General features: G+C 48.0%; 3 protein-coding genes across 3 annotated transcripts; 2 read left to right on the top strand and 1 right to left on the bottom strand.

Annotated features, from left to right (window-relative positions):
* Positions 1-2,665: 2,665 nt before the first annotated feature.
* On the top strand, positions 2,666-10,370 carry CABP5 (calcium binding protein 5). Its single transcript, XM_054588519.1, has 6 exons — positions 2,666-2,728; positions 4,369-4,399; positions 4,918-5,061; positions 6,006-6,115; positions 8,268-8,415; positions 10,345-10,370. Exons 1-6 carry the CDS (start codon positions 2,666-2,668, stop codon positions 10,368-10,370), a joined length of 522 nt encoding a protein of 173 aa, XP_054444494.1.
* Positions 10,371-15,254: 4,884 nt separating this feature from the next.
* Positions 15,255-29,449, bottom strand: ELSPBP1 (epididymal sperm binding protein 1). The gene is made up of 5 exons (XM_054588516.1): positions 29,380-29,449; positions 23,352-23,489; positions 20,891-21,037; positions 17,812-17,967; positions 15,255-15,412 (listed from the first exon to the last, which is right to left on the bottom strand). Exons 1-5 carry the CDS (start codon positions 29,447-29,449, stop codon positions 15,255-15,257), a joined length of 669 nt encoding a protein of 222 aa, XP_054444491.1.
* Positions 29,450-41,561: 12,112 nt separating this feature from the next.
* BSPH1 (binder of sperm protein homolog 1) lies at positions 41,562-47,256 on the top strand. The gene is made up of 3 exons (XM_054588400.1): positions 41,562-41,634; positions 46,380-46,511; positions 47,102-47,256. Exons 1-3 carry the CDS (start codon positions 41,562-41,564, stop codon positions 47,245-47,247), a joined length of 351 nt encoding a protein of 116 aa, XP_054444375.1. The 3' UTR covers positions 47,248-47,256.
* The last annotated feature ends 16,049 nt before the right edge of the window (positions 47,257-63,305 follow it).

The raw sequence follows: 63,305 nt of genomic DNA, 5'->3' as shown, positions 1-63,305 counted from the left end.
CTTCTATAAATAAATAAACTTTAAAAAATGGTTCTTAGAAAGGTCTTAAGCAAAAGGGCTCTACCATAAAGGACTGACAGATTAACATGCATCCATACTTACCAAGTTCCAATAAAACATTTAAGGCAAAAGAATATTTGATCAGGTGTGAAGCATGGCACGTTGGGGCATCCGGTGCCCGCCTTGCCCTGTGCAGAGCCCGTGAGGGCGGGCGGGGTTTTCGGGGGGAGCGCTGGGCCGGGACGCCCCCTCGCCGCACCCCCGCGCACCCCTCCCCCAGCAACCGCGGCTTCCGTCCAGGGCCGGGCAGGGCAGGGGCAGCCTCACTCGCCAAAGGCCCTCAACAGCCCCACTGCGTAGGTACTTCGATGACCCTGTTTCACAGACGGGGACGCTGAGGCACAGAAAGGTAAATCGCGCTCCCTGGGTCTGTTGCCTAGGAAACGGAGGGTCAGGATCTGGTCCAGGCCGCTGCCTGTCACTACAGTGTCCCTGAGGAGAGCCCCGTGTGCCCCTGCGAGGACGTGGCACCTCCTCCCCAGGCACGGAAGGGACAATTCTGGGAGGGAACACGAGATGCCAGTGGCGGGGGGTAGGGACACGGAAGAGGAGAGCCAGGCGTTGCAGGGAGCTCAGAGCCCATCGCCACCCCCCACCCGGGGCAAAATCGGTTCCTTATAGAAATTGTCAAAACCGGTCAGGGGGAGGGGACGCTTGGAGCGGGGCTCAGGGGTAGCTACGCAGGAGGGAGGTTTGCAGGGGCAGTAGTTCATGACTGCATGTAAGTTAAAGCGTCATCTCCGTATGACACATGACTGATGATGTCCCTGTTAATCGTGTGATTGAAGTAGTGGCCACCTGGCTTCCCCACTCTACAGTGACTCCTTTGAAACTACTATTTTGTCAGGAAGTATTTGAGCTACGTAAATATCATCCAAATTGCCATTGATTTTTTTAAAAAATCTGTGGAATCCTGGTTTCCTACGTTATCTGATATAATTTATTATTTACTTTGAATTTCAAATTGCCCCTGACTTGCCCAATGGCACTTCCTCGAGCCGACCTCTGTCCCCGTAATGGAGCATTCTTGCTCTATGGCACAATGGGATGTTTAGGCTCATCTTACACCTCTTGCTCCAGACGCGGAATCGGCCATTTCTCCTAGGAGTCTGGGTTCCTTTCCTCGGAGAGCGGTATCTAGGAGTCAAGATCTGGGTGCAAGAGGTGCTCATTAACATCGGGTGCGGCTGCTTCTGTGTCCTCGGAGAGCCAGGGATGATATGCTCAAGCTCCCCGCACACCCGGCGACGCCGGAAGTCCCTGACGACACACCAGCGCCTCCGACTTCAGTCCAACACCACAGGGCTCCTGCTCTCCCCGTTTCCGTTACTGGCTTCCTTCTCCCACTGAGAAAACGGATCCCATTATCCTTAACACAATCCACGTGTGCGACCGACGTCCCCTCTCCGTGGCCACCCCTCTTTGGCGGGGACACCTTTCTCACCCTGAGCTGGCTTCAACACCCTACATTGCACCACCCCCATGAGGGGACGTCCTTGTACAAACCCCCTTGCGAGGCGAAGGTGCCTGAGCGAGACCCTCTTCACTCAGCTCATGCTCCCGTGTGCACCCAGGCTGCTCGCTCTTGGTCCCTCCTCACCTTCCCAGGGCCCAGCTAGGGGCCCAGCTGCCCCTCTGTGGGGACTCCTCCCTCACTCCAAACCCTGTTTGAACTCTGGCTCCCCACAATGTGCTCCCCGCCCCGTCCTCTCCCCCGCCCCCCATTGCGTCCTTGGGCTCTGGCACCACTGTGACCCCTCACTGTGACCCCTGAGTCAGCACAGATGCCTTGCTCCCCAACCCCCACCCCACACCCATTATTCAGGAAGAAAGGAAGAGACAAGATGAGCCAAGGAGGTGCATATACCAACCTCTTAAACCGCTACCCACGCCTCCTTGCTGGGGTCAGATCGCCCCCTAATTCTTGCATCCTGCTCCTTGGCGCACATTCCTGACTTCCTCCAAAGCTCCTTGAGACCTAACAAAAGATGCCCGTTCGAACCAAACAGACCTGGCCCACCCGCTGCGTAATTGCATACGCTTACAGCAGGCGAATTCATGACCCAGAGCCTCAGTCTCCACTTCTGTAAAATGGAAATGAGAGTGAGTAGTTCTGAGGATTAAATGACATCAGGAACGCAGAGCCCTTTGTACAGGGCTGGATGCGGAGCAAGCGATGTGAAGTCACTGCTGTGTGACGTCCTCACGGTCCCGTGTGCCCAGAGGCCACCAGAGGCTGGGCTTCCAGCCAGCGCTCAACGCACTTGTTGGAGCACCTAATGAACGGACGCCCTCTGCTCTGATCCCCACTCTTTAAACTCTTTTCAGTTCCATTCTGGGGATGATAAAAGGTCAGAGCCTGGGACCGGCCGCCCCTCCCGCCTCTCTCAAGCCAGATGGGGAGGCAGGGACCGCTGCGATCCCTCCCCGCCCAGAGTAGAGATTCCCCACCGGGCTGTCACAGCTCGACGACACCGGGACTGAGGGCAGAAAGAGTGGGCAGGGAAGCAACAGAGAAGCGAAGGAGGCTGAGCCACCGAGGAGGCCGGGAAGGAGGGGAACCGTCCTGAGACCGGCGCGCGGTGCGCTCCGCCCTGCCCGCTCCATGCAGTTCCCCACGGGCCCCGCCTGCATCTTTCTGAGGAAAGGCATCGCGGAGAAGCAGCGGGTGAGGCGGCGGGGAGGCCGGGGGAGGGGAAGCGCAGGCTGGGCGCCGGGAACGGCGAGCGGAACCGGAGGGGAGAGCGTGAGGGAAGGAGGCAGGAGAATCCGGGGAGCGCGGTGGGGACCTGAGGCGCCGCCAAACGGGCGAGGGTGGAATTGGGAGGGCGGCGCCAAAGGAGGGAGATGAAGGGGGCGAAAAAAGGAAAGAGGAGCTGGGGTGATGTCAGTAGGGGCGACCGTCGTCGTTTTTCTCTACGGACACCCAGAGTGGTGGCGGCGGTGATGACGATGATAATGTGATGACGGGGATAGCCGCCACTTGTGAAGCCATTGCTATTGCCCAGCCCGGTGCAAAGGCTCTGCGTTCCCGATGTCATTTAATCCTCAGAACTGCTCTCGAGGTCGGGAATACTTTCGTTCCCATTGTACAGATGAGGAAACTGAGGCTGAGCCATGAAGTCGCTTGTGTTAAGTTTCTGTTTGGTTCTGATGGGCATCTTTATCAGGCTTTAAATCAAATAACGATAATTAGCCCTGGCTGGTGTGGCTCAGTGGATTCAGTGCCGGCCTGCGAACCAAAGGGACGCTGGTTCAATCCCCAGTCAGGGCACAGGCCTGCGTTGTGGGCCAGGTCCCCAGTAGGGGGCGCACGAGAAGCAACCACACATTGATGTTTTCTCTTTCTCCCTTCCCCTCTCTAAAAATAAATAAATAAAACCTTCTAAATAATAATAATAATAATTATAGCAATAGAGGGAGGAGATGGGGGAAGGAGAAAATAAGAGGTCGGAAGGGCGGGGGCTCCAAGAGTAAAGGGAAATGGGGTGAAAGAGCCAGAGGCTGGTGGAATTTCCCGGGTGGCGGGCCTCGTAGCCAGGCCTGACCCTTCAGGTGTGTCCCTGAGTGGGTGGCAGCAAAAATGAAGGGAACTTCTTAAAGCTTTTAGGAATTGGTCACCTCAGCCCCGATCATCCCTCTGGATGCCAGTGATACTGGTCCCACCCAAAGGGGATGCCAGGTCTCGGGAGAAAGACTCAAGGGCTGGGGGAAGAGTTCTGAGCTAGGAGTTAGGAGCCCTGAAGTCAAATCGCAGCGCTCACGGCAGCTGACTTGCTGAACCATGCGCTGTGTGACGTTGGCAGGTTCCGTAACCTTCCTGTCCCTTGGCTTCCTCTTAACTAAGACAGGAATGGTATTTGGTTCAACCTCACAGAGCAGTTCGGAGGTTTACATGGAAGGACCGTGGAAGCTGCCCCGCACACTCAGCGCTCTGGATGTGTTGGCTGTGATTGCAAGGCTCACTTTCTTCCTCGGGGAGCAGAGGGTGTTGGATTCGATGGCCTCCGGGACCCCTTTCGGCACAAGGGATGGGTGTCTCTTTGGAAAAGGCAGAGGAGAGAGATGAAGATTCAAGGATGGGAGACAGGAAATGAGAGGGGTGAGGAAGAGGGTGAGAAGCAAATAGCTGTGGAACGGGAGTCCGGAGACAGGAGAAGGAAGATGAGAGGGGTACGGGGGAGCAAGGACTGGAGGAGAAACAGGAAAGGGTGAAGAGCATGGGAGAACGTGGCGCATGTTTGGAGAACTGCATGGTCGATCCCTGACCCTCTCTCCAAATTCCATCTCCCCTGCACCCCCCTTCAGGAAAGACCACTGGGACAAGATGAGATCGAAGGTAATGCTCTCTCCCCCAAACGCCCCCACATCACCTCCCACCCGCTTGCCTGTCTCTGTCCCTTTGTGTATTTCAGTGGAAGTCCCATCACATAAAAACTTCACATTCCTCTCTTTCCGCTCAACTGTGGTTTTGTGGAACTCTTTTTCATGGCAGCGTAGGTACCTCCCAAAGTATTTAGAAGGGATGACCACCCCCAAGCATCTCAGAGACCCAGGAGTGACACATGAGTTTTAGAACAAATAAAAAATGTTTGGTTTTTCTTTTGATGGCTTTGAAGTTCCCCATAACTTCACCCAAGAGTTTGAAGGACTTCAGGGCTATTGTTTGGTGGCCTCAGGAATCCCTTGTCTTGTTAACACACTTCATAACCACTCCTTTTTGATATTTTGGTTTTTAAAAATGCACTCTCCTTTGAGGAATCTTTAGTCTGTGCCTCATTGATGGTTTCAAGGGATGCCACGTTTCCCCACTGACTGTTTCGAGGTCCTCCATGGTTGTCCCCTCTTAACTTTCAGAGCTCCGGGAGGCATTCCTGGAGTTCGACAAGGACCGAGACGGGTTCATCTCTCGTAAGGACCTGGGAAATCTCATGAGGACAATGGGTTACATGCCCACAGAGATGGAATTGACTGAATTGGGCCAGCAGATCCGCATGAACTGTGAGGCCGGGGAGTGGGAGGAATTACTGTGTCAGGGGAGGGCGGAGGGCGGAACTGGTGAGGGTAGAGAGGTTGAGAGCAGAGTTAGAGACAGGGAGGAAGGAAAGAGGGACTAGAGGTCTGGAAGGAAACAGATCCGAGTGTAGCAGGGAGGCAGCATTTGAAGTGGTCAAAATGATGACGCTTAGAGATAGATTGTGTTCAAGTCCCAGTTCTATCGTTTACTAAATGTGGTCATTTTGTAAAAGTGGAGTTAACCTCCACTCTGGAGTCTCAGTTTCCCCATCTGTTGCATGACGATGATATCACTCCTTACTTTATGGGATTGTGGGAAGGAAGGGATAAAGGCGTCAATGCAGGTCAAGGCTTAGCCTCCAGTAAATGTTTGTTATATGTTGGTTGTGACCCCTCAGATTCTTCAGGAGCACAAGACCGGAACTGCTGTTGATGTAGGAAACAAACTTGGACTTGGAGCTAACGTTGACGAATAGCGTTGCAAAAAGGATAGGCTTTCTTAGATGGGAACCAGAGCCAATTTGGAGATGAAATTTGTGATAAAATTGCTATTGGGTTTGCTTCTGGATATGTTACTGAGCGAACAAGGTTGAATTCAAGGATGTGATAGTATTTGTACCTGGAAGAGACTTTGGTGCTCATTTAATCCATACCCAACCTTCTACAGAGCTACAGACGAGGGAATGTAGTGTGAACCAGTGATGAGATTTATTCCAGGTTACATGGACAGCTAGTTACTGCCACCCTGCCAGTCTGTCCACCTGTTCAGATTAGAGGGACAAGGGGGCTTGCGTTGGCTGAGAGACAAAGCGCTCAGGAGGCAGAGAGATTGGAGAAGATCTATGTCTTGAACACACTTGAAGGGGAAACTGAGGGAATGGAGGGTTGGGACATACAGAATCTCACTAGACCTGCTTCCCCTTCCTCAGTGGGGGGCCGTGTGGACTTTGAGGACTTTGTGGAGCTGAAGGCCCCCAAACTGCTTGCGGAAACAGCTGGGATGATCGGTGTCCAGGAGATGCGAGATGCCTTCAAGGAAGTGAGTGGAGAGTTTCACAATGTTGGCGGTGGCTGCAGGGGACCCACAGGTCAATGATTAGTCATTGGTCATGGACAGAACCCCCCGCCCCCGCCCCAGACCGATTTTTTTTCCTAGCCCTGGTGGGATTTATAGGAAAGGAAAATAGCACATTCCGGGCTCTTCCAGTGGATGGGGTCCTCTACCTATTTTATCAAATGTAACCCTTACAAAAAGAATAGGAGTTAGTATTCATTGACTGAAATCTTATATAAGAGGAAACTGAGGCTCGTGGGGATTAGAAATCTTCTCCAAGATTCTGCAGCCTCCAAAGCACGGTAGGATCTCTCATCTAGCCTGTCATAAGAAGGGGGAATGCAAAAATGTAAGATCCCAGGTGGGAACTCAAAGATCATGTGGTTTAACACACCTGTTGAGGAGAGGCTTTAAAAACGAGATCCTGGGAGTGTGGGGAGGGAAAAGAACTGACCCAGTAATTCCTCCCACTGAATCGCTGAAGTTCACTTCTATCCCCTGATAAAATGCTTTCCTCACTCAGAGAGCTTGCAACTATTTGAGGCAAAAACAAAGAATAGGATAGAGTTTGGAAGGAAAGGCTTTGGAGCCAGGCACACATGGGTCTGAAACCCAAGACATTACCTGCTGCTGGCTGTGGGATCAGCTCTCCCAGCTTCGCAGAAAGACCTACAGCTGCAGCGTCCGACAGAACTTCCTGCGGTCGTAGCAACACTCTGTCCTAGCTGCTAGCCGCTGGCCCCCAAGCCTTTGAAATATGGCCAGTGTGACCGAGGAACTGAACTTCTAATTTTATCTAATTTTGATCAATTTCACTTACGTTATTTATTTAATTCCCATGTAGATTCAGTTGACTATAAATTCAGTTCGTTTCGATTTTAAAAGAATCCTTGATTTCATTACTGGCAAACATTCAGCTGATTTGAACAGCTTGGGTATGGGAATATTATTTGGGTATATATTTTGTGAAATCTAAATATAGATCAGGTATTTCTGATAACTTTTAGTGTCTGAATTGGGAACTGCTGTAAGCGCCCGGCACGCCCTGGGTGCAGCTTAGGCCCGTGAGCTGGGGTGACCCCGTGTGCCAAGGCGGGTGACTGAGCGTGCTGAGTGCTGCCTGCGTAAGCACTGAGTGGGCCAGCATGCTAAGTCTTAGGAAGTCCAGGCTGTGTGTAGGGGACTCATTCATCATTTTAACATTGATTGCATGCTGAAATGGTAATATTTTTGAAATATTGGGTTAAATAAAATCAGTGATTAAAAACTAATTTCACTTGGTTCTTGTAATGCTTTTAAAAATACTGTTTAAAACCCTCCCCCAGGGAACATAATAAACATATTATTGATCTGAGAGAGAAAAGGGAAGGAGAGAGAAAAACATCGATCGGTTGCCTCCCATCTGTGCCCCAACTGGGGATGGAACCCACCGCATTTGGTGTATGGGACGATGCTCCAACTGACTGAGCCACCAGGCCAGGGCATATTATTATTATTATTTTTATTTTTAAAGATGTTATTTATTTATTTTTAGAGAGAGGGGAAGGGAGGGAGAAAGAGTGGGAGAGAAACATCAATGTTTAGTTGCCTCTCATGAGCCCCCGAATGGGGACCTGGCCTGCAATCCAAGCATGTGCTCTGATTGGGAATCGAACTGGCAACCCTTTGGTTAGCAGGCCAGCACTCAATCCACTGAGCCACACCAGCCAGGTCTATTATTATTATTATTAGTCATCATTGTCATTGCTAATACAGTTGACCCATGAACAACATGAGTTTGATCTGTGCAGGTCCACTTACACGTGACTTTTCCTCAATAAATATATTTGGAAATTTTTTTGGAGATTTGCGACAACTTGAAAAAACTCACAGGTGAACCTTATGATTTTCTGTATACCATTTTCTTCCACTTTGGTATAAATACCATTTATACCACTTTGGTGTAAGAATACAGTGTATAACACATACAACATAGAAAATATGTTTAGGGACTGGTGTATGCTATCAGTAGGCTATTTTAGTTGAGTTTGGGGGAGTCAAAAGTTATAGGCGGATTTTTGACTGTGCAGGGGGTTGGCGCCCCTCACCTCCAAGTCGCTCAAGGGTCAACTGCGCTGTCCCCTCTGGCCCTATTCAGTTTGACGCCAACGGCGACGGGGAGATCACCCTGGGAGAGCTACAGCAGGCGATGCAAAGGCTTCTGGGGGAGCAGCTCACCGCCCGGGAGATCTCCGAGGTTGTCCAGGAAGCCGATGTGAATGGGGATGGCACCGTCAACTTCGAAGGTGACGCCTCCCACTCCAGCACCCCGTGGGATTTCCCAAGTCAGCTGTTCCTTCTTCCTCTTCCCCCAGTTCTAGGTTGGGTGGGGGGCGGGGGACAGCTGGGTTGGGAAGGGTTTTTATTGCAGCCCTTTCTGCCCACGTCAGGTCAAACACCTCGGAGTCTCTCCCCACCTTGTTCCTGCCCCCGGCTGCTCCTGGGAGCGCCGTGTCCAGGAGCCCATTCCTATGCGTGCTCGGGCCGAACTCACATCCACCTCCCCCAGCCCGTCCTGGTTCACTGGGCACCTTTGTCATCGGAACAAAGTGTCCCATCAGAAGGAGAGCGGACTGGTTGGCAGCTGAGACCCAGCGGTCAGATTCATGGGGTTCAAATTCAGTTTCTTACTAATTCCGTGGCCTTCACCTAGTCGCTTATTCACTGTAAGTGTCGGTTTTCACATCTGCAAAATGGCGTAATGATGATACCTTCCTCCCAAAGTTTTGGAGGAGACTGAAAGGAATCGCACACCAAGCGCCCCTCCCTGTCCTCGTTCCTGTCACCGCTCTGTCCGGAGCACCCTTGTCTCCCCCTGCAGCCTAACTCTTAGTTGTGCTCCTGGAAGGTGTCCCCACTTTGCTGGCTGGGCTTGGGGGCCCCATAACGCCCATGCACACCTCAGCCGTAATCCGGGCCCACGGCGTCACGAGCGCTTACGTTAGTTCACAGCTGCTTCCTTCTGGGCCACCGACTCCATCTTTCATCGCCAGGTCTCCAGTCCCCAGCACAGGGCTCAGCACGTGTAGACTGAGTAACTGAATAAACGAAAAAGATTGGGAGTCCCGGGAGGTTGGGAGCAGAGATCATTTTTGTGGGAGACAAAGAGGGCGCGTCAAGCTCTCCTTCGGACATTCTCTGATTCAAAAACCTCGGCCTCTGGCAGCTGCCTGAAGACCCAAGGCCAGGATTCTTAGTCTGCTGTTCAAGTGCCTCTGAGACCCGCCCCCTCCCTTCGCCACACATTTTGCGACCAGCCTCTGAGCTTTCACGCTCTGGGGCACGCTGGGCACCGGCTCCGCTCTCCCCGGGGTTCCTTCCACACTCCACGCTTCCCGGGCCCTCAGCACCTTTCCAGCTCTTCTCTGTCCCTCGCGGACCCAGGCCGGCGCGCCCCTTCGCCCTTAGCCCGTGCGGAAGCCCCAGCTCGAGCGCTGCGGGTCTTTGTCTTCCTCCCCCAAGGGCGCCGTCGCTGCAGGCCTGGATGTGTCCCCCTGGGCTGTGAAATGCTGGGGGCGGGCCGTGCGGGGTCCTCCCTGAACCCTCTGCTGGGTAACTCCCAATGCTTTGTCAGCACTTCGTGCACAGCGGCGACGCGCCAGCGTTGCTGGCTGCTGCCGGGTCTGGCCAGGCCCAGGGGAGCGGCCGGCATCAGGGAAGCGCCGGATGAAGCAAGACATGGGTCTTAGAGGAGACAGAGCCTCAGGTCCACCACAGGCAACGGAAGGACAGACTGACCTCAAGACCTGGGTGGGACCAGTAACTTCATCTGACGCTGGGTCACGGCAAAGGCAGGACGACCTGCGTTTGTTCCAGGGCTCACCTTTCATCGCCCACAGGACCTCAGGCACGTGGGCCAACCTCATTGGCCTTGGTTTGCTCATCTGTAAAGTGGCACTTACCTCTCTAGGATGGGTTGAAAAGATGAAATAAGACACTCATATTCACTATTTATTTAGCACTTCCTGTGACTTACAGGCTTTATATTGTTCAGCCATCTTAAAAACCACATAAAGTAACTCCTCTTCTCGTTTTATTGATGAAGAAATCAAGGGCTGGAGAGGCCAAGAAATTTACCAGAGGTCACCTGTGGTTCCCAACACATAGGAAGGGCTCAAAAAGGTAATGTCGCTGCTCTTACGAATAGACACCTCACCAGGGACTTTTCTTTGCAGAGTTTGTGAAGATGATGTCTCGCTGAGGGGGCTCTGGAGACCCCAGCCATCCCCCGCCTGGTGGACAGATTGTTTGTGGAGGACCGAAGCCCCTTAAAACAGGGGCGGGCGGGGACTGGAGTGAGGTTAGACTGAAGGTGAGAGCTTTGCCTGGACTGGGGCGGGGGGTGGGGGTTACACCTCTAGAACTGGATTAAGGAGGAAGAATCTACATAGGGGAATGCGAATGGGACTAGGGCCCAGATGCCACTCCAAAAATTCCGAAGATTAAAGACTTCTTTTGACTCCATATCATCCTAAATTCCTACGGCTGGCCCATCTCTTCCCCAGCTTCCTCTTGTGTTAAAATAGCCTGTTCCATTAGATTCAAGAAGTTCATCACAGCTCCGGCCCGGTGGCTTGGTTGTATGGAGCATCGTCTCCTGTACACTGAAGGGTTGCAGGTTCGATATCAGTCAGGGCACATATCTAGGTTGTGGGTTCCATCCCCGGTCGGGGTGCACACGAGGAGGCAACCCACACTGGTGTTTCTCTCTCTCTCTCTCTCTCTCTCTCCCCCTTCCTCTCTATCTAAAATCAATACACACATCCTTGGGTAGGATTTAAAAAAAAAGTTGAGCCCTAGTTGGTGTGGCTCGGTAGACTGAGCGCTGGACTGCAAAGCAAAGAGTCGCCGGTTCGATTCCCAGTCAGGGCACATGCCTGGGTTTGGGGCCAGGTCCCCAGTAGGGGCTGCACAAGAGGCAACCACACATTGATGTTTCTCTCCCTCTCTCCCTTCCTTCCCCTCTCTCTAAAAATAAATAAATAAATAAATCTTAAAAAAAGTTGAATGCGTAGCTCTACCTCCCACCTTCCTACTCCAACCACTTTAAAGCTCTCCCTCCAGTTCTTTCTCTGGGCAAGAGGGAGGCGTTCCAATCTGAGGGGGTGGGGGTGAGCCACAGGGTACTCAGTAAAACTGGGCTTGGAAACGGTTCATTGAACAGGCATCTGAGCGAGCTTACCCCCCGCCCCCTGCCCCTTGATTTCCTGGAGGTTCAGTCTGCTTTTCCCCTCTGGCTTTCTACCTCCTTCTCCTTGTGTAAGTACTCAGGCCACTGAATTAAATCACAGATCTGGATTATCAAGGTTTAGGACAGGTTGATCCCCAGGGAATTAATCCCCTGCAAAATGTCATCCTGCAAAGAGAGAGAGGGGACGGGAGCCTCCAAATCCTCAGCTCAGCCAGGTGCCCCAAAGCCCTTGGCAGAAGCCACTGTCCCTGCGCTGTTGGCCTGCGTCATGGTGGTGGTTGGGGAGAGAGATTCGCTGGGAGTCGACTCCATCCCCGACGTCTGACACAGGTCCACGCTGCGCAACTGGAAGGCATCTTCCTCCTCCCCTCTGCCTGGGAGCAGGCCGCCTCAATAACGCCAAGGTCCTCAAAATAAAGTGTTCGGTTCATGCCTTCCTCTGAGGATTTCTCACTCTTAAAATCCGGGAGATAGATGTCTAGAATGGCTCATTGGGGTCACTGGCCTCATTTTGCAGAATTAAAGCTTCAATTTATAAAAGGTGAAGTCAGCCGTGGCTGGTGTGGCTCAGTGCATTGAGTGCTGACCTGTGAACCAAAGCATCGCCGGTTGGATTCCCAGTCAGGGCACAGGCCTGGTTTGTGGGCCAGGTCCCCAGTTGGGGGCACACGAGGAAAAGCAACCACACATCATTGTTTCCCTCCTTCTCTTTCTCCCTCCCTTCCCCCTCTCTAAAAATAAATCAATAAAAATCTTTAAAAAAATTAAATATGTGGACTCAGAACAGGGTCCTAACCCCTTACTGTGTCCTCTTCTTATTGGCATTATTCCGCATCTTGAGACCATTTCATTTTAAGCTTCCTGCCCTCCATTCCCTTTTCCTCCCCTCCCCCACTTCCTCCCTTCATTCACTCAACAGCAATGTAGGAAGTGCTTGCTCTGGGCAAGGCTCTCCCCAGCTATAATGGCGAATGAAAGAGACCCAAACCCGGGCCCCCTGGGCTTCCATTGTAATGGGAGGAGACAGCCAGCAAACAAAAGTGAATGAGTAAATAGAATCCCGTTTCGCACGTTAGAAGGTGGTCAGAAATGGTAGGGGGGGATGGAACAGAGAAGGGGCTTGAGGGGCTCTGGGCGTGCTGAGGAGTCGGTTCCACAGGGACACCAGGGGCGTGTCTGGGGAGCGGTTAGGACACCGTGCAGGGGGAGCGCAGGGGCCGGAGGCAGGGGTGCGCCCGGAGCGGCCAGGAGACCAGAGTGACTGGAGACGACTGTACGCCCGGCACTGTTCCCGGTGAGGGAAACAGAGTGACGATAACGTGCATGACCTTGAGGAGCCACACCAGTTAGGGCTCTTGGGCAATGAGGGAAATATCCTAGATCCCTGCCGTGCGCCCTGGCAGCCGCTGGCCACAGGTGGCTGGCTATTAAGCGTTAAGTGTGATGAGTGAGGCTGAGAAGCTGGATTTTATTTTCCTTTTATTATATCAAGATAATAACATTTCACTCATAAGTTATCAGTCTTGTGAGCTAGTTGAGGTAAATAGCCCTGTGTGGCTCATGGTTGTTGTGCGGGGCAGGGCATGTCTGTGCTGTAAGCCTGGGGCTCTTAGGACTGGAGACAGCCCAGCTTACAGTCCCGGCTGAGGGGGGAAGAGAAAAGTAATTACTCCAGAGAAGCCCAGCCCTGGGTGGTGTGGCTCAGTGGATTGAGTGCTGGCCTGCGAGCCAAAGGGTCGCTGGTTCGATTCTCAGTCAGGGCGCATGCTTGGGTTTCGGTCCAGGTCCCCAGTAGGGGGCACATGAGAGGCAACCACACATTGATGTTTCTCTCCCTCTCTTTCTCCCTCCCTTCCTCTGTTTAAACATAAATAAATAAAATAAAATTAAAAAAAGAGAGAGAGATAGAGAAGCCCAAATGAGGAAGATACTATGCAGAGGATAATATGGAGCGGTGAGATACCAAGAGATTTGGGGGAAGAGCCAAGGGTGGTTGAATCAGCTGGAGTGAAAGGAGGGGGGAGCAGGAGGAGCAGGGGGGAGGAAGAAAAAGAGGAGGGAGTGGAGGAAAAGGGAGAGAAGGGAGAAAGAAAAGGAGGAGGGGAGGGAGACAACATGAGGTCGCATCTGGGCTCACAGGGAAACAGATTCTGTGATCAATTATTCATGTCTGCCATGGGCACGGGGAAGAAATCACTGAGGCAGCCTTGCAGACAATTTTCTGCCCTTCGTGCCCTCAGTTATTCCTGGTTAATTCCATAAGTACCTACAAATGCTCCGCCCGAGTCTGCGGTTTTCCAGGACGAGAGAGCAGGCTGAGCTTCCTGCCCAGGGCCCCTGGGCGCCGATCCGGTCTCCCCACCGCGAGTCCCACCAGCGCGGTCACCAGCATTTCTGTCCCCACACACTCGGACCCCTCACCTTCTCTCTCATTCCAGAAATTGGGAAGGGCCGCCCGAGGTAATTTGTGGCTCCTTTATTGGTGGCTAGGTCACATGTTCCCTCTGTTTCACAAGTGACCAGTGGTTGAGAGAGATAGTAAACAGGGTCTTTCTAAAGGGGACCATCTAAGCTTGAAAGAGGCCGTTAAAAAGACAAAGCTGGTTCCAGGCTCCACGGGTCAGCCTTCCTCTGAAGGCCTTTCTCATCTCCCTGAAAATAAAATCAAAAACCAGCCATTAGGCAATAGGGATGCGTTGACTCTGAATGTAACATAAATCATATTGAGTTTTGAGGCTCCGTCAGAAGCAGCTGAGCCTCGGGGAGGATTGAGACCCCCTCACCAACCTGGCTCACGGGGGCAAGTCAATCAGTGGACAAGGAGCGCCTCCGCCTCACCTCGATTGTCAGAGGTTTGGCAGGAGAGGGACCCTCAAGAAGACAGTCCCGCTCTGACAAATGGAAGTTAGAGGATGGGTCACTAAAAATGCTCTTAGCCCTCGACACAGACTGGTGACCACTGGGGTGTTTTTGAATGTCCACCCTGTTCAGATGGTACCCGGAGTTCCAAACCCATATCTTTGCCTCTCCTCCATTCAGGGAAGGGAGTTTTCACAGCCAAGCCAAAACTGAGGAAGGGCCACTAATTGCGGCGCCATCCCTAAGTCACGTGCTTTTTGGAAGAAGGGGAGATATTGCCAGAGCTCTCCACCCTGCAAGGAAAGGCAGCGGAGTTTTGTGCACAATCTGATGAAAGGCCTCTCTTTCTGTTTAAATGCCAGAATTACAGAGCGATTAGGTCAGCCCATTGCCGCAGGAGGTCTGGAGAGAATATCTACTGGGCTTTAGAATGCGGAAGCCAGAAGGAAAGACGAGAAACTAGGAAGAAGGATAGAGCTGGTCCCGCAGAGGTAGCTAACTTCTGTGCTGAAGTGGGGTGGGCCCCCATGACGAGGAGGAGAGGGGAACCCCCTTTTCCTGGGTTAGCTCCTCAGGGGTGGGCGTCATGGGCCAACCTCACGATGCCATGGCCTCTGGGGACCAGAGAAGTCGCCATTCTCCCCCTTCATGGTTGTCTTTCCATCTCACTCTCTAAGCTCCCAGCTCCCAGACCTAAAACTCCGAAGGACACCCTTCTGGCTCTGAAAAGGTTTGCCCACCTCCTTCCCTGCTTTCCCAGTTTCTTCCAGCCTTCTAATTTCGGAAGTTGTCCCCACCTCGGTTCCCCAGCCCCACCCCCCAAGCACTCCACCTTATCTCTGGGAAGGGGAGCTCACCTTGCTGGGGACCTCAGCAAACCAGATACTGGGAGGAACAGATCCTGCCTTCACACCAACAACGCCTCCAGGCGAGCTCCCTGACCCCGCTTCACACCAGCCTCGCCCTTCCATTCAGCCCCTGCCCCCGCCTGGTGCGCCAGGAAGCACCCCGGCGGGCACCTGTCTTACCTCCGCATCAGCAATACACCCAGGTGTGGTCCTGGTCATAGTTGTAAGAGGTTGCGCACCACAGAAGGTTCCCCTTGGATCCTTTGCTAGTGCAGTTAAAATAATTCTTGTTTTTATAGTTGAATGGGAAGTGGCAGGGAGAGCCAGGAACCAAGGAGGAAACTCCTGCGAGGAAGCAGATGAGACGGCGGTTATCCCGGGCCTTTGCGCTGCAGCGAAGCTTTGGGAACAGGGCCGTGCCGACCGGGCACTGTCCCGGGGATCCTGTTGGAGGGGCGGAATGCTGACCTGAACCTACACGTCAGAGGCCTTTTCTTCTTTCCTAAGCAGTTTGGGTTTAGGACGGGAAGGGTACTGGGGACGAAGGGCAGGCTGAAAGCGCAAGGGGTCCTGGGAGTGGCAGGGGGCGAGGAGGGGAAGAACCAGGGAGCAGCCGAGTGGGGGCACGCAGAGGACGCATTGCGGTGGGTCCTCTTTATTCACAGATCCCCGATTGGCGCATTTGCCGACTCCCTACAATTTATTAGGGACCCCAAAATCGATCCTCACAGTAGGTCGTCTGTGGACACACAGAGCGGTGAGCCCCCTACGCCCGTGTTCCTGGCTGAAGCCCACAAGGCAGCCCTCGGCCCCCTTGTCTCGCTCTCATACTGTGAACAGGGTCCTGGTTGCACCCTCTGTGGTCCTTCCTTTTTTGCAGTTTTGTGGTTTTTGATGGTGATTTCACTGTTTGTTTTTTTTTAAGGGATTTAAAAAAAAAAGATTTTATTTATTTATTTTTAGAGAGAAGGGAAAGGAAGGAGAAAGAGAGGAAGAGAAACATCAATGAATGGTTGCCTCTCACGTGCCCCCTACTGGGGACCTGGCCCGCAACCCAGGCATGTGCCCTGACTGGGAATCAAACCAGCAACCATTTGGTTCGCAGGCCGGCACTCAGTCCGCTGAGGCACACCAGCCAGGGCCTATTTCACTGTTTTAAATGACCCCGCGCAGGGAGCTGGAGTGCTGGCTAGGGGTCCCAGGCACAAGGGGGCTGTGCTGTGCCTCCTTGAGAAAATACACATGTCAATGAATGAGCTTCCTTCAGGCAGGAATTATAGGAGGTTAACAATAATGTTCCCTGAAATAGGGCTGCCCTGGCCGGGTGGCGTAGGTGGGTGGAGCACCGTCTTGTACACCAGCTAGATTGTGGGTTTGATCCGCGTCAGGCACAAACAGGAAGCACCCGATCGATGTTTCTCTTTCTCTCCCTTCCTCTCTCTAAAATCAGTAAACATATCACATTTCCTGGGGTGAGGATTGTTTTAAAAAATTAAGAACTTGAAATAGGGCCGGAAGATTGCCACGCAACCTTTTAATGCCACCCTAGACCATTGTCTGTTGACGAGGTTAAGGACCTAAGGGTCGCCTGATACTCTAACTCGGTGTCAGCAAACTCTCTGTAAAGGGCCAGACGGTTGATACTTTCAGCTCTTTGCATAGTGCAGTGTCTGCCGCAATTTTTCACTCCACTATCAACCCGCCCTGAATAAACGGACGTGGCTGTGTTCTAATGAAATTATATAGGAACCTTGAACTCCGAATTTCATGTCATTCTCACTTGTCACAGAATATGGTTCCTTTTTTTCAACCATATAAAAAATGTAAAAACTATTGTTAGATTGCAGGCTATACAAAAACAAGCGTGGGTCCTGATTTGGCCCATAGGCGGGTAGAGTTTGCAGACGGCTGCTCTTAGGAAGTAGGACTTTGTCTGACTTCCTGTCTGCTATGGATTGCAGGCCCCAACTCTAACCTGTAGAAGATTAATATCCTGCGAATGATTTTTGTTCAGTACAGAGGCCGGTCATTTCTGTCTGGTAGAAAAGATAGCCCCAAAGCTTTGATAGCCCTTGAGATTTTAACAGAGTTTATATCTAATTTAGCAAACTTGCCCCTGCTCAGCATTCTTTTCTTCACTGGCTGGATGTATTTCTCCTAGCATCCTTTGAACTGGCTTTCCTACCCTTCTCGTTTTCTTATTAATAGACCTTTTTTTTTTTTTTTTAAAGAAACCTGCAAAGGACTCAAGGACATGGACAATGGTGTGGAGATTGCTGAGGGGAGGGGAGTGTAAGGGGACTAAATGGCAATGGAAAAAAATACAATAAAGAATAAATTTAAAAACAAAATAAAATAAAACCTTAAAAATAGCCCTGGCTGGTGTGGCTCAATGGATTGAGCGCCGGCCTGCAAAGCAAAGCGTCGCCGGTTCGATTCCCAGTCAGGGCACAGGCCTGGGTTGCGGGCCAGGTCCCCAGTAGGGGGCGTGCAAGAGGCCACCACACATTGATGTTTCCCTCTTTCTCCCTCCCTTCCCCTACCTCTAAAAATAAATTCTTTTTTTTTTAAAAAAAAGTATCGTTTATGTAACCGGTTCATCAAACCACTGAGGGCAGGACTCTGCCTTATCCGGCCCCAGAGCCAGGCACCGTGTCTGGCTCACAGCAGCCTGGAGTGGGCGTTGCTTGAGTGAACGCGTGAAGGGGTCCGCCCACAGCCGCCCAGTCCCTGCCCCCGATTACGGGTGTCGGCGCATAGACTCCACTTCCCGTCCTCGTCCATGTTCTCCGTGGTTGGGCACCAGAGCTTGTTGTCCTCCTCGACGCACTCCGAGATCAGATGATTTCTGTAGATGGAGGGGAAGATGCAGGGCTTGCTGAAGGAGTTTCCCCCGTACTCTGCAAACGACCGCGCAAAGGTTAGCGAGCAAGAACAGGCCGAGACAGCGGCTTCCCGTCATCGCCCGGTCTGTGCTTTGTCTCCTGAGAGGAAGGATAATACTGAACACTTGCGAACAACTTCTTGCGCTGTTATTACTTCCACTTTACAGATGAGCGAGAACCCCAACTATTGACATCCGCTCAGTTTACTGTCTATAGTAACAAGGCTTTACTGTCCCCCTGGGCTTCATCAACACCACTCTGTTATTCTAGGGAATTCTTGCCTGGAAAGATAAAAACTGCAAATAACTTTATTGTTCATCTCAGGAACTTCCTGAAAAAACCATTTAAACAAACATCAGACCTTTCAACTTTTCTATAAATTGTATCAAAAGACGATGTACTCTTCAAATGTAATTGAAAAATAAAATTTAAAAACTGTTTTAGCCCTGGCCGGGTGGCTCAGTTGGTTGGAGCATCATCCCTGCCCCAAAGGGCTGCAGGTTCGAATCCCAGTCAAGGCACATACGATATACCTAGGTTGCAAGTTTGATCCCTGGTCAGGGTGCATACGTGAGGCAACCAGCTGATGTTTCTCGTTCACCTTGATGTTTCTTTCTCTCTCTCTCCCTTCTCTCTCTAAAATTAATAAAAACATGTCCTCGGGTGAGGATAAAAAAAAATTTAAGACTATTTACTCTTCAAGACCCTTTGAATCCTTCTCAGAAACTTCACCTTGTCTTGACCACCAGCTCTAAACTGTTATGTTATTATCCACACCCAATCCTCATCATGGCCCCACATAGAAAGACCCCCAAACCTCATTCACATCCCAACTTTCTCCCCTCTCTCCCAGATGCTATTAACACATCGTAATTGTGGTTCTCTCCCTGACTTGGGTTGCCTAACTATAAGGCTGCTTTGGTGGGGCTCCAGGAGAAGCCAGCAGTAGACTAAGGGGCTGGGGTTTAGAAGCTGAACCGGCAAGTAATTAAGAGCAAGATTTCTGAACCTTAGACTCCCTGAGATCAAATCGCCGTTCTGCCACTTAACAACTGAATATCTTTGAGCCTCAGCTTCTGCATTTCTAAAATGGGGCCACTGATGAGATTTTTTTTTTTTTTAACAAAAAATCTCATAGGAGTTGTTGTAGCAGATAAATGAGTTATTGCATGTGAAGTGCTTAGAACAGTGCCTGGCACATAGGTAATGTTTACTAAAAGTTCACTCTACCATGACCGTGATAACATTTACCATCTAATGTGCCCAAGATCACACAGCTGGTAATGGCAACAGCAGGAGCCTCACTTAGGTTTAACTTGGAAGCCCACTTTTTGACTACTGGCTCAAATGATAGGCAAGGAGGAACACTCTGATTTCTTATTTCTTAGTCACGTGGTATGTCCGAAACACCACGAAAGGCCTTGTATGGAAGTGAACTCTGATATTTACAAAAACCTTTGAAGTGAGCCTTCGTGTCCTGATTTTGCAGGGAACAAACTAAGGGATGAAAGGACTTCCCCAATGTCATGGAAGAGGCCAGAGCTAAAATGTACCTTCCCTTCCAGGACCTGTTGTTGGGCATCTGCTTGGTGATTTAAGCAAATTCTAATTTCTCACCCCATCCAATTAGCATCTGTGGGGCTTGGGTCACATGAAGGATTAATGGAAGTTTGGATATTAAAATTAGAGTTAAGTTGCAGTGAGATTCGAGGTGGATTTAAAACTGTACACAGTTGTACAATATTATCATAAAATTGATATTTCAAGCCATTTATTTGGGTTAGGATTTCAAAATACCTAAAATGATGGATGGGTGGATAGAATTTAGAGTCAAGAGCAGAAATGGAGACAGAGTTGGACTTGGGTGAAAAATTAGGTGAAGCCCTGGCCGGCGTGGCTCAGTAGACTGAGCCTCCGCCTGAGAACCAAAGGTCACCGGTTTGATTCCTGGTCAGGGCACGTGCCTCGGTTGCAGTCCGGTTCCCCGCTGGGGGCGTGCAAGAGGCGACCCACTGATTTTTCTCTCACAAATTAATGTTTCTCTCCCTCTTTCTCCCTCTCTTCCCTCCTCTCTAAAAATAAATAAATAAAATCTTTTTTAAAAAAGAAAGAAAAATTAGGTTGAGAGATAGCACAGAGTTACGGTGGGATTTAAGGATAAAACTGGTTTAGCGTTAAGGACACAGGGTAGATGACTAGGGCTAGGATAAAGTTAGGTTTTATATAAGATTAGGACTTTTTGAGTGCTAAGGGGAGAGCAAAATTAGGATTTTATACAGGAATAACTGTGCTCAAGTATCTTACCTCGCATGCATTTTCATTTCTCCAGAGGGAACATAGTGAGAAAAATGTGGTCCTTGGATCCTTAAGGCCTTGAAGTCAAATTCTAACACTGACGTCACCTAGGAGTGTGACTTAATTTTACTGGGACCACGTACTGACTAGGGGCAAAGAGCATCTCATAGAGCATCCCCAGGAAGGCGCAATGGGACCGTGTGCGCAGAGCTGCTGGCCCGCAGTCTAACACAGAGCGGGCACTAGAAGGAATGGAGGTCATCATTAAGTTCAGAGGAGGGGTAGAATTAAGGTTAGATGTTCAACCGCATTGAAATGCAGGCAGGTTTGGGCACCAGGGGACCCTGGTTATTGTCCATCTAGAAATAGAACTACTGGAAAACCATGATCACGACTACTGCCCCTGAGTTTGGTTCGCAGGACAACTGGTTTTTCATGCTGGCATTGGGTACACAGGAGAATGTGGCCTCAAGGCATTCTTGTTCCCTGTGGCTGTCACCGTGTATGCTCTGAGAAGACCCTTGGTCCCTAGAAGTATTTCCCCTGAGGCTCTGCTCCCCACCTTGCCCCCACGCCCCCCTGAGGATCGCTGCTGGCCACCCACCTGCCCGCCACGCACCCCATCCTGGCTCCAAGACCTTACCGGTGACTTCACAGTATTTCCACTGCTGCTTCTCATCAAAGCTGGAGGTCACTGAGCACCACAGCCTTCCAAAGAAGCTGCCTTCCGTGATGCAGCTGTGATAGGACTTCCCTCGGTAGATGAAGGGGAAGACGCATCGTGGGTAATCTGTGTGGAGAGCAGCCCATGAGCTGTTTGACGCTCTGGTCACTCACAGGACAGTCAATCAATTACCAATGAATCCATCAATCAACACCCAAGCACAGGATAAACATCAGGTTTTATACATGCATTTGATACATTTGTTTCATCAAGCATTACGTAAAGAAAGCCTACTTCATGTGCTTTCAAACCTTCTTCAATAGGCCCTGGCTGGTGTGGCTCAGCTGGTTGGAGTGTTGTCCCAAAAATGAAGGGTTGAGGGTTCAACTCCCAGGCAGGGCAAGTACCTGAGTTGCGGGTTTGATCCTCATCCAGGTGAATGGGAGACAACCAGTTGATGTTTCTCTCTTGCATAGATGGATCTCTCTCTCTCTCTCTCTCTCTCTCTCTCTCTCTCTCTTTCTCCCTCTCTGGAGGTGGTGAAATGGTGTCCTTTGGTGAGGGGGGAAAAACCCAAAACCTCCAATAGAGATCCCAATCTCAACTCATGGCCCCCTCTACTTGTTGAACACATTTAGTGTCTTCAAAAACTAATCTGTTATAATCACCAAAAGATTTGTAGGAATAAAGTCAAGAGAAAGGCATTTTAATGGTTTATGACCAACAGATGAAGTCAAGATGTTAATATACAAAGACACATTGAGATTACAGAAAAATGTCAGGTGTCAGCGAAGTCAAATATAGGAAATATCATTTTATAGGAAATATCATTTTAGGTGCTGGCGCCTTACTGCAGCTTCCACAAAACCGGGTGAGTTTCTCACCACAGATACAGTCCAACGAATACAGTTGCTGACATTATGTTTATGGTGAGTGGATTTGCTCACACACAGTGAGGGAATCTGGGTCATTTGGGAGTCACGGAGGGGCTGTCATAGGGGAAAGGGCGACAGAAGGAGCAGGTGACATTTGAGAAGAGGGCCAGCCATGCAAAAACCTGGGGGAGAGACTTCCAGGCAGAGGGAATAAAAGTGCAAAGAGTTCAAAGATGACAAGGAGTTCAGAATATTCCAGAAGCATGTCAACCGCTGGAGCTGGAGCTCAGCAGGCAAGAACGGGAGCGGAAGAAGATGAGGACAGCGAAGGGCAAGGTCATGGAAAGCAAACCAGGGTGAGGGGTTTTCTTTCTGCCTTTTCCTCCCCTATTGAGCTGTCTGAGTTCTTGATATATTTTGGATACTAACCCCTTATCAGATGTATGATTTGAAAATATTTTTTCCCATTCCATACATTGTCATTTCATTTTGTTGGTGGTGTTCTTGGCTGCAGGGAAGCTTTTCAGTTTGATGTAACACCTCTTGCTGTTGTTGCCTTTGCTTTTGGAGTCCAATCGAAAACATCATTTCCAAGACCAATGTCTAGGAGCTTACCCTCTATATTTTCTTCTGGGAGTTTTATGACTTCAGGTCTTACATTCAAGTTTTTAATAACTTTGAATTGATTTTTGTGTATGGTGTGAGATGTGGGATCCAGTTTCTTATTTTTTTCTTTTTTCTTTTCTCCTTTTCTAATTTTTATTTTCACATGTGGCTGTCCAGCTCTCCCAACACCATTTATTGAGGAGCCTATTCTTTCCCCACTGTATCTTCTTGGCTCTTTTGCCATAAATTAGTTGACCATACCTGCATGGGTTTATTTCTGGGCTCCCTATTCTGTTCCATTGATTTGTATGTCTGTTTTTATGCCAGAACCATACTGTTTTGATTATTATAGCTTTGTAATATTGAAACTAGGAAGCGTGATGCCTCCAGCTTTGTTTTTCTTTCTCAAGACTGCGTTGGCTGTTGGGGGTAAGGGGATTCTCCTAAGTGTGAAGGTGAGGCATGAAGGGCGTGAGTAGGCAGGAGCACCAACTGCCTTCTAATTCCAAAAAGGTGACTTTGGCTGATGGGGACTAGATTGGAAGCGGGGCGAGGGATATTACGTGGGATCAGTTAGCAAAATTTTTAAAAGATTTTATTTATTTATTTAGAGAGAGGGAGGGAGGGAGAAAGAGGGAGAGAAACATTAATGTGTGGCTGCTTCTCCCGCGCCCGTTAATGGGGACCTGGCCCACAGCCGGCCTTTCGGTGTAGGAAACGACACTTCAAGCAACGGAGCCACACCGGCCAGGGCCAGAAAGCACTATTTACAACCCAATCATGTCATTAGCACCCATTGTTAACATTCGCTGTTTGGCTTTCCAGAGCATTTTTTTATGCACACATGCATTATGATAATTTCTCTGCAAAAATATGACCTTATGACACACATTCACACAGTCTCCTTTGTAACCCCTCAATTCCAGAAGCCTGTCGGTGGGACAGCGCGGTCCACTCACCTTCCACCGAGCACAGCTTCCACTGCCCGTCGTACACGGCTCTGGTTGCGCACCACGGCGAGAGGCTGCCGCTTCTGGTGCAAGAGAAGTAGACAGACCCTTTGTAGGTGAAGGGAAAGATGCACATAGCCTTGTCACCTGGAGAAGAGCGAAACAGGAGGGCGTTAGTCACGGCGCAGGAGCCAAGGATGAGTCTGTGCTCGGCCCTTGCAGTGGTCTGCGGGTGGCACTGTGCGGTCCTAGCATCCAGCTTCCTAAGGACCGACGCGTCATGTCCCGTTCATGTTGGCACCCAGAGTCTTAGGGAAGAGTTTCATAGACAGTGAAGGCAACCAAGCTATGTTGTTCCTCAGAGTGGCCCCCTCCAATGGCACACAGGATACATTTGATGGGTCACAAGGACACCTCAGGTTATGTAGGGACACACATTAAATCGTTTGAAACGCAGACTGAAAAGCAATTTCCTTTTCCAATCCTTCTGATTATACAAAAGAGAACTTCAGTGTAACGCTGGTCTTTCTCTATCCTGCCCCTGATGCTTAACAATCTCCCCTTTTAACAAAACAGAGGGCGGGGCTTGGGCTGAGGGCCTTATTCAGACAATAGTAACTAGTAGAATTTAATAACAGGATTTTGTTTTGGTAATGTTTTTATTTGCACTTCCTATTTATGGCAAGCAGTAGTGAGTTACAGAGCTGATGATAAATGTTCTTTTAAAATAAATGTATTAAAGTGAGGAAAAGCAAGCACATCTGCAGGGGCCGGTGCTAGAAGTATCGGGGGATCACTTTGCAAATTACATAAATGTCTAGTCACCATGCTAACCAATGAAACTACACCCGAAACTAACAAAAAAATATTGAATATCAACTGTACTCGGAAAAATAAAAAAAGTAAATTGAAAAATGACAGCAAGCACCTTTAAAGAAACATGTTGAATAAATAATAGTGCCGGTGGCACGCACGTGTGGCAAATACTTGGGGAGCACAACCCTTGACCTTCCTATGTTTCTGTAGGAAGACGGGGACGCTATCTTTTATATAATGTGTCCTCAGAACCTAAAACAGTCGCTTGCTCATAGTAGGTGCTTAAAAAATAACTGACAGAATAAAATAAGTTTGGGGAATTACCAGGTTTCCATCATGAAGGGCTCCGCGGAAGGGTCAATGTGCAAATGGCGACTGAGCTCGCAAGAGCGGCGCAGAGTATATTGGGTTCTCTTCTCTTTTTTTCTTTTCCTTTTCTTTCCTTTCCTTTCCTTTCCTTTTCTTTCCTTTTCTTTTCTTTTCTTTTCTTTTCTTTTCTTTTCTTTTCTTCCCTTCCTTCTCCCCTCCCTCCCTCTCTTCCTTCCTCTCTTTCTTTCTCTACCCAATAGCACCAAAGGCTAACGGTCCCCGAAACACACCTTAAGAAATTCAGGCCTAAAACTGGTCGCTGCCAGATGGGAGGGGGTAGGGTATCTGGGAGAAAAAGCAAAGAGAGGAAGAAGTACAAACTGGCATCTACAAAGCCGTCGCAGGGATGTAGAATGCAGCGTAGGCACACGGTCAGTGATACTATAATGGCTGTGGATGGGGTCAGGTGAGCCCTAGAATTATCAAGGGGATCCCTTCATAAATTCTGCAACTGTCTAACCACCATGCTGTACACCTGAAACTAATATAAAATGATACTGAAGGTCAGCTGTAATTAAAAAGTAAAAATTTTTTTAAGTGCTATTCTAGCCCAAATTCTTGATTTCCTGGAGAAGGAAATGGAGACCCACATGAGATAAGGAATCTTTTAAAGTTAATGAGTATTTTTTTTAAGATTTTATTTATTTATTTTTCAAGGAAGGGAAAGCTAGGGAGAAAGAGAGGGAGAGAAACGTCAACCGGTTGCCTCTCGCACCGGGGACCGAACCCACAACCCAAGCAGGTGTCCTGGCTGGAAACTGAACCCACGACCGGGACGATGCCCAACCAACTGAGCCACACCGGCCAGGACTGAGGCCTTTTTTTAAAAACCAGAACTCGGGTGAGAACTTGGACTTTTCCTCCACTGGTCCAGGATCACAGCTTCCCCCTGGCCTTCGTTCAGGCATCTCCTCCCTCCCCCGGCCCTCCCCATAAAACAATGGATTGCCATGAGTAAGATGCTCTGATAGGCTGTGTGTGCATATATGTGTGCACATGTGTCCACATGCCTGTGCGTGCGCATGTGTGCACGCATGTTTGCTCCCGTTACGAAGATGATGAGGCAAAGCTTCCGTGTGTTCTCCAAACCCAGCTTCCTTTCCTTGCTGGGCTCATAGCTAAGATCCATTCTTCAGCCTCTTTGTGGTTCCATGGGACCACGTGACTAAATTATGCCCCACAGAATAGGGGCAGAAATGGCAAAAAAATAACCGCCCCCATCCATCCTTCCTGCCCCCATCTTCCTCTGTCTGCCCGCCGGCTCCAGGGTAGCGGCGCTCGATGGCGCAGAAAGGACAATTGCGCTCCTCCCCAGGGGCCATTAGACAGTGGGGACACTTTGGGCTGTTACAACTGGGAGGGAGGATCGGTAGCTGTGGGGCTGGTATCTACCGGGCAGAGACCAGGGATGTCGCCGAACATCTTACCGGGCACACGCAGCAGCCCTCCAGAACACAGTCACCGGCCCCAAATGCCGAGGTTGAGAAATTCCAACGCAGAGGGCCCTGCAAGAACGCTGCGGCCCCAGCGGGTGGGGAAGCCGCAAAACAGAAGGATCCTATGTCTCCGAAGCTCAACAAGAGAATTTTCCCACCAGACGTCCACACTGAGTGTTAGAGGAGTCCAACCTGAACTCTATCTGGTCCGGCCACTGACACCCGGGGGCTGTTTGTTACAACAGCTGGTCTGTTACTCATATAGATGGGCAGGACACCGCCCCTGTCTTCAGCCTAGTAGTCGGCTCTTGCGCCGGGTCAGATTCTTTCCCTGACAATCTGGCAAAGACAATGACAGGGATAAGGGATGTTTTGGGAGGAAGCGGGAAAGGCAGACCTCCCTCTTCGAGCCTCACTGATACTATGAGGGTTCCTTAAGTAATACTGCATTTTTCCACCTCTGGGTCCCCTCTGGGTCTCGGATCTGTCTGGTCTTGGTGTTGCCACATTTAAACTAGTTACGATTTGGAAAGTGCTTCGCAGAGCAGCTGGGGCGTGGCTGCTCAACAAATGTCAGCTCTCACTGCCATTGCCATCGCCATCGATGATGTTCCTCAGTCGTGGGCATCACTAAGTCTGCGGGAAGCTGGTGGGGGTGGGGGCGGGCAGGCAGGGCCCATTGTGCACAGAATCAAGGTTGTCCTTGGGAGTTGTTAGTAAGAATCCACACACGATAGACCCTAGTAGCCGTCTGCAAAGTAATCCAGCAGATGGTCTAATCTTCTTAACTGGGTTAAAATGCTCTGCACTCGGGGCTCCGCTGACCTCTCTGTTCTCACTCCCTGATTAAAGTCCCCTGACCTTACTCCACGCTCTTTCCCGCCTTTGGGGTTTTGCTCATGCCCTTCGCCCTGCCTTGAGTGACTTTGCTCTCTTCCCAGCTTCACTCCCTGCTCCCCACCCCCCAAGGCTGGGTCCAGTCTGGGTGAACACGCTTCCTCATGCGTATAGTGCTCTGAGCCAATCTCTGTAAGTGTATTCATCAATTCTTAAAAGGCTATTATTATCACCCTGGTTGAGTGGCTCAGATGGTTAGAGCATTGTCTCATACACCCAGTCAGGGTGCATACAAGAAGCAACCGATGGATGTTTCTCTCTCACATCAATGTTTGTTTCTCTCTCTCCCTCTTCCACTCTCTTTAAAATTAAAGAGAGGATTAAAAAAAGAAAAAAAAAGGAATTACCCATTCATATAGCTGGCACTCCAGTTCACTGAGAGCTCTCTGAGTGTGAGGCTCGGGTTTTATTTCTTGCTATGTTTCTGATCCATAGTTCTGTGCCTGGTCCTTAGGAATCACTCAACAGATACGTATGAAATAAATGAGTTTATAAATATGTGTAGAGGGGGATCTGGGGGGACCGAGTCTTAGCATGACTTTAGGAAGGCATGACCAGAATGAGACCACAACTAGAGAAGCTGATGCTTCGTCAAACACATTGTTCTCTGTGTGAATAAACTGCGGGTTCTTAACCTTTTAGAGACTCGACTGTTGTTTTGGGAACCCAGACCTTGTCTCTAGGAAAAGGTTCCTATGCCCTCCTGGTAGAGGCTGCTGTGTGTTCACCAAAACCAGCTTCCTTTTCCTCCCAAACACACAGCTGGATTACACTTCCCAGACTCCCTTGCAGTTAAGCATCATGTGAGTTCTGGCCAGTGGACCCGTGACAAAGTGATGGATGTCACGTCCGGGCCTTGCTAAAAAATAAAAAAATAAAAAATCTCTCCTCCAAGGTCCTCCAGACCCTCTTGGTTTTTATCTATCAGCTAAAAGCAAAGAATCCACGGAGCCTTCTGAACCCCAAGACGGAAGGAGCTTGGATCCCTGCCCACTCGATGTGCCTTTGTTGGATTTTACAGGAATGAGAAAAAATGTTATTGTGTTAAGCTTCTGATACTTTGAAATTTGTTACAATAGCTGATAAACGCACACCTTTCTAATACAAATCCAGGGTTTTGTGGACTCTAGTGCTTGCCCAGTGACCCCAAGTTAGAAATCTCTGGAATATAAAATGTGATTATTGGAAAAGGGCTTCATGGGGCCCACGTGCATGAATATGAGAGGATTTCTTGAGGCTTATCCAAGGGACAGGGATGTGTCAGGCAGAAAAGTATTCTAACTGTAGAGAATGTTTCACCGTAACTTGTATGAACCACACATAACCAAGGTCTCTCATCGGTCTGCTTCCATACTGACCATACCATCTTTGGGTGGTTAATTTAGATTCCTAGATACAGTAAGAGTGTAGCCCCCCACACACTTGCGTGGCTACTATGAATAAAAAAGTAGAAAATAATAAGCGTTAGCAACCATGTGGCGAAACGGAAACCCTTGTGCACTGTTGGTGAGAGTGTAAAATGGCTGGCCTGTTGTGGAAAATAGCACGGCAGTTCCTCAAAGAAAATAAAAAATATAATTACCGTATGGCCCAGCAATTCCAGTTCGGGGTACTCACCCAGAAGAACTGAAAGCAGGTTCCCAAAGAGAATATTTGTAACACCCGTGTTCATAGCAGCATCATTCACAACAGCCAAAAGGTAGAAGCCACCCAAGTGTCCACCAATGGGTGAATGGAGGAAAAGATGTGGCACATGTGCAGACAATGGAATATTATTGAGCTTTTAAAAGAAAACAAATTTTGACACACGCTACAACACAGATGAACCTGGAGGACATCATGCTAAATGAAGTAAGCCAGTCACAAAGGACAAATACTGCATGTTTCCATTTATATGAGGCACCTAGAGTAGCTGAAGTCATAGGGACAGAAAGTACAGAGGCGACTGTCAGGGTCTGGGGGTGGGGAAGGGGGCGATAGGGGTTGTTGCACAAGGACAGAGGGTTTGTTTTGCAAAATGAAAAGAGTCCCGGGTATTGGTTGCCTAACAACACGCAGGTACTTAACACGAGTGAACGGCGCACTTAAAAATGATTAAAAGGGGTAAACTTTATGTTCTGTGCATTTTACCACAATTTTTGAAAAAAGAGTGTAAAGGGAGTGTCCAAGTCGGGGTGTGGGGGTTCAGCCCATTGAAATTACAGGGCCCCCTTCTCATGAACATGGTCGTTACACTTCCCCCACCACGTGCCGAGCGTCGTGAAGGATACTTGTGTCTATTTTTCTATTTAGTCTTCGAACGGCCCCAAGAAGTAAATGTCATGGTTCCCCTTTCCCAGGTGGAGAACTGACGTCAGCGCGCTCGCGTGGCTTGATTAAAGTGATCCAGAGAGAAAGGGTCCAAGCCCCAGGTCTGGCTGAGGTTTCCACGAGGCCAGCTCGGACCCAGGAATCGATACTTTGGCCCCTTCATTCTTTCCAGCTTCCAAACCCTCCCCATCATTTTCCAGTGTACTCACTTGTCCCTGTTTCGTAGGAGTAGAGGATGAAGGTCATCCATCCCAACAGGTAAGCGGACCATTGGTTCATCGCTGCCGGCCTCTTCTTTCTGGACTGAAGGAAACAAAAGTTGTGTTTCCCTGGGTCCCTTTCCTCCTCCACTAAGTCCCACGTTGGATGTCACATGTGCCATTTTTTTTTCTATTGCCAGAGAGTAATAAAGAATAACATTCTTGCCCTATGTGGTTCAGTTGGTTGGGGATCATCCTGCAGAGCGAAGAGTCATGGGTTCGATTCCCGGGGAGGGCACATGCCTGGGCTGCGGGCTCAGTCCCTGGTCGGGGGGCGTACAAAGGGCAACCAATCAATGTTTCTCTCTCACATCGCTGTTTCTCTCCCTGTATTTCTCCCTCCCTTCCCCTCGTTATAAACCCTCTTTCCCTTCCTCTCTCTCTAAAAGCAATGAAAAAGATAGGTCTGCAGGTGAGGCTTAAAAAAGAAAAGAAAAACATTCTTACAGAAGAGAAAAAATACACACTGTCATGATGGAGGGGAAGTTGTGATGGAAAGAGCAGATGCAGCATCTGCTGAGGACTTACTGTGTTCCAGGCTGGGTGCTCAACACACTGTGTGCCACTGGGTTCTCATAAATCAAGTGATATTTTTAATCCCTATTTGACCGATGAGGAAACCGAGGCTCAGAGAAGCCAGGCAATCTGCCCGAGTTGGTTGCACAGTGAGGTAATGGTAGGATCCTAATGCACAGAAATGGCTCCGAAGGCTCTACTCACCGTGGGAACATTGATTATAATCTTAACCCTCGTCACAGGTCACGTCCATCTCCTGGGGTGGATGTTAAATGCCTTATTGATCAGCACTTACTATCTTCATCGAAGATAACTTCAGCTTGATCTATTTACCTCTTCCTCAATGACACCTAAATATGCCATGCTCAGCAGAAACAACCCAGGGTTTGGAACGGGTGATCTGGGTTTGTCTTGAGACCTGGCTACTATTACTGCCTCAGTTACTGGCTACCAGTTATTGAGCGCCTACTGTATCCACAATCCAGTTTGCTCCTTCTAACAACCTGTGGAGAAGATATGATCACCTCCATTTTACAGGAGAGGGAAACTGGGAGCTGGGAGGTTAAATCACTCACTCAAGGACCACACACGGTACGTGACAGATCGCGGATTCAGCTGCAGACCTGTCTACACCAGCCTCAGAGCCCCTAAGCTCTGTAAACCACTTCCCTTCTGTGGGCCTTTCTTTCCTCACCTGCGGAATGGAGTTTAAGAATTCCTGCCCTTTGGGGAAGCCATGAAGGTCCAGCTAGATCCTGATGTGAAAGTGCCTTTCAATTGTAAATCGTTCCTGATGGTTATGGATGATGAAGGCAAAGGTCAGGACAGCTCAGGGGAGACAACAGGTGGTACCCACCCCTAACAGCAAATCCAAGTAATGGGCTGGGAATCAAAACCGCGGAGTCAATGATTCAGGTCCTCCACTGGGTAGGTGGCGCCATTGAGCACCTGAGCTGGAGAACACGCCTCAAACTCCCCAGCCGTTTGGCTCTCTTGTTACCTCTGGAAGCAACCACAGCACCATCCCTCACAGGTTTCCCTGAGTGATGTTTCGTTCACTGCCTACCTGCCCTATCTGAAAATAAATAAACTTTTTTTTTTAAAGAAGAAGAAGAAAATAGAACATTTACCCTGGCCAGGTAGCCCAGTTGGTTAGAGCATCATCCTGGTACACCAAGGTTGCAGGTACAATCCCTGGTCAGGACACATAAAGAATCCACCAATGAATGAATAAATAAGTGGGATAATAAACTGATGTTTCTCTTTCTCTCTCAAATCAATAAATTTTTTACAAAATTTTAAAAAGCAGAGCCTTTGAGAGGTGATTGGGTCATGAGTGTGGAGCCCCCTGCATGAGATTCGTGCCTTTAGAACGGAGACCTCAGGGAGCTCCCTCGCCCCTCCACCATGTGGGGACACGGCGTGAAGACAGCCATCCATGAGGACGTGACATCACCAGACACCGAAGCTGCCAGTGCCGCGATCTCAGATTCCCCAGCCCCCAGGACCACGAGAAAGAAATCCCTGTTGCTTATAAGCCTCCTGGTCCATCGTAATTCTGCGCCAGCAGCCTGGAAAGACTAAGACAGTGTTTGCCCTGCTCTCTCAAGTTATCACCTCAAAAATAAAGCTTTGCTCTCCTTGTGCCCTCCCTACCTCCTATCGGTCAACAAATCCAGTTGACTCTTTTTTCTGAATCCATTCCTTTCTCTCTGTCTCCCTCTAACTGACTAAGGTCAGGCTCTTCCCATCTCTCCCCACACCGCTGTCCTGGTCCCCTCACGAATCCTGGGCCCCCAACCTGTCCCCTGTCCGGCCCTCAGGGCAGTTGATAGGGCCTTTCTTGGTGCATGTTTTTATGCACTTGGAGGCTAGACGATGAGTAAAGGGCAATGTGTGGACCAGCCTTGGTCCCCCCTTCACCGTGCTGTCTATGACGGACACAGGCAGGAAGCAAATGAATCAGAGACAAACACATAACTCTCACTTGTGATCATTGTCATGTACGCCAAGAACAGAGGCTGCGATCAGGAATAACTGGGTCAAGGTTACTTTTGACTGGGAGGTTGGGGGGGGCACCTCTGAGGAAATGATGTGCGAAGAGGAGGAAGAGTGGGATGAGGCAGATAGGAGAGGAACTGGGATGTTGGGGGAGGGAGGTTCATGGAGGCTGAACCTGGGATGGAAAAGAGCACACCGAACAGACGAGGCTGGGGCTGCAAGCGAGCAGGGAGGAGTGAGGCCAGAGAGGTGCTTGGTGAGTGGGCGGAGCCACCTGGACCCTGAAGAGCCTCCTGTGTGTTCTAAATGCAACTGGAAACCACTGCACAGATGAAGTGGGGAGAGGTGGCATTCATTCATTCAAAACCCTGCTTCAGTTTATAATAAAACCCACAGTCCGCACATGGCCGTCCTCTCCCAGCCTGTCTGTTCTCACTCCTCTGCTCTTGATCTGCCCCAGCTACACCAGCCTTTTCACTGTTTCTTGTACAAGCTGAGCTGTGTGAACCTCAGGGCCTTTGTACCTACTCATCTCTCCGCCTGGGATCTTAGCCCCGACCCACCCCCAGATATCTGCATGGCTTGCTTTTTTGTGCCATAAAGTGTTTTGTGCAAATGTGAAGAGTTGGTATGGACTGGCATTCTGGACTGTTAATGAGTCTGCTTGGAGAAAGTCACAGATATTAATAGAAAATGTTTTGGAGGCAGTTCAAGACAATGATTGAACTGTAAAGTGAGGCTTAATAGCCAGACACCCATGTCTGGAACATTCTGTTTAGGACTGAGGACATTCGAACACTCAGAGGACCCTCTGTCCCAGGCTGTGGGGTGGTTGGGGCTGGCTTCCTGCCACTGTCACCTGCTTGTTGGCTGCTCAGAAAGAGGGGTGCTGCGGCTTGGGAGTCAAGCCACAGTCAGATGCGGGCGCAGACTCCCAAGCATTGAATGTGGGAGAAGAAAACCCACCTCAAGATTTAAAAAAAAAAAAAATTAAGTGCACATGACTAGTAAGTATCCATTTAATAGATAAGAAAAGTGATATTGAAAAAAGCTGTGTGCCCCTGGCTGGTGTGGCTCAGTGGACTGAGTGCCGGCCTGTGAACCAAAGAGTCGCCAGTTCTAGTCCCAGTTGGGGCACATGCCTAGGTTGTGGGCCAGGACCTTAGTAGGGGGCGTGCAAGACGCAACCACACACTGATGTTTCTCTTCCTTTCTTTCTCCCTCCCTTGCCTTCTCTCTAAAAATAAATAAATAACAATCTTTAAAAGAGAAGGAAAAAGCTGTGTGTCTTATACTGAAGAGAAAAAGGAATAGAGATTATTCAAAATAGACTTGGTTTCCAACACCAATGCTGGGCTGCTTGGGCGGACTGAAAGAGCGTGGCTGTCCCCCAAGTTCATGAACATCGCCCTTGACAGTGGCCCGGAGGGCACAGACCCATCTCCTGGCCTCAGCATCCTTAGGGCTCCCCCTTCTGCCTGGTGGACAATAGATGCTCGCAATCGTTGCCCAGTGTTAAAGTACACGGGCATGTTTAATGTAAAGGGATGCTTAAGGCCTGGGATGCAGTTTCAATGAACCACTTAATCGTCTACCAAAACTTTGCTATTGCAAAAAATGTTACCAGCGGACACACCAGGGCAGAGTCCTGCCCTGAGGGACCCAGCAAAGGAGGTAGAAGGGGACAAGAAGCACCTGTCACTGCAAGTCTGGCGGGCTGAGGGAGTTGGCCGAGAGACGTGAAGTTCAGAGGGGGCGGGCCGCTTGGCAAAGGGCCGCAGGGCTCATAGATAAAATCAGAGTGAGGTCACCCTGGCCTGGGGGCTCAGTTGGTTGAAGCATTGTTTTGTGCACCAAAAAGTTGCAGGTTTGATCCCCAGTCAGAGCACATACTTGGGTTGCGGTTGATCCTTGATCAGAACACAACCGATCAATATTTTTCTCTCACACTGATGTTTCTCTCTTTCCTTCTCTCTATCTTTCTCTCTCTTTCTTTAAAAATCAATAAACATACCCTCGGGTAAGGATTTTTTAAATAATAGAGTGAAGGGTAATTAGCAACCAGAAGATGAATTAAATATCTAAGACAAAGGTCCTCCTCAAATTCTTATAATAAGTGCAATAGATGCTGAAAAGTTCTTTGTGAGCCTGGCTGGTGTGGCTCAGTGGATTGAGCACTGGCTTGTAGACTGAAATGTGACAGGTTCAGTTCCCGGTCAGGGCACATGTCTGGGTTGCAGACCAGGTCCCCCGTTGGGAGGCATGTGAGAGGCAACCCATCGATGTCTCTCTCACACATTGATGTTTCTCTCCCTCTCTTCCTCCCTCCCTTCCTGTATCTCTAAAATAAATACATAAAATCGTGTTTTAAAAAAGTTCTTTGTTAATAGCGGAGGGCGTACAAATGAGATGTTAACAACTACCAATAGGCCAGGGGGAGACCCATTTTGGCACTTGCTCTAAAAACCCTTTTGACCTCCTGCAGTTTCAGGCCACTACCCTCTGTCTCGCCAAAAACTTGAAAGCTGCGCCCTAGTTAATTCATGAACCTCAAGCTCCCGGGCGGGCTCGGGCAGGCTGGTCAGCACAGCACCCTGACTGCCGGGGCTCAGCGTTCTCATCTCAAAGCGGAGATGGTGATGCAGCTGTGGGAGCTGTGGGCAGAGTGACAGGAGCTCCCGGGGTACGATCCCTGCACCACAGCGTGTCTCAGAATACCGAGTCCTGCTCCTCAGCAGCAATGGGCAGCAAACCTCAAAAGAAGACACACACACACACACACACACACACACACACACACACCCCTGTTTAGTATGTACCGTATTTTGCTGTGTATAACACTCACCTTTTTTGCCCCAAATTTTTTAGGGTAAAATAAGGATGCGCATTATACATGGGTATCATGATTACGTACCACGAGTACAGTAATGGGTATAATCCTCCCGTGTATAATGCGCACAAAACCGCGATTGTACATTGTACACGGCAAAATATGGTATTTAGGCTGCCTTTGGAGGGAGATGCGCCAGGGCCTCGGGAAGGTCTCTCTGAACCTCCGCTTGCCCCTTCAAGAAACAGGAAGACCGAGCCTTACCTTGGAGCAGCGATTTTCACCCGGTGTGCCGCACGGATTTTTAAAACCTGCAACCCCTGACTCTTTACTCAGGGGCGCTGACCTCTTTTCCCTCAGAGTGCCGGATTAAAAAATGACAACAGCCAATACGACAATAGCTCTCCAGTGTGAATGAATCAATATTAAACTTGATTTTTTTTTTGTCGGATTGGCAAACCGTAGATCTTTGGGGGTGCGGCAGAGTTTTAGCGATTCGTTTCTATGTGCCCTGGGATGGAAGAGGTTGAAAACCGCTGCCTTCCAGGGACGGCGCAAAGACTCACAGAACCACGAGAATGTTAGTCCACCACCAAGAGCTTAGCAGCCAGCGGGAAGGGGGCGGGGGAGGTAGAAGAGCACAAAGCAGGGGTAAATGGCGACGGCCGGAGACTTGACTTGGGGTGGCGAGCACACAGTATACAGATGGTGTGTTTAGAATTGTACACCTGAAACCTATATAATTTTATTAAGCAATGTCACCCCAGTAAATCCAATTTAAAAAAAGAACTTAATAGGCCGTTTGTCCAGATTAGTTCTCTTTCCTTCCATCTCTTTTCCCCGGACTTAGGACACAGGCAGACTCCCACTCTTTCCGGGGTCTCAGCAGAGAAGGGAATCGGGGCGCCCCGAGACCCCCTCACCGCATCCTCTGGCCTTTCCTGCCCAGAGCTCGGAGCTGCGCCATCCAAGGTCCGGCCAGCTGCCACTAAAGTGGAAACAGCACTTTAAATGTGGCGATTGTCATATGCATAAAATGAGTGTAAAATTCATGCTGGAGTCCTGGCCGGGTGGCTCAGTTGGTTGGAGCCTTGTCCAGTGCACCAAAGGGCTGCAGGTTCGATCCCAGGTTGGGGCACATACCGATTGATGTTCCTCTCTCATCTGATGTCTCTCCCTCTCTCTCTCTTCTCCTTTCTCTCTCTCTAAAAATCTATAAACATATCCTTGGGGGAGAATTAAAAAATAAGATAAAGTCCGAAAAAAGAACGTAAATATCTCAATGATTTTTTGTGTCCATCATATGTTGAAACGATATTATTTGGGATGTCACGGTTCAACAAAATACATTGTTAAAATAAATCGCACCTGTTCCTTCTTACTTTTTGGAAAACGTGGCCACTATAAAACTTACAGCGATGTGGACGGCTCGCGCTCTATTTCCTCTGGTGGAGAGGGCTGCCTTAGCCCCCCTTCCTGGCCGGGGGCGGAGGGGTGGGTGGTGCCCAGGCCTTGCTTCCCACACCCTCCCGCGTCGCTAGGTTGAGCTGTACCTTGGAGAGGGTCCTGCTTGGCCCTAGATGTCTCCACGAGCCCGTTTTAAATTTCTGCTCCCGCGGTCTCTGGATTATCTGGGGATCGGCCCCACTATTTGGGCCCCAGCCTGCCTGTGGGCGCAGACGGCAGCTGCCCCAAGGAGGGCTTTGGGGGCGTGGTTCCAGTGGGGGCAGTTTGGACGGAGGGCCCCAGGGTCCAAGGCCGGCCCACGATGCCCTCATACGCGTCCACGAGGCCCACGAAGTTCAACCATGCGTGTATTATGGGCTCCTGCGGGGGCCGGAGTCATGGGCGAGAATGTTGCTGAGCAGAGAGAAAGCGTCCTCCACGTCCGCTGCAAAGATGAAAACAGGTTTCAGCTGCATGATGAACGTGCACGAGCCTGAGGATTTTCTAGCAACAAGGGAGCATGGGAGAATCAAAACCAGCTCTCTGAATCACGCCATCTGATTTTTCCTAATGTTGGAATTCTGTCCCACCCTTCTGGAAAATTTCCTGAAGCGTCCCTACGGCCCCTCTTGGTATCGTTCAGGGTGGTCACCGCGGAGATTTATTTACCCAGCGGTGCCCCTGAGCCCAAATAGGACCCTTTGATTTACAGACGAGGACGTGGAGGCACAGACGTGCAGAGGGACTTGTCAAAAGTCATACAGCCAATTGGTGGGCACAGTGGGACTTGAAGCAATACGTTTGGGGTCTCATTTTATTGCCCCTTTGGTGCCATGTTATCACTTCACAGGCTTGGGCGTTTGTAGAGTCGGAGGTTTTGAGGTTGAATTTTCTCGTGTGGCAGCCTCTTGGCCCCCATTTTCTTGGTCTCTGTCTATCTCTGCCTTTGCTTCTTTCTCTGTCTCTCCTGTACCATCTGCGTCTTCCTTCTTTCTCCTGCTTCTTTATATCTCTTTCTCTGTCTCTAAGTTTTGTCCAGCCTCACTCTGTCTCATTCTGCCTTGAATGTCTTGTGACCTTGACTTTGGCCAGACAGTCCAATTGCCTCCTTCAGCATCTTTCCTGGAATCCCCAACTGCTTTGATATATAACCTTTCAGTGTATGTGGGCTGTTTCCATTTTTAATATGCATAACCTCAGTAACACTAACAAGGCATGTTTGCAATTCATTTTATTAGGTTAATATTCACCTTTAAATATGAGTCTGTGTTCTGCCCTGGCTGGTGTGGCTCAGTGGACTGAGCACCAGCCTGCGAACCAAAGGGTCACCAGTTGGATCCCCAGTCAGGGCACAGGCCTGGGTTGTGGGCCAGGTCCCCAGTAGGGGGCGCTCAAGAGGCAACCACACATTGGTGTTTCTCTCCCTCTCTTTCTTCCTCCTTTCCCCTCTCTCTGAAAATAAATAAATAAAATCTTTAAAAATATATACAAGCCTGTATTCTTGATACATTGACAAGTAAATCTTATACACTTTATATGCAGGAAGTATGTCAGTAAGATGATATACCTAATTGGTTCATGTAACATGCAGCAATAATCGATGCTATTGTGAAAGCTATATGAAATAAGTTATGAAGAACTTTCAGGTGTATAGAATAAGGAAATATGTCAATAATTTATATGAAAATTGTGAAAGTTAATCAACTAGTCAACTTTCAGGAGAACATTATACCCCTTTAAGATAAAATATTGGTATGATTTAAATAATAAACAAGGCAGGATAATAGGGATTAAGTGTTTACCTCTATATATACCCATATCTATATAGTTATTTGGTATTCCAGACTCCTGTTGCTAAACAGAATCTTTAGGAATACATTTATTCCATTTAGGCCATGGATTTTTTTTAAATCCCATTTTAGAATTCTTCCAATATGGTGAGCATAAGTTAAAATATAATCATAATTTTTCCACTCTTCACATTTTCCATGCAAAGCCTCTTTTTCTTCTAGGTATCATCAAGAATATAAAGAGCATGAGAAAAAGAAAAATGTCATGGAGAAAAAAGGAATACACTAAGCCATGTCTTCTCATTCATCAAACCTCAAAACAGCAGATTTTACAAAAAATATGTCAAGAAAAGCATTCCTGTGACTCTATGACAGCTAAGAATTTAAACAATTTTTCAGGGATTGTTATGTATAGGCAAAAGGCTTTAGTGATTGAAGACTATTGAGATTTGTGCAAACAAATCCTAGATGAAATATCCCAGAAAAAAAAATGGGATTCGAAAAACTTCCCTCTGAATTATATTCTACTGTGCATACAAAAAGTTTAGTGACCCCGTTAGATGTGCTCATTCTTCGCCCGCCTATCAATGCACACGCATGCAGAAGTAATGGTTCTGCATAACATGAAGACGAGAAATCAAAAATAGCAGATAAGTGAGTGAGAAATTTAACCCTCTTCTGCTTCATTTGCTTTCTAAGGGATTCTTGGCTCTCCTGTGGCTAAAAACAAAGCGAACCCGATTAAGGAAATATTTGCGGAACAGGAAATTGGTGACGTGCCTTACCATTCTGACGGATGGGGAGCAAAGATGGTGATTTAGGAATTGCAAGTGGAACACGCTCTGGTTTTGTGCTCATAAAGCACTGACCATAACGGCAAAAAAATCATGAGCCAAGGACCAACTGTTATGTTGTAGAATATATTCCAGACCTGCCTTGTCCTGTTTTGGTGAAAGATATTCCAACAAGCAGGGAAAACAGCTATTATGTTCCAAGGCTGCCTGAACCACACAGGTGGGGACCGGGGTGTCCCAGCCAGGGCTCACTGGGTCACCACAGACAGACAGGCTGACACTGAGTAGTTTGTGTACAAAAAGGTTGAAGAAGTGCCAAACTCAGTGCTCTGAGAATGGAAGTATTTCATGCCAGGTCCTTGCTGATAGCAGAACAAGGTCACAGATCAAGTGGTCAGACAGTCAAAATGCTGCGCACTGAACACTAATTTGAAAAACTATCTGTGCCCGTGTTCACTGCAGTATTATTTACAAGAGCCATGATAAGGAAGCAACTTAAACATCCATCCATAGACGATGGGACAAAGAAAGTGTGGTACATATGTATAATGGAATATTACTAGGCCATGAAAAAGAATGAAATTGGACTCTTTGTGACAGCATGGATGAATACCTGGAGGGTATTAGGCTAAGTGAAATAAGTCAGAGAGAGAAAGACAAATACCCTATTATTTCACTTCCACGTGGGATCTAATGAACAACATAAACTAGCGAATCAGAAACATAAACACAGCAAACAGACTGATGGTTGTCAGACGGGAGGGAGTTTGGGGGGCTCAGTGAGAAAAGAGAAGGGATTAAGAAATACAAATTGACAGTTACAAAATCATCACAGGGATGTAAAGTGCAGCGTGGGGAACACAGTGAATAATATCGTAATAGTTATGCAGGGTGCTAGGTGGGTGCTGCACTTGTGGGGGGAACCCTTCGCAAATTATACAAATGTCTTACCACTGTGCTGGACACCTGACACTAATATTGAATGTCAACTGTAATTGAAAAATAAAATAGAAGGAACGAATACTGCTTACTATAATAAGGAAATGGACTTTTATTATTTAAAAAAGAAAGAATTCACCCGAGAATAACCCTTCTATGGCACTGGTCAAAATCCATGCAAGCACCGGGGACTAATGTGCTGCCGCCAACCCCGCCCAGTGCAAACACTGCTCGCAAGGAAAGCCGTGATCCCCTGGCGCCTGCACACTAAGCTCTTGTTCTGTTACAACGCGCGGAAACTCCCCTTTTCTTCCTTTCATTGACCCAACACGCTCCCTGGAGAACACATGTTTGAGTTTTGCCTCCTCTCTCCTGATTGGTGGATTTTGCAATAGAAGACTTGTCTTCTCCCAAACGCCGGCACCACGGCGTCGGTTTCTGTGCGTGCAGGGCAACCAGCCCTTGCTGGTCACAGAAGTTCAAGCGGGTCTTAGGAGATGAACGCTGAGATGCTGCCAGGAATTCCCAAAGGCCAATTGCATTGTCCATGGACACATCTGTACGTCCAAGATTTAGGGACAAACTTTCTCACGAGTGTAGGAAGCAGCACACGCACACAGAAATGTCTGAAATAAGTGAAGTCACCAACTATCCCAATTGCTCGGTTTTCCCAGAGGTCGGTTTACTAAAGAGAAAGAGCTAGTGCGCAAGGGCAGCCGTCCTGCAGGTGAGCCCCTCTGATTGGACCATTGTTGACATTTTGATGGTTGTAATAGCAATTCCTTTGTTATTTTTCCAAAGGAAATTCTTGTCTTACGGATAAAAATGACGGAGACAAAATGATAGACATGCTGTCAACTTCAAAAAATTTAAGAACAGAAGAGAGTATGTTTCAGACTCCACAGTTTATCTTACACTGCGGAGGTGGGGAACGCCGGTGAGCGGAAACGCTGCATCACTTGCCCCTGAGAACTGCAAAGCCACGCTCAGCCTCCGAGGCGAATCTCCGAGGGCGGCCTGAGCACCCCGCTCTCCACGCTGAGGGTCCGCGAGCGCGCACGGGGCCGCTGCGGTCCGGCTGCCTCTCGGAGCCTCTCCGTGGGACTTCGGCCCCGGCTTTCAGACACTGGGAAGGTCTAAGACACAGAAAAACCCTCGACTGCTGTTGTGACCCTTGAAGGTCATTGTCTTGGCAACAACCTGAAATTCCGCGTAAGGACTCTTCTAATCCTCGTCTATATGTAATGCCAGTTACCCTAAGTTTGTTTTCCCCGCGCCCTCCGCCGCCCCATCTCTTCCGACACGAAGTGGGTGTTTAGCTTTGGGGCAGAGAGAGGGAGGGAGGAAAGGTGAAAAAGAAGGAAAATGAAGAGGCGAAAGAGGGAAGGAGGAGGGGCAGGGAGAAGGAGAGGGAGATGGACGAGGAGGAATGAGAAGAGAAGAAAGGGCATAAGTTGTAGGTAGAGGCTGTCCTGGCTGGTGTGGCTCAGTGGGTTGAGTGCCGGCCTGCGAACCTAAAGGTCTCCAGTTCAATTCCCAGGCAGGGCACAGGGGCACGTAAAGGCAAGCAACTGTCTCTAGCATGGATGTTTCTTTCCTATCTCCTCGTCCCCTCCCATCTCTCTAAATCTTTAAAAAAAAAACACACAAACTTAAAAGTAGGTAAAGGAGAATGAGGCGCTGGGGACAATGGAGAAAAGGGGGGCGGTTGGAAGAAGAGGGAAGTGGAAGAAGGCGGGAGGAGGGGACAGGAGGAGGCGTGGTCGTGGCTATAAAGCCCCGAGGAGGCGCTGGCACCGGCCCCGAAGGCGGAGCATGGGGCTGCGCGCAGGGATCCTGCTGCTTCGGGTCTGCTGGCTTCTCAGCATGGCCACCAATTCCCTCGAAGGTGAGGAGCTGTGGCAGGGTCTGGGGTTGGGCACGTCTACTGCCTCTGTCATCAAGTCTGAGATACTGTGGAGGGGAAGAGTCACGCTAGTTTCATAGGGGTTTAAGAAAGAGAAAGATACTCTCTATATTTTTCAGGTATTTCCAGGTAACAGACGCGATCCACTGATAGGCTTTTTTTTTTTTTTAAAGATTCAACTAATAAAAAAGAGAGATTAGGAATGTCAACTGGTAAATTCAATTGACAGAAGTCATTTACTTGATAACCATGTATCATCTCCTTTCATTACATTTTATTATTATTATTTTTAATCTTCACCCAAGAATATTTTCACTGCTTTTTAGAGAAACAGGAAGGGAGAGAGAGAAACATTGATGTGAGAGAGACGCATCGGTTGGTCGCCTCCTGTACTCGCTGGGAGAGGAACAAACCCACAAAATGCAGGCGTGTGTCCTGACTGGGAATCGAACCTCTGACCTTTCGGTTACAGGATGACGCTCCAACCACCTGAGCCACCCTAGTCAGGGAAGTGCTTCCTGGCTTACTTTTGAGAATAAGTAGCAAATGCACACACATTGAGCTCCTGCCCGTGTTGTAATCTTAAAGAAGAGTGTTTGGAGATCTGTGAACAATGCACAAGGCCTTAGTACTTAAGATTCCCTGCAACTTCAGAATTCGCTGGATATTAAAGTCTCCTAAACTGGAATTCTGAAGCAATTTTTAGTGGAAATAAGTTGTCTATGGTGTGAAAATGTATTGCACACTTGAGTGAGTCATCTGGTAGGGAGAAAAGAATGATGATTGTTGTAAGAACAGAAATCCTTATCATTGTAATAGGATCGTTGCCCTACGCTAAGCACTTTCTATGTGCTGTGTACTATGCCGAACCCGGAATTACGGTCTCACTGAATCCTCACAACAAACCTGTGGAGAGGTGAATGGCAAAGGCTTTTTTTAAACAGGTGCTAAAACTAATTCTATCTCCTTGTAAAGGTCAGAGACACATAAATAAACTTTTGTTCAACTTGTACCTTTTGGATAATACTAAAAAGAAATAAAATAAAACAAAATAGAAAAGAATGGTGAAATGATAAAACACATTTTCCATATTACAATGTGGTAAATTTTGGGGGAAATTGTGGAAAAAGTAAATGACTTACTTTTGCTTCCTGAATTTTTTTGTTTTTAAAATAATTTTAATTGTTCCTGTTCAAGAACAATATTTGGAAAATACAGTTAAGGCAAAAGGAAAAATTAGAAATCACCCACAATCACACTATTAAAAATAAACACTAATGAAATTTGGATGCATCACCTTTAAAACATTATTATTCTTACTAGAATATAATTTGGTAAAATGTTTTATTTTTATTGTATTTCAAAGGCTAAATCTAGTGAAATAAATGTTTAAAATTCTGTCTTTCAGGTGATATATCAAATGAAGGTGAGTTGATCAAAACTCTTTTATTACAGTTTGTTTTTCAATTTTGTAGTAAAATGTGAAGTTGTTGAATACCATACTTCTTTTCCTGGTAAAAAATCATATTTTTCATGAAACACTGCTATTTTTATGTCCTTGTATATAAGAAAAAGTACCTTCTATGTTAAAAATATTTATGGAAAAAGAAGAGAGCACTTATAATGTTGCTGTAAATTTTACTGTTACTATTTTTGAGTGATCAAATATTTCATTATATACAACTTTATAATGGGATTTTCTTTTTGCAAAATGTAGTCTTATAGAACATAATGAAATAGAAAATGTCTTTTGTCACCTACAGATGAAGTACAGAAATGTCCATATTCATTCATATCTCGTTATTAATACCTTATGATATTATAAAGCTCTGTTTTATTTTATTTTTAAAATGATTATTATTTCTTAAAGATTTTATTTATTGATTTTTAGACAGAGGGGAAGGGAGGGAGAAAGAGAAAGAGAGAAGCATCAATGTATGGTTGCTTCTTGTGCGCCCCCTACTGGGGACCTGGCCCACAGCACAGGCAGGTGCCCTGACTGGGAATCTAACCAGTGACCCTTTGGTTCACAGGCTGGTACTCAATCCACTGAGCCATGCCATCCAGGGCCTATATGTTATTTTAAAATTTCTTGGTGATGGATATTTTTGGATTGATTTGTATTTCTTTTACTATTATTAACTATGCCAAAATGAACATTCTTAACCTCTTAAACCAGAGAAGTACAGAGGTCAGAGGTATCTATTTTGACCAGTACAGGTTAACATTACTGGGGCGTGGGGGGGGGGGTGTTCTAATATATGCAAAAGGAAACAATCCATAGGCCTACAGAAAGTATCAGAGAAAATTACTTTATGATTGTAAACTTAAAAATGCCTAAGAACACTAGTAAAGATTACTATTTTTTTTTCAAATCCTCACTTGAGAATATGTTTATTGATTTGAGAGAGACAGAGAGAGAGAGAGAGACAGAGAGAGGGAAACATTGATTGGTTGCCTCCGTACACACCCCAACTGGGGACTGAACCTGAAACCTAGGTATGTGTCCTGACCAAAAAATCCAACCTGCAAACTTTTGGTGTATGGACAACCCTCTAACCCACTGAACCACCCAGCCAGGACAATAACTAGTTTTAATGAAAGAATTGACTATGTGGCTGATCATAAGACAAACATACACAGTCAATAGTTTTTCTCTCTGCTGATAAGAACCTACTACACATTGATGAAAAGTGAAGGATTTCTCTTGACATCCACGACAAAAACCACTTTGGAGTTAAATCCACAAGAAGTGTGCAGGCCTTACATGAAGTAACCAATACAATCATACTGAAGAACAAACAGTAAGTTCTAAAAGACACAAGATCATGTCATCTTCTTGGTTGGAAAACATAAGAATAGTGAAATAAATGTCCCCTTCAAATTTTGTTTTTCAGAAATTATTATGTACTTTCCAGAAGACAAAAGTAAGTTCATAATAAAACTTTTACTGCTAAAGTACGTTTTCTTTTCCTGTTGTAAAAATGAGGAACTCAATCAGTGCATTTTCTTTTTTTAGTAACACAATAAAAATATCCTTTTTTCTCCTTTCACAAAATGTAATAGAAGTACCTTGTAAACAGGTAAAGAAAACCGACAGAAGTCCTCTTGAATTTCAGTGGTGCTGTGTGTTTCTGCGCTTTCATCTCTGCCATCTGACAGGGGGAGTACTTAATGTGAAAGGTCATAGAAAAAAAGTCCAATAGTAATTGGGAAAATTATGAACAAAAATAGTGCTGAGTACAGAAGCACTATTTAAACCAACCATAAATATAGCATATTAAATAGCGTGGTATCAGCCTAGAGAGAGTCAAATAACAATAAGTGATATTTTCTGATGTGTGCGTGGTTGCTGACCCTGGTCTTTTTACCACCGTCTCTCTTACTTCTCCAATAATTGCAATAGATTTAATGGAAAACAAAAAATGGATCCCAGGATATGGTACTAGAATCTAATCACAGTTGTAAACATATGGATGTTTAAATGTACAGATGGTTTATTTTGTCAGCAATTTACGTTTACTTAATATCTACTGGAAAGGAAATTAAGTTGTATTCCCCTCTTGCATCAGACAGAAAACTAAGTTCCTCTTTGATCACATTTTAAATGTGAAAGAAACAAAATCACTTAGTTTAAGAAGAAATGTAGGAAATGCAAGTATGCCCTAAGGACCAGGAGAGCTTTTGAAGCAGAACAAGAATCATCTGTTATAAAAGTAACATTTAAAATGTGTGTGATGGTTGCTGCTGGCGAAAATTCAGGTAAAAGCACATATTGGTGGGAAAGATGAATTGCTCTTGTTCCTAGAGAAAGCAGCACCCATCAATGCTAAAAAGTCACATACACTTTAACCCAGTAACCTTGCACTGGGGACTCGAGTCTATAGAACCAAATGCTTCGGTGCAGAAGGATTTACATATGCCGAGTGTTTGCTTCAGTTATATTTACAGATGGAAAAAAATTCTAAATATGAGAAATATTGAATGCATTGTGGCAAAACCCGGATCACACAATACAACTCAGCATTAAAAAGGAGAGAGAGCTACAAAAGTTAAAAGTGTATGTTGAAAAGGATTCCTATGGTATGTTAAGTTATAAACTGAAGTTATTGATATAAAGTATGATTCACTTGGGGAGAGAACAGAAATCTGTGTATGTAGGTATATATACGTCTATTATGTATGGTTATAGATGTTGCATGGTTAATATAAGCTGTATGGATGGAGAGATGTATCTATCTACACAGAGAGGTGGATGGATGGATAGAGATGTCCACCTGGGCGTGGAGAAAGATGGGGAAGGATGCAAACCGGGCTGCCTGCACTCTGTGCATCCGTGCGCACGTGCGTCTGTGAGCCATGGGGGCGGGGGGCGTGTAGGATGATGGAAGGGGTATTAAGAAATACAGGCAGAAATTGTTGAACAGATAAACGCCCACATTCGTGTTTCTAAGCTGAGGGGAGATTTCTGGAACAGGGGCCAGATGCTCAGCGAAAGGCCCAGGCTGTCCCTGGCATGGGAACCAGGGGGACAGGAATGGGAGTCTCAGCACCAAGCCTTTGAGGGCGGAGCCCCCCCGGCTGTCCCCCGGGGGACTCGGAGCACGGAGGAGAACCCAGGCCGTGGCGGCTCCGGTGTCAGAGGGCGGCCACCTCAGGGGGAGGGGAGCTGTGTAACGTCTGCTCCGACAGCCCCGGAGCTGCAGAAAGGATTTGTTTTTCCCCAGATGGCAAGTGTTTCTTCCCATTCCGCTATAACAAAGGCGTGTTCTACGACTGCATCATGTTCGAGTCCAAACACAAGTGGTGCTCCTTGACTGCGACTTTCAAAGGCTACTGGAAGTACTGCTCGGCAGACGGTGAGTGTCGCCCCCTGAAGCCCTCCGGGTGGTCGCCCTGGGCACCCGAGCCCGAGCCGGGGTTCGCCGAGCTCCTCCGGAGGTTCTGGCACATGAAACTGCGAAAATAAGCTATGGGCAGCTATGAACATCATCACATCGCACCAAAGATATATAATGAGTGTTTCCTCCACATCACCTTGCAAAGAAACGTTTTAGCCCTGGCTGGTGTGGCTCTGCGGATGGAGCGCCGGCCTGAGAAGCAAAGGGTCGCGGGTTGGAGTCCCAGTCAGGGCACGAGCCTGGGTTGCGGGCCCGGTCCCCAGTAGGGGGCGCGCGAGAGGCAACCGCGCATGGGTGTTTGTGTCTCTCTCTTTCCCTTCCCCTTTCTAAAAATAAATAATAAAATCTTTTAAAAATCAGATTTCAAAAAGAAATTAAAAAGAAAAGAAAAATCTTGTAGCAGAAGCGCAGTTCCCCACCAGCACTCTGGCCATATGCTTTTGGTGGAATAGAGCACAGTGGGAAATGGCGGTGTGCATGCGAGATGCTGAAGAGGGAGCACGAGAAAGAAAGACATCTCCCTCTGCTTGCTTCTTTCTTCTCTGTAGACGTGGCAAAATGTGTGTTTCCCTTCTGGTACAGACGCACGATCTACTGGGAATGTACGGAAGACTCGGACGCGTTTGGGAAAAAATGGTGTTCGCTGACTCAGAATTATAACAAGGAAAAGGTTTGGAAATATTGTGGTTCGTGAGGAGATTTCTTGGGGGCAGGGCTGAAGAGGTTGAATCATTCTTATAGGAAAGAATACACAGTTTTTTTATGGGGAAAGCAGGAGATAGGCTTTGAAGGTGATTGGCTGTAACTGATTCGGGCTTTGATTTTGGCTATGGAGTTTCAAGCCCCAGCACTCCTACTTGCTAACTGTGGAGAAAATTAGACCCTTAAAAAAATGGTGTATGGACTGGGGGTGATCGTGAGGTGTCATTGTCATCAATTATAGCAAATGTCCCAGTCTGGCGGGGGACGTTGGTCACGGGAAAGACTGTGCTTCTGTGTGGGGTCAGCAGGTATATGGGAGCTCTGTCTCCTGCTCAATATTGTTGTGAACCTAAAATTGCAGAAAATAAAGTCTGTTATAAAATGCATTATCATGATTAAGAATTACTTTTAAAACAGAAAAAAATACACTTATTTTTAACTGAGGCGGGACCTGAGGTAGGAATATAAGTGCTGACGTGGTCACGCGTTAGAATGAGGATCAGAGCGTCTCATGAACCGGGGTGATGAGGCCAAAGGGAGCTGGTGCCTGGCAGGTTACCTCACGGTGGGTCATAGTTTTCTGGAACCATTGCGGAAATAAGCGAGTTTTATGTCTTCACAAAGACAGTTTATTGAACAATTAAAATAGATGCTATGCTACATGCATTATTAATCTTTTTAAAAAGATGTTAGTTATTTATTTTTAGAGAGAGGGGAAGGGAGGGAGAAAGAGGAGAGAAACAATGATGTGAGAGAGAAACACTGGCTGCACCCTGACCAGACCGAACCCGCAGCCCAGGCATGTGCCCTGACTGGGAATCGAACCAGCGACATTTCGCTTTGCAGAACAACAGCCAGCCAACTGAGCCACCCCAGTCAAGGCTGTTACTATGAATCTTTATAACAACCACACGAGGTGAAATTGTCACCATTTTCAGAAACTATGAGTCAAGTGGATTAACTAATTTCCTTTTTTGGAGGGGATTGACTAATTTTCAAAGAGTTATATAGCTTTAAGACTTTTATGATATAAAATGGTGATAAAGCCCTGGCTGGTGTGCCTCAGTAGACTGAGTGTCAGCCTGCGAACCAAAGGGTGGCTGGTTCGATTCCCAGTCAGGACACATGCCTGGGTTGCAGGCCAGGTCCCCAGTAGGGGGCGTGAGAGGCAACCACACATTGTTCCTTCTCTCCCTCTCTTTCTCTCTCCCTTCCCCTTTCTCTAGAAATAAATAAATAGTCTTTTTTTTTTTTAATGGTGATAAAAGTAAGAAGCTAAACAGCGTTACCACATGACCCAGAAATTCTGCTTCTAGGCACATACTCAAATGGATTGAAAGTTGGGGACTTGAACAAACATTTCTACATCAATTTTTTTTGCAGCGCTGTTCACAATAGACAAAGGAGGAGACAACCCAAGTGTCCATCAACAGATGAATGAATGAATAAAATGTGGTAGAGCCATACAATGCAATATTATTCAGCCTTAAAAAGCAACAAAGTTGAGCCCTGTCTGGGTGCTCAGTTGGCTGGAGCACCATCCCATACACCAAAAGGTGGCAGGTTTGCTTTCCTGCCAGGGCACATACCTAGGTTGTGGATTCGATCCCCAGTGGGAGCACGTACAGGAGGAGGCAACCAGTTGATCTCTCTCTCTCTCTTAAAAAAAAAAAGAAAGAAAGAAAGAAAAAGAGAAAAAATCAATTAAAAGAAAAAGCAATGAGATTGATACATTCTACCACATCGATGAACCTTGAAATCATTATACTAAGTGAAATAAGGCAGACACAAAAGACCACATATTGTATAATTCCATTTTTACAGGAAAATTCTTAGAGACAGACAGGGGATGAGAGGTTACCGGGGGCTGGGAGGAGGAGAGAACAGAGAATTATTGCTTCACAGTGCAGAGCTTCTCGGGGTTCACCAAAACAGCAGCCTGGCTGTTTTCCATTATCTTGTACAAACATGAACGTGCTATGGGTCCTCACGGGGTCACCAAAGCAAAAACTGGGTGTCTTGACCTTACCCCTTGCAGCCTGTTCTTCACCTCACTTACTGTTCCTGTTCATGTCTTCTCTGAAAGCCCCTGCAAGCGCACAAAACATGCCCCAGGAGCAACCTTCACGCCGAGAAACCAGTGGCCTCTTGGCTGCTGTCCAGGAAAGGTTCCCCGCAGTGACTGGCATCTCACTTAGGGCGCCTCTCCCGGCGTTGAAGATTCAGAGAATCCTCACTTCCCCCTTCCCCCCACACCTGTGCAACCAAGGGATCTCTCCTTCTCTGTCTTTTTTTAAAGATTATTTATGGAAAATGTATTAAATGGTAGGCGGTGTGGCCAGCTGCTGGATTACATTTGCGTTTTCACAGAATCCTCATAGCGAACTTGCAGACTCGGTTTACCGTCCGCCCTTTTGTGGTAGAAGATATTAAAATGGAGCAACCAGTCCGAGACTCTGTAGCTCCCATTAGAAGGGCCTGCTGGGGTCTTCTGTGAATGTCAATTTATTTCTCACTTTTTCCAGGGTGTGCGGAGGGCGTGTTCCCTCCTCTCTTTTGCCCTTCCCATCATTGCCCCTCATAGGGCAAATAGATATTTTAAAATTAAAACCGATAACCCTAAATTAATTTTCAGATTGTCAGCTATTCAGATACTTATAATAGTCTGTTCACTTTTTGTAAGTTTTAGGAGTTTTTTTCCCTAGTCTTTACTCAAGGATGTATTTATTGATTTAGACAGTAAGGGTGGGAGGTGGAGAGAGAGAAGTGAGAGAGAGAAACATCAATTGGTTGCCTCCCATACGCAGTGCAACCTAGCTATGTGCCGACCAGGAATCGAACCCTCAGCCTTTTGGCACACGGATGACACGCCAACCAACTAAGCCACCTGGCCGGGGCCCAATGTTTATTTTCTTAAGGTCTGAAGTTGGCAGGAGTCACAAGCTCCTCCTAATACACCTTCCAATAAGCTGCTAGTCTGTCAAAATTAGCCACAGTCCGCTTTGGGTGTTTGTAGTTAAGACCCCTGACTGTGGTCTGGCTGGTTTTTGGCCTCTGTTCACACCAGGTCATATAGAGATGCCGCCAAACACAGCGCAGAGGGCAGCGGCGTTCACCCTGCCAAGAGCTAACCTGGGGCGGAACCCAGGGTGCTCCGGTCACTCTGGGAAAGCCAGTATCACTCTCCTTCTCTACTACCCACCTTCCCAAAGTCTCTGTGTTAGCGTTCCACCCGCGAGTGCTGTTGTGGGAAAAATAGGCAGATGTAGTGACAGATATAGAGAAAGAAAGAGGGATATACAGACTGGTCGGGGAATAAATTTTTTTGGTTGTGGTTTTAAGCCAGACAGAAAGACAAATACAGGATGATCTCACTTGTATGGAGATTCCAAAACAGCTAAGCTCACCCTGGCCCGGTGGCTCAGATGGTTGGAGCGTTGTTCCATGCACCAGAAGGTTGCAGGTTCGATCCCCAGTCAGGGCATGTACGAGAGGCAACTGACTGATGTTTCTCTCTCACATCGATGTTTCTCTGCCTCTCTCCCCGCCCCCCCCCCTCAAATCAATACACATATCCTTGGGTAAGGATTTACAAAAATAAAAATTATGAAAAAGCTAAACTCATAGAAGCCGAGAGTAGAATGGTGGTTAGCAGAGGCCGAGGGGTTGCGGGGGACGGGCGGCGTTGGTCGAGGGGAGCACGCGTCCGGCTGGACCATGAGTAAGCTCGCGGGATCTGACGGGGATCTGGGGCACCGCACGGTGACTGCAGCTAACAGGACTGTTTTATATATTTGAAAAGTACTAGGAGAGGAGATCGTAAATGCTCTTACCACGAAAAAAGGTAACTATGTGAGGTGATCAGGAATGAATCAACCTTGGTAATTCATTTTGGTACACGGTATGTGTATCAAGCCATCCCATTGTACACCTCAAACTCACACAGTGTAATTGGCCAAAAATATGTCAATAAACCAGGGAAAAAATAAGATGAAAACGTGTAGAAAGAAAGAACGAAGGAAGGAAGGAAAAAGAGAAAGAAAGGAAGGAAAGGAAGGTCTACCCTGCAGTGCGCGCGCGCGCACACACGCACAGAGAACCTCAGAAACATCCAGAATAACATTTGACCAAATAACTGGGCATGAGGGCCCAATCAAGTTGACACATAAAATTAACCACCACAATAACAAACACGTGGGCAGCCAGAAAAAGTGCAGGGCCTGGGAAGGGAACCAACAGGAGGCTGAGTCTCTGGGGAAAGGCGGGATCTGCCCCGCAGTCTTAATGGACTTTCAAGACGGTTGATATAGCACCACGGACGACCACTCGTTGACCCCTGGCAATGAGCTTCATCCAGGGCCCGTTGCCTGACACACTTTCTAAAGCTCCTCGGGGGCTTTCAGGCACATCCAGGCTTGAGCCTCTGTGACCTATTTCATCCACACATCGTCCCCAGAAAGATTAAAAAAAAAAGACAAAAATACACTCGGTGATTCCGCTACAACAAGGCTGCCAGCCCAGCCGCCAGTGTGTGTGCGCGCACACGCACATGACAGTCTTCCATGACAGAAGCCTTTTGTTTCCTGAACTCAGCGAGCATCCCTAAGGACTCACCGATCAGTCAAACAACATATTTGCAACGAGCATTTCATCAAAGTGATATTTGTTTTAGTGTTTTTTTAAATCCTCACCCAAAGATACGTTTTTATTGATTTGAGAGAGAGAGAGAGAGAAACAAACGTTGACGTGAAAGAGAAACATCTACTGGTTGCCTTTGGTGCGCGTCCCAACCTGGGATCCAACCCAAAACCTAGGAATATGCCCAGACCAGGAATCGAACCTACAGCCTTTTGGTAAAAGGGATGATGCTCTAACCAGCAGAGCCACCCACCCAGGGCCAGATATATTTTTAATTCAGCTGTGTCACTTATGGTGGGTAATTTCCCTGACCTCTCTAAGCCTGTTCCCTCCTGTATAAAATAAGGACAATAGACATCTCATGATCTCACGGCTCTTTGTGCATACAAATTAAACCATGCACTTCTCGCTGCTTGTGGAGGTTAAGTTCCATAAAGCTGCTGTGAACACTGAGCGAGCGAGCGAGCGCCAGACCGTCGCTCGTGGGCAGTGCAGGGGCAGGTTCCTGCAAGCAGCATTTTCACTTTTGCTTCAACTGTCAATATATAACCCAATTTTATGTGTGTTTCTGACACCTGTTTAACATATATTGTTGCCCTGTCTGGAGTGGCTCAGTCGATTGGGCACCCTCCTGCAGACCAAAAGGTCGTCAGGTCAATTCCTGGTCAGGGCGGGGCACCCGGGCGGGGCACGTGCAAGAAGCAACCAATCAAAGTTTCCCTCTCACATGGATGTTTCTCTCCCTCTTTCACCCTCCCTTCCCCTCTCTCTGGAATGAGAAAAAGAAATTTAAATACATATGCATGTTCTCGATTCATTAGCGCTGAACTCACAGCCAACACACTATAACTGGTGCCTGAAGGAAGGTTTTCTAAGGCACGGATTTTCATCACAGCTTCCTGCGCCTGGGGACACCAGGAGGTACTTCAGCACCACACGCGTGGGTATTTTAAACAGCAAAATCACCAACAAAAAGCACCAAAAAAAAAAAAAATCCCCAAACAAAAAACAAACAAACAAAAACCCTCACCAAACGTGGCACTAAATAAACCTTGAAAAGGAAATATTCACAGGATGAGAGCTGAACAGAGGCACTGAGCAACTCAAATTTTTCGTTGCTGTGCACACATCTGTGAATTTCACAGCCAGGGTGGAGGGTTTGGAGGAGTTTGTAAGATTCATAGTTCACGGGCGCCCTCTGCTGTCTAGGTAGTGAAGGGTCGTGGATTTCAAGGATTTCAAGGGAGGAAGGGTGCGTTAGGGCGGGCAGGTGTGTTTTATTTTATTTTGGAATATCCTAAAGTGTCTCCCTCCTTTTCTCCTCCCCAGCCAGTCTCCAAAGGAGATCTTTCCCTTCTGTTTACCCTTCTCGCCCACGGAAGTGATGCTTTCCAAGTGAGCCACCTCCCATCCACGCTCTTCTGAGTACACCCAACCCACCGCCCCTTCTCGGCTCTACCAGGGCTCTCTTTCAGTGTTTTCTCGGTTATCGCAGAATTTCTCTGCTGGCAGAGATTGTAGCCATAGCTTTGCCTTTTCCAGAATGGCATATAGTTCAAATCATACAGTACATTCATCCCTGGGTATCCATCGAGGATTGGTTCCAGGATCGCTCACCAAAATCTGCGGACATCAGTCTCTTACACAAAGTGGTACAGTATTTGCATATAACCTAAGCAATCCTCCCGTGTACTTTAAATCATCTCTAGGTTACTTGTAATACCTGATACAATGGAAATGCTATGTAAATAGTTGTTACACTGTGTTGTTTAGGAAATAATGACAAGGAAAAAAGTCTCTACGTGTTCGGTATAGATGCGACCACCAACCATCATAGGCCTAACTACATATTACACGTCAGCAACAATGCAATGTTTTATTTTGTTTTTATTTTTTTTAATATTTTTGTTCTGCAGTTGGTCTAATCAGCCTATATGGGATCCACAAACACGAGGCATTTTCAGACTGGTTTTTTTCACTTAGCAATATCTATTCAAGGCTCTCCTACATCTTTTCATGGCTCAGGACCTCCTTTCCTTTCTGGTTTTGATTTCTAATTTAATTCCTTTGTCACCGGAGAATGTACTTTGTTTCAACTGAATCCTTTTTTAATGTATTGAGACTTGCTTTGTGGTCTAACAGGGGTGTCCAACCTTTTGGCGGCTCTGGGCCACACTGGAAGAAGAAGAGTTGTCTTGGGCCACACAGTAAATACACAAACACTGACAAAAACTGATGAGCAAAGAAAAGGTTTTAGGTAAACTTACGATTTTGTGTTGGGCCGCATTCACAGCCATCCTGGGCCGCGGGTTGGACACCCCTGGATGGTTTATCAGGGGAATTGTCTTATGTTCACTAGGGAAGAATGTCTCTTCTGCTCTTGTTGGATGGAATGTTCCATAAGTTTGAGTTGAGTCAAGCTGGTTGATTGCGTTTTTTTGAGGCCTCAATATCCTGACCGATATTCTGCCTACTTGTTCTACCAAGTATTGAGAGACGGGTGTTAGGATCGCCAATAATTATTGTGCATTTGTCTATTTCTCCTGGAAGTTCTACCTGTTTCTGCTTTGTGGATTTTAAAAGCAAGGTGTCAGCTGGCTATGTTCTCATCTGTAGACTCCACTGAGGAAGAAATTGCTCCCAGGCTTAGTCAGGTTATAGGCAGAGTTCAGCTGTGGTCGCAAGACCGAGTCCCGTTTTCTTGCCCGGGTGCTGCTCCCAGCACCCATAGGCTGGTCTCAGGTCTCGGCCACGGGGCCCCCCTCCCTCCCCAAAGCCAGCAATGGGGAGTCTCCCTCCCAGCGAGCGCTTCTCTTGCTAGGAATAGCGCAGACCCTCTTAAGGGCTCCCCGCTAAGGCCAGGCCCACCCGCAAGAATCTCCCTTCCCGAGTCTGTTGTGCTGTATAACGTAACCTGTCACAAGCGTGGTTCTTCTGTCACATTCACGGGTCCCTCCCACGCGTGAGGGGAGGAGATTGCGCACAAAGGGGGACAGGAATTGGGGACTATCTTAAATCCTTCCTACCACGAAGACAAAGAAAAATCTCGGACAGCTTCATTAACGGAACTGCTGGAGAGCAGGGCTTGAACAGATCAAATTTTCTGGGAGAAACGCAGAAGGAATTTTTGGGTCCAGAGGTAACAGGGCTCGTCTCAGAAAGAGGCCGCGTTCCGCGCCTGCGGCGCCCGGGAACACATTGGCCGCTCGCTGAAAACCGTGCCCGTCAGCCCGCACACGGCGCAGTCCTTGCCTTTTGCAAAACACCGAAAGGTTAACAGGACAATTTCAGCGTTGCCATCAGCAGTGCCTGAAGTTGACTCTCCCATCTTCAGAACCAGAAACACTATTTTCTCATGGAAACAGGAGTTAACAGTTTTTTTTTTTCTAAGAGTCATAGCCACGCAGTCGCTGCGGCTGGCTCTGGGAAAGACGGCGAGGTCATTCCCGCCGACTGCCTGCCGGCCTGAACGTCCCCAGTGACTTTCCGATGAGGACAAAGGAAGTTGTAGTCACCAGACAGACTGACGGGAGCAGTAGCCACCGTTAAGACTGTTTATCTCGCGCCACGTTTGGCCGGCTGCTTCCCCACAGCATCTCGTAAACCCTCACAGCACGCCCACGAGAGAGGCGCGGCCCATTCATGCAGCCACGGCTGCTGACCGTTACCATGTGTCACCGGAGATAAGTATGGAACGCGAGAAAGTCCTCGTCCCTGAGCCTGCCATGCAGTCAGGGAGAAAGGTGATAAGCAGATAAACACACACATTCACAGATACGGATTTAGACAGGGGGTGAATGTAGGGGGTTAGGTCAGGCAGAGCGCACCTCCGTGTAAAACACTAAGTCAGGGCACCAGGCAGGCAGAGAGGACTGTGGGAATTCCTGCTTTACAGAGAATGGCTAAGAAGGGTCTTTCTGAGCAGATGACATTGAATCACCGAGATCGGAAAAAAAGCAAGGAGAGTCCTGCCTGATGTCTCCAAGGAATAGAGCTGCTGGCGGACAGACGCACGGATGTCAATGTCCTGGGACACGCCGTGTTTGGGGAAGTCAAGGCATAGTGGCCAGGGGGGCCGCTTGGGTTGAGTGAAGGATGGGGAACGTCAGAGCGCAGATCAAGTAGGAGCTTTGGCCTGGGTGTCGTGGAAGCCCATCTGGAATTCTCATCATAGCAGCAACACAGAGAGAATGAAGTGGAGGCAAAGATAAAAAAGGGGGGCTGGGCCCTGGCTGGTGTGGCTCAGTGGATTGAGTGCCGACCTGCAAAGCAAAGCGTCATCGGTTCAATTCCCAGTCGGGGCACACGCCTGGGTTGTAGGTTTGGTCCCCTAACCGCAACCCCAGCTGGGGTGCATACCGTCAATGTTTCTCTCCCGTCCCCTCTCTCAAATAAATAAATTAATAAATCCTTTTATAAGTTAAAAAATTTTATTTTTAAAAAGATTTTATTTAATTGGTAGGCACAAAATAGACAGGAGGAGGTTAAGACTAGTATAGGAAATGGAGAAGCTAAAGAACTTTTACGTACGACCCATGCGGACGGGAGAGAGGTGCAGGGCGAAGGGGATAAAGGGGAGGAAAAAACGGGGCACCTATAAGAGCATAATCAATAAGATATACTTAGAAAATAAAGATTTTATTTATTTACTTTTAGAGAGAGAGGAACGGAGGGAGAAAGAGAGGGAGAGAGACATCAATGTGCGAGAGATGTATCAGTCGGTTGCCTCTTGCACACCCTCAACCGGGACCCAGCCCACAACCCAGGCCTGTGCCCTGAGTGGGAAGCAAACCAGCGACCTTTCAGTTTGCACGCCCACACCCAGTCCGCGGAGCCACACCAGCCGGGGTGAAGTTAAACAGAATGTAAGCCTGAGCATTCCGGACCCTTAACAAAATGCTCGCCCACTTTTCTTTGTTAACCTCTCTGTGCTCCAGTGAATTTCCACGTCTCTAGTTCTCTCCTGAAACTCTCAAGTCCATGAGCTATAGTTTAACATTAAGAACTCATTGTGGTTTAAATTTTCCAAGACGCAAGACGTCTTGTTTTTATATGTTGACTCTCATCTCATGCCTGGGATTTGAGATTTAAACACTTGAACATGGCTGACACCGACAATCTCATTTTGCGGAGATGAGTCAGGGTGTTATGGATTGAATTGTGGTTCCCCCAAATTCAAATATTGATACCCTAACCCCCCAAAGAGACACCAGAGATAACTCTTTCTCTCCACATGGGCACAGAGGAAAGGCCGTGTGAGAACACTGCAAGAAGGTGGCTGTCTCCCAGCCGGGAAGAGAGCCTTCACCCGAAATTCTGTGCGCCTCGATCATGGACTTTTAGCCTCCAGAACCGTGAGAAATTAATGCACATTGTTTAAGTCACACAATCCATGGAGTTTTGTTATGACAGTCCCAATGGATGCTGACACAAGGTTTCAGGAAGATGTATCTATCTTACCTACAATTACTCAACTCTTAAAAGCAACAAGTACCAGTGAAGGTTGAATGCCTGGTATTCACCTTGTGCTGTGCATCTAGATATTAAACCACCCCCCATAAAAGATAGTGGGCAAGAATTTAGCTAACGTTCCCAACTAATAAGTAGGAAATCCAGGGTTTGAAAGTCAGTCTCTTTGCTATCGATGCTCGTGTATTTTCCACTGGTTCAAGAGTTGGCATTGCTAGTTGACATTCTGAATTTAAACCCAGGGCTATCTATCATTTTGCTTTTGCAGAAGATAAAACTGAGCCTCCCATAGTCCCCTCTCTGCTGGAATCGTTGGTCATTTCTGTTTGGCGCCCTGTGATTAGTTCTCTCCATAGGAAAGTACTAGAATCTAAATCCAACCCTGATGCTTGGGAGGGTTTAGATTTTTCTTCTACCATCTTCACCCAGGGTCTCTCCCCCACAATACCATTGGCTAGATACCAACTTCAGTTCTGAAAAATATTTTATCACATTTGGTTGAGTGTCTTGAGACTTAATGACTATTCAGTCAAGCAAGAAAGAGCTAATGGGTTCTCTCTGACGTCCCTGTCGACTCTGCCAGTGGGTAGGATGTTCTGGGTCCTGCTTGGAGCGTCCTGGCCATGTCCCCAGGGTGTGGGGTGGGTGAATCTCTAGAACGCGCCTCACCAACTCAGTGCATGTTCAGCACCGCCTCCGTAAAGCATGAATATTCGGGAATATAACTTCCTGTTGTCTTTGGGAGAAGTTACAATTAGAATTAGAACATTGTGTAAAATTCACCAAGAGAGAGAAATCAAAGATGCACTATCTTCCCTACTAAATAACAAAAGCGCAAATATCAGCCACAAATTTTAGCTTATTAAATAAGAGATGTGGGAACCTGGTCTCACATTCCCACTGATTTTGTTTGTATGTATCCCGGGTAGTGATAGTTGTTACTTGGATGCTATGGCATGATGGAAAATAATTAACTGGAATTAACTCAGAAAGAAAGAAAGAAAGAAAGAATATTTTCTGAGCACTCAAATCCATGCTTGTAGCCCAGACATTTTGGAGATTTGGCTGCAGGCTTAGGAAGCAAAAGTAACTTTCCAGAGTCACTCGGGTAGCAAGTGTCAGAAATTGGGTAAATTCTGTGCTGGGGACCAGCAGAGAGAGCTGAACCTGTGACCCTGAAGACACCTGCTTCTTTTGTGGGGTCTTCGCCTGTGAGACCTCCGTGACAATGGGCGGGGTCTGGACGTCAGACAGCCTGACTGAACCTGCGCCCTCCCACTTCCATTCAAGCCACAGAAGCTTGACACATGATTTAGCCTCTCTGAGCCTCAGTTTCTCCAGACCTCAAATAGGGGATACGATTCCCCCGTCGTTAAGTTGTAGGGGACTTCTCTCAGCTCTCACGGGGGACACACTGACGCTGGCCCACATTGCGCACCTGTGACAAGTGATGTCCTTACCAGCAGAGAGGCCAGAAGCTGTGTCAATATCCGCAAAGACAAAAGAGCAAAAAAGCAAAAGCCTGTGTGTCAGACAGGAGAGACGACGCCCCCAGTCTCCGTGCCTTCAGCAAAGATCCTCCACTTCTCACCTATTCCATGTTCTCATCTTTATTTGGAAAAGGCCAATATGCTTACAATCAGTACCAGGTCCCTATATGTTTACAGACAAGGCGTACCTGAAGGACGTCAGCACCGACAGCCACTGACAAGCGAGTTCGCCCCGCCCTTCTCCCTGCCGACCTGATGCTTGGCCTCCAGGACGGCCTGTTCTTCATCTTGGTTGCCCTGGGGGTCCACCAGGATCTCTCCCCACCTCTTCTCCCTCCTGTAAAGTGCTCTCGCCTCTTTTGCTCTCCCAGACCCCTCTGTCCTTTCCACGTGCTGGCTGACTGCCACCACGGCACTTGGCCGTTCTGAGCCATACGTGTCTGGGAGGCTAAAACCAGCTTTGCCTTTCTCGCTAGACTGCCTTCCTTCCTTCCTTCCTTCCCTTCCCTTCCTTCCTTCCTTCCTTCCTTCCTTCCTTCCTTCCTTCCTTCCTTCCTTCCTTCCTTCCTTCCTTCCTTCCTTCTTTCCTTCCTTTTCTCTCTCTCTCCCCTTCCTTCCTTCCTTCCTTCCTTTCTCCCTCTCTCTCTCTCTCCCTTTCTCTCTTTCTTTCTTTCCTTTCTTTCTTCCTTTCCTCCGTCCTCCCTCCCTCCTTCTTTCTCTCTCTCTCGTTTTCTTTCTTTCCTTCTTTCTTTCTCTTTCTTCCTTCCTTCCTTCCTTCCTTCCTTCCTTCCTTCCTTCCTTCCTTCCTTCCTTCCTTCCTTCCTTCCTTCCTTCCTTCCTTCCTTCCTTCCTCCTCACCCAAGGATGTGTTTTTATTGATTTCAGAGAGCAGAAGGGAGAGAGAAACATGATGTGAGACACAAACTTCGATGGACCGACGGAGAAGCAAACCCGCAACCTAGGCACGTGCCCTGACCAGGAATAGAACTCGCACCCTTTCAGTGTCTGGGACGATGCTCCAACTCACTGAACCACCCAGCCAGGGCAGACTCCCGTTTTTAAAAAATAATCAAGCCCTGGCTGGTGTGCCTCAGTGGATTGAGCATCGATTTTCTCTTCCCTATCTTTCTCCCTCCATTCCCCTGTCCGTAAAAATTAATAAATAACATCTTTTTAAAAATTTAAAAAATAAAAAATAATCAAGGGAGTAATGAGATGACATGGACATGAAAGGCCTAAGCCAGAGCGGTGGCTCCCCGACTCCAGCGAGCAGCGGGCTCGGCTGGAGGGCTCGTTACAACCCAGGGCCTGGCCGGGCCTCTCCGCAGGGTTTCAGCAGGTTGGAGTGGGGCCTAAGCACTTGCATTTCTAACAGGTGTGCAGGTGAGGCGGACGGAGCTGGTCCAGGGTCCACGCTCCCAGAGTGCTTCCGAGATGGTTGTTCCTAATCTTTGTGGGCACCTGGGAGTCCTGGCAGGGGACAGAGTGCTCTGGGGTGAGCCTGGGTGCTGTGGAGCAGGTGGAGTGGGAGGGGCAGGGATCAGAGAGTATAAAGTCAGAGGCAGGCTTCGCTCCGCTGCAGGCCGCCTGCAGGCAAATGGAGGTGATGGGGAAGCTGGCCGGCTGTCTGTCCCTGGCTCTCTGCGTGTATGGGCTGAAAGCAGGTGAGAGGGCGTGGCGGGGTGGGGAGGACACTCGAGGAAGGGCAGTGGTTTGGGGTGAGACCGGCAGGAAACTGATTCTATTCCTTGTTCCTAGTATCTTTCAAGTACAGCGCAGTGGTTGGTGCCGAGCAGAGGGTTTGGAGAGTCCTGAGTTCAAATCCTTGCTCTTCCTCTCTCTGGCTGGGGCATCGTGGGTCACGCTGCCTCTCTTGAAGCCTCTGCCTTCTTCCCTGTAGAATGGTCATAGCTGTTAAGAGAGAGGAAGCCGTGGAATCTGTGACAATGTGGATGAACCCCAGGGGGACATTATGGCAAGTGAAATTAACTAGTGACGGAAGGACAACTACAGCATGACTCCACTCACGTGGAGTTTCTCCAACAGTCACAAACTCATAGACAGAGAGAAGGCGGGCGACTGCCAGGGGCTGGTGGGAAGGGAAGAGGGGGCGTTGTTCAAGGAGCACCACGTGTCAGGCACGCAAGGGGAGTGAGTTCTAGAGACCTGCCGCGCGACGCACGGTGCCCGGAGTTAGCAACGCTGCACTGAGCCCCTGATTTCCTGAGAGAGTGAGTCTCACGTTAAGTGTTCTTACCGCAATTTAAAAAAGGAGAGGAAGAGGAAGTTTATTAGATATTGTTGGGAAAGTTCTCCAAGGTCTCTTGGAAAGGGATCAAGGTTCAAAATAGATAGTATGGAGGCTAGGCTATTCTTTGTGTAAGAAGGGAATGAATTGGTCCCTGCTGGGTGGCGAAGTTAGTTGGAGCGTTGTCCCAATATGCCAACGTTTTAGGTTCAATTCTTGGTCAGGGCACATACAAGAAGCAACCAATGAATGCATCAATAAGTGGAACAACAAATTGATGTCTCTCGCTGTCTCCCTCGCTCTCTCCCACGCCCTTCCCTCTTCCCCTCTCTCCCTGCCTCCCTTTTCTCTCTCCCCCTTTCTTTCTCCCTCTAAAATCAATTTAAAACATACTTTCCTTGACTATCATAACTTGTCTCTGGAGATCTCACCGGAATGACAACGCCTGTTATCTGTGGGGGGTGAGAGGGCGGTGGGGGTCGGGGTGGCTGGGAAGACTTTTACGATTTCCCTTTTATAACTCCTTTGAGGTTTGAGCCGTGTGACTTGCCTCCCCAGAAAACAAAGCACTTCAACAGAGGAAAAGTAATCTTTATTCCTCAAATCTTTGTAAAGATCAAAGTAGAAAAGGTAGGCAAAACCCTGGGGACTGTCACAGCTCCGCAGCCAAAGCCCACCCGGAACACGTGGCACTTGTGCAAGTTGGGTTTGTCCCTCCCTGGAGACAAGATGGCCACGTGTCTTGGGGTGCCATGGAGCCCCTCGGGATTCTAAGCAAGACGGCGTTAGAACCAATGCTAGGATTTGGGCTCTGGGTGGGAGATTTGGGGGGATTAAGTTAAGGAAGATGGGCTCACTCAGCAATGGGTGTTGCCAGAAAGCAGGGCAACCCCGCACCTGGATCTCCGTCGATCTCTACAGAGAAGACAGACTAGAAGGACAAGGCGTCATCACCGGTGAGGAAGCAGCAGTCACTTATTTCAGCCCAGGGAGAGGAGGTGTTTGATAGTTTGTGACACGGTGACCTTGTTTTTGACTCTGTTTAGGCAAAATCCTGAAGTGAACTTGCTTTGTCTTGTTTTCTCACGGCCTGCAAGCCAGCTTGTCCAGGTCGTGATTCTGGGAGATGGTTTACACCCAGCAGCCGGGCGGGCGCGTCAGGCCGGCTTTTGGATGGGGGGTGGGGGCGGGCTGACTTTTGTAGTCTCTGTCTCGGGACACGTTGGGCACCCTGGAAACCGTCGATCAGTGTTGGGGATGGTGTTTCTTCATCATCATTAGCTGGGGGTGGGGAGGAGGATCAAATGGTAAAAATTGTCATGTTTGGCCGGAGGTGCGATGTGGTAACAACATAACATGCAAGAGAGAAGATCTGTGCAGATTTGGCCGAGTTCAGTAATATCAGTAAAGGAAATGGCAAAGGACCATTTCCGGGGTCACCCGGGTCTGAAAAAAAATAGCTCATTCCTTGGAACAAGGCAGAGGCCCGGGGAGTCTAGGCTGCACCCATTTCTAACCCTGCGGACAGCGTTTAAGAGGAAGTCTCTCTCTGTTCTTTCATCTGTAAAATGAGGAGAAGGCTGTGGGGATTAAAGAGAGTAGAGATGAAAGGTTGTAAAGACTCGCCATGGTGCCTGGACAAAGCAGAAAGCCCGCCCTGAGCCTGCTAGCGTTTGTAACGCAGTGTTAAGTGCCCGTGGGTTTATCTTAAAATGACCCCAAGGGCAGGGGGAGAGGTTTGGCTTGGGGGCAGCACCTCTGAAAAAGAGTTTTGGGTTCAGAAACAGCGCCCACCCCCACACAAACATAGGGTTATTTTAGAGGCTCAATTTCTGGACCCAGAAGGAGCTGACCTACTTTTTTCTCTTTCCCTTCCTTTTCTTTTTTTTAAATTTATTGATTTGAGAGAGAGAGGGGAAGGGAGAGAGAGAGAGAGAGAGAGATGAGTTGTTGTTCTGCTTTATGCATTCTCCAGTTGATTCCTGTATGTGTCCTCACCGGGGATTGAACCCACAACTTTGGTGTATTGGGACGATGCTCCAACCAACTGAACGACCCAGCCAGGACTAGAAAAAAATTTTTTCAGATGTTGACATCTTGTTAGCTACTTCCTCAAGAGGAGAGCCACTGTCAGCTAACACGGATGCCATACTCACCACACAGCAGCTCCCAGTTAGAGTCTGACGCAAACTCTAAATTAACATT

The sequence above is a fragment of the Pteronotus mesoamericanus genome, unplaced genomic scaffold (assembly GCF_021234165.1).
Source record: "Pteronotus mesoamericanus isolate MK-2021 breed Mesoamerican mustached bat unplaced genomic scaffold, CSHL_Meso_final scaffold_137, whole genome shotgun sequence".
NCBI lineage: Eukaryota > Metazoa > Chordata > Mammalia > Chiroptera > Mormoopidae > Pteronotus > Pteronotus mesoamericanus.
The sequence above is the reverse complement of the archived record's forward strand: the minus strand, read 5'-3'. Positions and strand labels throughout refer to the sequence as shown.

What these genes read in the sequence shown, in the direction of transcription:
- CABP5 (XM_054588519.1), top strand. Translation starts at nt 2,666, where the DNA reads ATGCAGTTCCCCACGGGCCCCGCCTGCATCTTTCTGAGGAAAGGCATC. An exon ending in GGGACAAGATGAGATCGAAG is followed by an intron (nt 4,400 to 4,917) that starts GTAATGCTCTCT and finishes CTTAACTTTCAG; the next exon opens with AGCTCCGGGAGGCATTCCTG. An exon ending in TGGCACCGTCAACTTCGAAG is followed by an intron (nt 8,416 to 10,344) that starts GTGACGCCTCCC and finishes TTTTCTTTGCAG; the next exon opens with AGTTTGTGAAGATGATGTCT.
- ELSPBP1 (XM_054588516.1), bottom strand. Translation starts at nt 29,449, where the DNA reads ATGAACCAATGGTCCGCTTACCTGTTGGGATGGATGACCTTCATCCTC. An exon ending in GAAATACTGTGAAGTCACCG is followed by an intron (nt 17,968 to 20,890) that starts GTAAGGTCTTGG and finishes GGTCGTTTGCAG; the next exon opens with AGTACGGGGGAAACTCCTTC. An exon ending in GAGTCTATGCGCCGACACCC is followed by an intron (nt 15,413 to 17,811) that starts GTAATCGGGGGC and finishes GCTTCCTCGCAG; the next exon opens with GAGTTTCCTCCTTGGTTCCT.
- BSPH1 (XM_054588400.1), top strand. Translation starts at nt 41,562, where the DNA reads ATGGGGCTGCGCGCAGGGATCCTGCTGCTTCGGGTCTGCTGGCTTCTC. An exon ending in GGCCACCAATTCCCTCGAAG is followed by an intron (nt 41,635 to 46,379) that starts GTGAGGAGCTGT and finishes GTTTTTCCCCAG; the next exon opens with ATGGCAAGTGTTTCTTCCCA. An exon ending in GAAGTACTGCTCGGCAGACG is followed by an intron (nt 46,512 to 47,101) that starts GTGAGTGTCGCC and finishes TCTTCTCTGTAG; the next exon opens with ACGTGGCAAAATGTGTGTTT.